Source organism: Lactuca sativa, chromosome 4, assembly GCF_002870075.4.
Source record: "Lactuca sativa cultivar Salinas chromosome 4, Lsat_Salinas_v11, whole genome shotgun sequence".
Classification (NCBI taxonomy): Eukaryota; Viridiplantae; Streptophyta; class Magnoliopsida; order Asterales; family Asteraceae; genus Lactuca; species Lactuca sativa.
The window spans coordinates 146,500,235-146,572,323 of NC_056626.2; the positions used below are offsets into that span (position 1 = coordinate 146,500,235).

Genomic DNA, 72,089 nt, shown 5'->3' on the forward strand with positions numbered 1-72,089 from the left:
AAAGGGGATACTCGACGTGTAGAAAGGGTGTCTTAAGGAATCGGTGAGTTAAGGGCGAGTGGACTCAGAGTCGTTGAACTCGGCGAGTCTTGGGGTGACTCGGCGAGTTAGGTCGCGGGTTAAGTGAAGTTCTGAGTATGGGGACTCGGCGAGTCATAGGGTTGACTCGGCGAGTAGGGTCAGTCAGGGGTTGACTTTGACCTTGTCTTTGACCATGGATTGACCAGTGGTTCCAAGGGTATTTTGGTAATTGTTGTTTATTGTTTGAGTTCAGTGCATTGGTGACTGTCCAGAGGTGGAGATCGTATCAGTGATCCGAGCAGCTTGAGCTATCTGTTCAGTCGGCAGTTTCGAGGTGAGTTATCCTCACTATATCGTTAGGGTTTATGGCACCAAGGCCGACCCTTTTACCGGATGGAAATCCGGGTAGTTGTCATTATATGTTACAGGCCGGAAGGCATTGCTATGTGGACCGGAAGGTCATGGCCTGGAAAGGCGTATGTATGCATTTAGTATGTTGACTGATTCATAGGGTAATGTTATGCTAGTGACCGGCTAGACCGGTATCTTGTTTAGAGTAATGCTATGATATGTGATCTGTTGATCGATTGTTGTCTATGAACTGCTATATGATTATTTGTTATGTTATATATGCATTTTATGCTTACGGGCCAGAAGGTAATATGTTATGGGCCAAAAGGCGATATGTTATGGACCGGAAGGCAATATGTTGTGTGATGGACCGGAAGGTTGGCGTGGGTAGGACCGGAAGGTCTACCCAGCAGGGACGGAAGTCCCCTGAGACACATGGACCGGAAGGTCAGGGCCTGGAAAGGCGTATATGTGGTTGGTATTCTGGGGGTATCTCACTAAGCTTTCGGGCTTACAGTTGTGATTTTATGTTTCAGGTTCTCAAGAGTTTGTGGCAAGGCAAAGGCGTGATCGTACTGTTCCTCGCGTTGGTGTTTTATGATATGAACCTGGGAAATTACTCTGTTTAATAATGTATTGAAAACCTCTTTGTAACAATGTTAATAAAATGGGTGATTTTGAAAAGTTTTAATTGTTTCGAAATTTTGGACGTTACAGAACTTATGCTTTTGTTCAATTCTCATTAGAGGCAACCATATTCATTATGTATACAACTAGTTGGCAAATGACATGACATTATATTTAATAACACGAAATAAATAGATTAGAATTACGCTTTATATATCGATTTAGGGTTTCGAGAAGAGAAAAACAAATGGTGTCTGTGTTCGAACTCTTGTAATAGCTACTTCTTATTCTTCCTCTCAATCATTGATGTCCAACTCAATATATACAAAGAAGATATTTGATGATGAAAACCATTGTGGATGTGGACGCTCTTCTTGGATTTGGACATCTAGAACGGAGGATCATCCAGAAAAAAAAAGTTTAGGGCTAAATCGATATATAAAGGGCAATTCTAATCTCTTTATTCCATTTCATTAAATATAATGTCATGTCATTTGCCAACTAGTTGTATACCAAATGAATCTGGTTGCCTCTAATGAGAATTGAACAAAAACATAAGTTCGTTGGGTTTTTTTCAACCAACAAAACATGATTGGGGTTTTGTGAACAGTTTTGAAACTTCGTTGGTCTTACAAGTCATTTTCTGATATTTAATTACACGTCATAAGTCATGTCATTAGTTGACTTTCATTAGCCAGTTGACCATAAATGAGAAGTGTAAGTTAGTTGGGCTTTTTAGACAAAATTTTAAGTTCGTTGGGTTTTCTTGAACAGACAAAACAAAATTGGGGTTTTTTGAACGGTTTGGAAATTTCGCTGGGCTTATAATTCATTTTCCCGTTGGACTTTAAGAATCTCTATGTAGATTAGAAAGTTTTATGCAACAAAGATGTTCAAAGGAATGTACTTTGAATGTGAGACTTCATGTCTATGGAATTGTCTTGCAACAATCTCCAATAGATGACTTTGTAATTTCATTGGAAAAGTCTTTGTGACTTTGGCGCTATGATATTACGAAAGAATCGTTGCATAAAATGTTAAAATCTAACATATTCTATAAGTGGCAAGAATTTGGTATTCCCACACTTGTGGTAAGGATTGGTAATTGTGAAATGAGCGTGATTGAAAATGTTATTCAATTATACTATTTCACAAAGTAAGGACCATAGGTAAACATAGTGTGCATGCTAAGAGCATGGGAGAATTGTTGTTATAATTCAAGTACTAAGTTGATTATCCGAAACATTATACAATGAATAATGTGTAATCAATATGGTGATTAAATAAAAGGAGTTTTATTTATACTCAAAAGTTTGGGGCCATATTGGGTTCGATTATTCTTATATTTCACTTTGCATGTTTTGACTTCCTGAATAATATAATTATTCGAACGTTCCACAGTCGCTCATACTTTGGGAGTAGGTATGAAAGAAGATTGTCATGAATTGGTTTGTAGATTGACTAAAGTGTATTAGACATAGCAAATGTTTGCTGCAACGTTCATGAGTGCTTATGAATATGATTTGAGCATTAGATTAAACCCATTCTCACTTGGATCCCTTCATGGATTTTATCACGAGTGATTGGTGAGACGATAATATCTTATATTTTTGAAACCGAGATGTTTGAGTTGTATCTTGCGAGTCGATTACACATTGATAATATGTAAACGCACCAGTAACTTGGTGTTATAAAACGTATTGTTGTGTGTGACTCGGTAAGTGAGTACAAGCAAGCATTGAGTCGAATTTATCCATTCCTTTTACCCAAAATGGGATAAAAGCAATATCTGTGGGCCCCTAGATGATTTAGTGATGACACCTAAGCGCTTGGCCAAGCCGGAACTAAGTTGATGTGTTCAATTGTAGTCTGTTATTAGTCGTCATAAATCTGAAATCGGGAAACAACACATGAACAGAGAGTATGATTTAAATCCATGTCTCAGTTCATATGATATTTAGAATGGAGGAATATATGATCCCTTATCTAAAGGACATGTTTCTGATAAGATCAGAGTTGACAGCGGCTTTTGAAAGCTACGATTGCTGATCAGGTTCCGAAGTCATACGAAATATAGTTATTAGACTTATCCAAGTGGGAGACGTGGCTGAGCATTCTTTGGAGTTTATTGGATGTTTATGGTGCCTCCTTGTGCTCTCCTAAGTCATCCTCTTGCTCTTGGTGTTTGTGAGCCATTAGAGGTGTGACACTTGTGACATTAAGCTTCCAGAAGCCAATTTACAAAAAGGAATAGATTGTTATTGCTACATAACAATCAAAGGTAAGATCTAAACGCTATATTATGATAATATTGATTGTTGTATGCTAGATCTAGGGTTTATGGATTTGGATGGTTATTGCATGTTCATTATACAAACTAGATCCAAAGCTTTAGGGTTTGCATATACACCATAGGAATGATGTAGTGCTTAAAACCCATCATGTATGGCATGGAAACTCGATGGTTAAAGGGAGGTAAAGAGAACATGCCAACTTGCATAGGAGTATGGAGTATAAAGGCATGCATAGTCTAGATGTTTGGAGGGTAAAAGGTAGTAAAGCTTTGAGGTGGCACCACTAAGTCAACTTTGGGTCTTGTGTTCTATACCAAAGGGGTTTTCAGTTTTAAGGGAAACCGAAAACAACCTTCACTACAAAGTAAATTACATTTAGTGGCACAATTTTTTAGTGGCACAACCCTTTTTATGCCACTATATTATCTTTTTAGTAACACTTATATTTTTGTGCCACTATATCTAAGTCAAATTGGCTCTTCTATGTCCCCAAATTTCATTCCCGCTACATGCTCCCTTAAAATTTCATTCCTACTCTCGAAATTTTAATTTCCGCAATACCTAATTTACAATTTCACATTCCACCTCATATACCTCACAAACCTTTTCATCTCCTAATTCCTAAACCTAAAAATGCGATCTGTCGATTGGAAAACATAACTTGTTTCTCATATGTTCCCCTTTCCTCGATTTTATTTTTTATTTGGTAATTCGATCCTATGAAACTAATTCCACCTCCATGTGACGCCGCCTCCATGCGATGACTCACCTCCGACGCTCCCCACATCTTGTGTGTGAACTTCTAATCTTGATGTATTGCATTTTGGTATTGTACTTCTTTTTTGAAATTTGAAGTATATATTGATTTTATTGTTGTATTGTATATCGATTTTATCGAGTTTTGTGTTTCTTAGCCCTTGACCAAAGATATATTGATTTTATTGTACTATTAGTTTGAATTTTGTTGTATTTTTTGTTTGATTTTATTGTTTCTTTTTAATAGCTTGATATTATTGTTTTCCCTTGGATGTGATTTGGAAGCAACTGCAACTCTTTATCTCGTTCTTCATTTTGGAGATGAAAATTGAAACGAAGATGGCACCAGAATCAAAATGGAAATTGCAACATATATTTTCAATAGGATTTGGGAAATGGAATTGGTCTGTTAGTAGGAAAGGGAATAAGGTGTGGTATATCACTAGAAAATCAAATAGAAATTGGAGATAACAGAAGAGCAGGTGAGAGTTTATGTGGAATTAAGAAAATAAAAAATATGGAATGGAAAATTGGAGAAAAACCTTTTGAGGAGTTGGTAGAAAGATAAAAGTTGGAGATCTTGTGGTTTCAAGAAAATAAAACATGTTAGCCGAGTGAAAACTGAGAGAAGAAAATGCAAAAAGGAATCAAATCACTTTTTATTGTCATTGATCTGGTAAATTCCATAAATGTTATTGCTAATTACCAAATTATGCCTTTAATATCTAGACAGTTAGCTACTATCTTACTTTTCAATTGTAGGAAAATCCAGATTTATGGAAATGGCTAATTTGACAGGAGCAACCTCCTGAAGCTCATATAACACTTGGAAATTACAGGTTTAGTTTCATCACATACGAAGATTTCACATGCTTTTTCATGGTCTTTAACATTTCTATTTTGCAATTATAGGTGTGTTGTATGGAGCTCATATACCATCTGGGAAAAATAAACATTTAAAAGACATGCTTTTTGTTAGTAGTAAGGTATCAACTATCTGTGATCCTATTTACACTATATAATTGGATGAAATCACTTGTAATCTAAACTTGGTTGTTTTTGTCATTTCCAGTTTTGGCACTTATTCAATGGTTTTGTAATTTTTTTTTTGCATAAATATGCATTTAAGCCTAACTTTATCTTCAAAAAATAAACCTTAATGTTCTTTTTTCCTTTTTCCATATGCATAAAGTGATCTCTAAATAGAAACACACTTTCATTTATGTGTTCTTATAGCATCTTACTTTCAATTTTCTATTACAACCTCGTAATTTGAAGCAACTGTTTTATCTGTTTAAACTTGATGTTCTGAAAATATGCAATTTTTTACAGATTGATGGACTTTGAGAAGCATTGAATGATGTTCTTGATGACTATTATTGTAAGTAGATTTTTTTAATTTTGTTTGCTAGTATTTTTATAATTTGATAAATAATTAGATGAATTCTTATTTGAATGAAACTTTGACTTGTTTCGTATCAAGATAAATACAAAGTTGTTGAGTTCTAGTATGCTACTTTATACATATTCTTTTTTTTGGCACTTAGTATTAACACCACTTTGAAGCAACATCCACTCAAATGGTGAGCAACCAGTATAATGTTACTTTTTATAAAGACTAAAGACTCTAACACAACATGTTGATTGTTGGACAATTGCTAGTAAGAGGCTATGTTCTTCATTTCAAGAATGTTGCATTTCAAATTTAGGACTCAAATAGATTAATGTTTGTGTAATTACAGTCTACAATGCATAGACTTATTAAGCCTTTTGAAAGATATTTTTGTTTTAAATATTGAGAATATTGTTGTAAAGAAAGTTTAGTTTTAATTTAAGTAATGCTTTGTGTTTTGCATTTATTATCTTAATTGTTTTTTATAAGTTTTTTATTTCATTTAAATTATAAAAAATTCGTACTAATTTATAAATATAAATTCTTTGTGTAAAAAAATGTCGCTAAAAACATAAAAATTGTTTTTATTTTATAATATAGTGAAAGACCCTAACTTTCGTATTTATGAAAGTCCCAAACTTTCATACTCGACAATATAGTTACTCCAAAACATGCTACTTGCATATTCATAAAAACAATATTTTACATTGATAAAGAGATTACAAACTACTGAATACAAACCGACTATTTTAAAGTGTTATATATTACATAACTTCCCAGGATTCTATAGTTTTATACATATGGGAGTGCAAAATACAATAGTTTCAAACTATTCATAAGCTTCTATCGATACAATAGTTTCAAACTATTCAAAAATCTTCTACCAGTATATAACTATACTGGTTGTTTATCTCCTGCAATTCGTTAAACATCGAGAGGGTAAGCGGTGACGTTTAGTGAGTTCAATAATAGATACAATATAACGTTATGCCATATATATACTTTAATAGGGCAGAAGCAAAGAGGAACAAGGAACAACAAGGGCATATGTGAATCATGTGACAAACATTCCATATCTATCATTGATTTGATTTAAAGATATACAATCAATGAGAGATAACAATTTCCATGCTTGATATACATCAATAAAGCTTTGGCCCAAACGGCACAGAAGATATACAACTTCGGATTAACATTTCGGTAGATTTCAGGCTTATAGCCCTGTCTAACCTTCTGCCACTACCATATAATAGAATTCATTCTCTTACGGAGACATGTTCCACATGGCCAGAGGCTACATACCAGTACCAACGTGAATCTAAGTCCTTTCACTGATCACATGGTCAAAGGTATTTCTTTGCTATTAAAAATAGCAAATAAAAATAACCCGGAATAATAACACTGAAAAGCACGTAGCACATATAACACATAACATACAATTATTTATATATATTAAACTCACCATGAAATAACCGGAGGCTAAAATATTAATTTGGGCAGTACTTCGGCTCTAAATATGACTTTCGTCGTTGAAAACCGGGCTCTGCGAAGGTAGAGCTTCGAAACCGAAAAGATAAATTTTTTGGGCTTCTCGGGAGTCTCGGGCCGTGTTTCGGGCTTTGGAATCAGTATCGGGGCTTCAGGGGGAAGTCGAAATAGTAAAAATATAAAAAGGGGGGGGGTGAAAGTGGCAATTTTCTAAAATTACCCGAGAGGTCTCGCAGCCCCTTGTATTTATAGGGAGGTCCGAAGTCGGCTAAGGAAGGGGAGTCAGCAGTGAGGACACGCGGCATCAGCAGGGTGAGGGTGCGCAGGTGGCTCGCACGTGGGTTGCGCATGCGAGGGGCTTGGTGTCGGCTTCTGATTGGACCAAGGCGAGGCTTCGGACGTGGCACCCCTGCGAGGCTCGCACACGTGATAAAGGGCACGCGTCGGATTCTTAGCGGACCGGACTTCGGATGCGAGGGCAGGCGACACGTCTCGCCAGCTGGCTTCGGTGACTCACCAATTTCGGATACGTGGCATGTTTTAAGCGAGGGTGACGTGGCCGAAGTCCACGTATGCGAGATTTCTCGGTTTTTGTGCAAAAATTTCTAAAATCCATAACTTTCACATACGAGCTCCGTTTTTGACGTTCTTTATATGCACGCGTAGCTAAAATTATGCTCTACAACTTTCGTTTAGACTTCGTCGGCTAATTTTGACTTTAGTTTTAATATTATAATTTTTAACAGACCGGGACAGGAAAATCCGTTAAAAATTCATAACTTCTTCATCTGACGTCCGTTTTTGTCAGACTTTTCACCGTTGCACTACTAATGACGAGACCTTCAATTCTCGTTTAGGTTGTGTTGGCTAAAAATCACTCGATCTAAAATTCAAGTTTTTAGTTGTTTACTGCTAAGCTGAAACTTCGAAAAATCATAACTTTCTCATACGAAGTCAGATTCAAACGGTCTTTATATGAAAGTTGATTATTTTCATGAGTTCTACAACTTTCATTTACATCACTAAGGCTAAAAATTAGTTTATCGAAAACTAAATTTTTACGCGACAAAGTATTTTCCGAATTTATCACGGATCTTCGTTTGGTCATAACTTCTTCGTTATAACTCGGATTTCGATGAGGTTTTCGCCCAAATGTTTCTAATGAGATTATCTACAACTTTCAAATTTTACTTATTCCAAATTTTATATTTATGCTATATTTCACTATTTGGCTTTTAATTGGAATCTCATAAGACTTTCAATACTTTCTGAATGATTCTAAGCATAGTTTTACTTCAATTCTAGTAAAAACTATCTGTTAGAACTCAACATTCAAATTCACATAATTTTTCATAATATTATTTACTTAAAACACGATTTCAAAATGTGTATGTTACATATAGTGGCATAAAAATTGTGCTACAAAAACCCAAAGTGTTATAGTGACATAAAAAAAAGTGTCACTGAAACCCAAAAGGGTTGTAGCGACTCAACCAAAAAGTGTCACTAAAGGCCTTTAATGGTACTTTATTTTTGTGCCGCTGATTCCAATGAGACTTTTAGTGGCACTTTTTTGGTTTTTAGTGGTACTTTTTTTGTGCCATTAAATGTTATTTTTTTGTAGTGCTTCATCCTTAAGGGTTTTCGGTTTTTGAGTGGATTTGAGTTTTCATGTTTGACATGGCCCAATAAGAGGGTTTCGATTTCAATATGGCCTAAAGAAAAAGGGTTTTCGGTCATGGGTTAATTGGGCTGAGACTTTTAAGCGAAGGCCCAAAAATTGGTTCTTGTTTAGCTATTCGATCAAACTTCGGCTTATAAGAGGAAATTACGACTCAATTCTTAGTGTAAGCATATATGTACTCATATAACATTGTCATTTATGAATTTCGATAATCTAATGCAACAAGGTTACATAGAGAAATTGTTTGTACATGAATACAATTTCGACTATAAATTTGCTAGTTGTGACATATTTGTCATTGTATAGTTGTTTTTAAAATTTATGTTTTAGGGAAGCAACTTGATTTCCTTTGACATGCTGATGCTAATAAACAAAGTAAGATAAATGACACTTTTTCCATTAAGTTTCATCTTTTTACAAATTGAGATAAACATCCTGTATGTGTATAAAAAAACATGGACTAAATATGTTTATCAAAATTTGTGGTCCTATTTTTCAATTTCTCCAAATGTATGGTTACTATCTAAATTACAACTTTAGATGCAATACTCACATTTGGTTATTCTTAGTGATGAAAGTAATACACCTCATAATCAAAACCCTATCGCACCTTAGCTAATGTCAAAGTTTTTTACGATTAAAACATTCATTAACTGTTTTTTTATTAATTGGTTTTTAGTTTTGATAGTTGATATTTGACTAATAAATTGAATATTATAGAAAATGATGTTTAATAAATTTAGTTAAACTATATAAATAATCATTGATTGGTCTGATTATACAATATTTCTATTTCATTTTTTTTATACTTTGTTATATTCTTATGAAAATTATATGATTTAGACCCATGGAAGAATGTTCATGTATATTTCTTATACGATCTTACTATTAATTTTAAATAAAAAATGTTATATTCATCAAAGATTGTCTATGTTACTTTTTTTTTCGTTTTTTAAATGTTATATTTCATCGTACAACTTGATAATTCAATCATTAATCAAAATATAAAGAAAATTGCTCATATCTTCAATCCATTTTACAAAATTATTCAATTACAGACAAAACATATAACTATCTTTTAAAATACTTGTTTTCAAATATATGATAAATATTAAGTTTTTTTAAATTTCAATATTGTTTTATTTTGTCAACCATGTATTACACGGGTTATAACATACTATATATATATATATATATATATATATATATATATATATATATATATATATATATATATAGACACACACACACACTACTCTAATAAAAGAGTACCCATTGTCTACGTGTCATTAGCTTGGCCTCATACAATGCTTATTTTCCCGCCTACAATATATAAGTGATTTATCGAATGTACCATTCTATCCTTATAAACTCGCATGACATTACACGACTTATTTTCCGAAAGTTTCCAATTTACAAGCCACTAATTACCTCTCCTAGAATTCTTCAATTGATGTGTCTAGCCTTAAATCTCTGCAAATCACCCCAATCGTTTCTTTCATGTGTATAACTGAACCTTAGACAACCCATTCCCATATGTAGTGGCCACTTTCTTCTTCAAACACAACCTTACCTTTCTCTCTTTTCATAGAAACACATTAATCATCAACGAATGTTCTTGCCAAATGGATTCCCTTCACCGTTGTCTTCCTAGCCCTCTGCTACCGGGTTCCTTTTGTGTAAAGATATAGAAACTTTATTTGTAAATACGAAATAATGAAATCATGCAGTTTTCAACAACAATGGTAACTAATAAGTGCATCTTCTCTCCATTAGCTATTTTTCTGCTGCAAATCGATGCCTATTGTTTGCTATTTCTTTGTATTTTGTTTCAACCAAAAGAGGAAAATGGTAAATATTATATTTTTTATGTATTCTAACGTCATGTATCATTTTCAACGTAGATTCAGTGTTTACTCTATATTTTGATTGCATTTGCAATATTATTGCTATTATTTGACAAGTTCATGGCCAATCCTCAAAATATGGAGCATGTATGTTATAAATGCCACACTGTGTTTGGGGTATTGAAAATTTTTATAATTTTTTTAATGGTATTGATGATATGAATTTGTATCTTGATCTTCTTCAATTTGATTACACAAAAGGGTTAGGAATTCTCGATGCCTATTTTTCTTTTCACTTAATGTTTGATCTCAAGAATATTGTGATGACTTGCTGATTGCTTTTATAAACATGTTAGTAAAGTATTCAATTTTTTTAAGAAAAAAAGAAACATGGTGTTAATGTTGGATAAGGTGTCTAAGTCCATAACTATATTTAGTATGTACTTGACTCGATTTGGCATGGTCCATTTGGGTTGCATGGCATCATAACAATTGGATAGACAAAATGAGAAAAAAGGACACTTATGGTTTGTTAATATATTATAAGTTTTATTATATTAATATGAAATCATATTATTTAATTAGTATCGATCAAGAATTAATTTGGAATTAATTTTGTGATCAAAAGGAGACTAATTAAGTATATGGGGATTGATTTGTAAATCATTCATTCTTATATGGTGGGCTTATGGTCCACGATTCACTAGATTAGGCTAGGACCCATTGGGTACTCCATAGAGGTTAAAACCATGGATCATGGGGAAATGAAAAGCCATGCACATTAGGGTTTACATGGTGTAACCTTACATGTGACACACTATATAAGCAACCTCATATGGAGCAAAATTGGCACTAAGACAAGAACAAGGGGGGCTGGCCGATTTTGAGTGAAAGTGTTATTCTCTTAAGTTATTACAAGAGTTATGGTATTGTATGAAATATTTGAGGCATCACATTTGGGGTGCTACGCTCACAAGGTCTTAAGGAATCCAAGAGACAAGAAAGGTATGTCATTCTACTAGTTTTTATATTACAAGTACCCCATGTCATGCTAGTTAGGATGAGAACATTGGAAAAATCAAATTTGCATGAATATTAGAGAAAACATAGATCCAAGGTTTCTAGGGTTGTATGTACACCATAAGAGTGTTACAATGCTCAAAACCCATCAATGGTGTCAGAGCCTAGGCTTGTTTTCTTGATATTTGATGCAAATTGCTTGAAAAAGGTCGAAATTTTTGTTCACTGTCCAGTGGACTCGCCGAGTCCATGGGGGGACTCGACGAGTCCAAGTGAAAATTCGTCCTGCTCGTCGAGTAGGTTCTTTCACTCAGCGAGTAAGAGGCCTTGTGTTCATATTTTTTGAGTTTTGCTGCTAGAAATGGACTAGAATCATTACCCTAAACTGTTTTGGACTTATAAAACATGTTTTTGATGTGGTAATGATTATGCTAATCCATTTACAATGGTTATTATCAAAATTTCAAGTTTTATATATGTTTATATGATTCTTGAAATTGTTTATTTGAATGTTCATGCTTATGAGTTTTAGTAGATCATAGGAATTATTTGCAAATTGTTTGTTAGTGTAATTCTTGATCTTAATGCTAATTAATGGACTCCATAACTTGTCCTCGAGTTATGGAATTCCAAAAGTCTTTTCTTTAAAGTTATTAAAACTCATAAGTTATTGAATACGAAAGGTTTTGAATAGTTTCAAAACTTGCCCCCAGGTTTTGGAATTTGTAGAGTCACTTTAGAAAACTTTAATTCCAATCCCTAGAGTTTTAAAAAGTTAAAATTCAACCCTTATACTTTATAGTATTATAAGTATATATATATATATATATATATATATATATATATATATATATATATATATATATGTATGTATAAGAGCAAGTCAGTTTTACTGTTAGTATGCCTCGTTCACGAAGCCAGTCTATAAGGGGGTATAAAGTTGTTGCCTATAAAATGGCAGCTTAATGTGTGTCCACTCTCGCCCACCGCTTCTTTGACTGGTGGAGGGTCGTTAGCCAAACGGGTAGGACAAGGACTATAATTCTCATTAAAAGTATAATGATAAATATAAAGTAACTAAACCTTTTATAAATTCCCAATCTTAGTTACTTTAGGAAAATATGAAATTGGTGCTAACCCATGAAATTACACTTTGTACCTTACCAAGTCATTGGTGGAGGGTGTGTGGGTAACCGGCACACTAACATGGACTAATAAGTGTGGCAAAGGATGACTTAATGTTTATCATAAATCGGTGGAGCGCATGTGGGTAACCGACACATCGATTAGGTGATAAAGAGTAAGGGTACCAAGTTAATTTGCATAGTTATTCACACCTTGTTTGTGATCCTCGGCATCCCAGTCACAAACTTGAGAGGGCACAATCAAGATTTAAACATGCTATTGAAAAGTTCAATGAATGTCAAAATATATAGGAGTTTCAATCCAATTAAAACCTAATATTTTATTTCATTTTTCATGGTGGAAATTGGTGAATCGTCATTCGCCTACCTTCAAATATTTTATAGTTTGGATTACGACATCCCTCTTCCAAGTTATAAAATATTGTGTTGGGTCCTAGCCTTAATATTACATTTGGGTTTCTTACTAAGGATCCTATATCTAATCTAAACTTGTCTTTCTTCTTTTCATATGTCTTCCAACAATGTTGCTTCTGGCTCAAACCCTACCAACTCCTTCTTTCTCATGAACCTTTGTGGGAGAGTCATATTTGATGGTTCAAACTTTAATGATTGGATCATGAACATCAGGATGGTCACGCATTATGAGGACAAGGAATATATCCTCGAAAAGGAGCTGAAAGAAATTGATGAGTCTACTGCTACTTCAGAGGAGATCGCTGACTTTAGGGCACATGAGAGAGATGCTACTAAAGTGGCATGTATCATGTTGGCCACAATGACAGTTGAGCTCCAGAAGTCCTATGAAGACTTTTACCCTTTTGAGATGCACATGGACTTGATGGATTGTTACCATCAGAGCGCTCGTCAAGAGAGGTATGAAACCATCTCTTCCATGATAACAAACTGAATAAAGGATGGTGAATCCATCACGGGCCACATGCAGAAAATGCAAAGGTTTGTGGACAATTTTCTAAAATTGAATGTGAACTTCCCGGAGGAGTTGGCTATTGATATCATACTGAACTCCTTACCTACTTGTTATGATCAGTTCTGAATGACCTATCATATGAACAAGGAGGAGATCACACTCAGTAAGCTTCAAGGACTTTTGAAGACCGCCGAAACCAGTTTCAAAGGTAAATTGGTTGTTACTGCTCCTACTCCTAACACTTCCCCTGTTCTGGCAATCGGGCAAAGTATAGGGAAGAAGAGGAAGACCCCTTCGAAGGGTACCAATGTAAAGTCTCTTGATGGATTCTCTTCAAGTGGAACCAAAGGTGGTTCTGTCACTCCTTCTTCCAACCCAAAGGAAGCTCAATGCTTATATTGTCAGGAAAAGGGGCACTGGAAACGAAACTGCCCCAAGTACCTGCAAGATGTTAAGGATGGGAAGGTCAAACCTACACATGCAGGTATTTATACTATATTGTCTAATAACTCACCGCATACTAATTCTTGGGTCCTTGATACAGGTTGTGGTATTCATATATGTTCTGATTTGCAGAGCCTAAGAAGAAGTGAGGATGTGGAGCAGGAAAAGATAAACTTGATCATGGGGAATAAGAAAGCTTCACCTGTCACCATGATTAGAGTTTATTCTTTGTTGATAAGTAGTGGGTTAGTGTTAGATTTGAATAAGTGTTGTTACTCGTCAGAAATGGCGAGAAATGTTATTTATTTTCACGGTTTGTACAGACAAGGGTTTAATTTTTCATTTGATAATAAATGTGGTACTATTAATGCTTTTTATAATAATGTTCTTTATTTGAAAGCATTACCTTGTGATGGTGTATGTGAAACTGTGTCGGTTGTAGATAACTTAGGAAATAATGTATTGCATATCAATTCTTCCACTAGTTTGGATAAAGCATCCTTGTGGCATTGTCGTCTTGGACATGTTAACAAGAAGTCCATAGGCCAACTCCAGAAGGATGGAGTCTTGGAGTCATTTGACTTAAGGCCGGGTGATAGTTGCGAGACTTGTTTGCTTGGAAAAATGACAAAGTCACCCTTCACTGGTACCTGTGCTAGGGGTGAATGTTTGTTGGACCTCATTCACACAGATGTGTGTCGACTTTTACTAATGATTATAGTAGATATGGTTATGTATACTTAATCAAGCATAAGTCAGAAACATTTGAAAAGTCAAAGAGTTTAAACAGGAAGTGGAGAATTAGCTGGGCAGGAACATTAAGATGCTTCGATCCGATCGAGGAGGAGAGTATCTTAATATAGAGTTCCTTAACTATCTTAAGGAATGTGGAATTGTTTCACAATTGACACCTCCCATAGCACCACAACTTAATGGTGTGGCCGATAGGCGCAATCGAACCATGTTAGACATGGTTCGTTCCATGATGAGTCGAGCTTCGTCACCGATCTCATTATGGGGGTATGCCTTAGAGACTACCGCCCATATCCTAAATCTAGTCCCTACTAAGAAGGTTTCCAAAACACCTCATGAGATGTGGACTGTGAAAGTTCCCAATTTAGACCACATCAAGATTTGGGGTTACGAGGCTTTCGTGAGACGTGAGACTCAAGACAAGCTCAAACCTTGTAGTGAGCAGTGTATTTTCATTGGCTACCCACATAATTCTTTTGGTTACCTCTTCTACAGACCCAATGAGAATGTGGTCTTTGTGGAAAGGAGAGGGTCCTTATAGAGAGAGATTTTATAAGCCAAGGAAACAGTGGGAGGCACATTGACCTTGAAGAACTTCAAGAGTCAAGCAGTGAAGGAACCTCAAACCCTAGCAATCAACCTGAGGAGGAAACTCTTGTTGATGAGTCCGTACCCCTGAGGCGTTCCATAAGAGTTAGGAATCCACATGAGCATTACTCTGGTTTTCATATTACTACAGAAGGTGATGCATTTATCAGTGATTATACATTGGTAAATTTGGATGAGCCTAACAACTTTAAGGAAGCCATGGCAGGCCATGAGTCTGCCAAATGGAAAGAGGCTATGGACAACGAGATTTAGTCCATGTATGACAATCAAGTTTGGAACTTGGTTGACAATGTATTGGGTCTTAAGATGGTCGAGTGCAATTGGATCTTCAAGAAGAAGACCAACATGGATGGGAATGTATACACTTATAAAGCGCGACTAGTTGCAAAGGGTTTTACTCAAAATTCGGGAGTTGACTATGATGAGACCTTCTCACCAGTAACGAAGATTAAGTCTATTGGGGTTTTGCTAGCCATAGTTGCATTTCATGATTATGAAATATGGAAAATGGATGTCAAAACCGCTTTTCTTAATGGGAAGTTGGTTGAGGATGTTTACATGAGTCAGCCAGAGGGTTTTGTCGATGCAAACCCTAATAGAATGTGTAAGCTTGAGAAATACATTTATGGATTGAAACAAGCATCTCGCAGATGGAATCTTTGTTTTGATGAGAAAGTCAAAGAGTTTCGTTTTTCGAGGAGCGGAGATGAGTCCTGTGTATATGTTAAGGCTAGTGGGAGTATAGTTAGCTTTGTGGTATTGTATGTGGATGACATACTACTCATAGGAAATGACATCCCAACCTTGCAGGAGGTTAAATCCTGGCTTGGGAAGTGTTTCGCTATAAAGGACCTTGGAGAAGCTGCCTATATCCTAGGGATAAGGATATTGAGAGACAGGAGTAAGAGACTAATTGGAATTAGTCAAATTACCTCCTTGGATAAGGTGCTGAAAAGGTTTAGCATGCAGGATTCCAAGAAAGGTGACTTACCAATCCAGAGTAATGCCAAACTGAGAAAGACTCAGAGCCCGAGTATAGAGGCTGAGATAGTTGAGATGAGTCGAGTACCGTATGCTTCCGTTGTAGGCTCGATCATGTATGTTATGACTTGTACTCACCCTGATGTGGCTTTTGCTTTGAGCATGGTCAGCAGATATCAAGGGAATCTAGGCAAGGCTCACTGGACTGCGATGAAGAATGTTCTCAAGTACCTGTGGAGGTCTAGGGATTGGGTCCTTACCCTTGGTGGGAGTGATGACTTGAGAGTAGTAGGGAATAGTGATGCTAGCTTTCAGACTGATAGGGATAATTTCCATTCTCAGTCGGGATGGGTCTTTACCGTAAATGGAGGAGCTATTACTTGGAAAATTTCCAAGCAGGAAACAGTGGTTGATTCAACTTGCGAACCATAGTACATAGCAGCAAGCGAGGCGGCAAAGGAGGCTATATGGCTAAAGAGCTTCATTGGAGACATTGGAGTTGTACCAACTATTAAGGAGCATATGGAGATTTTTTGTGATAATGAGGGTGCAGTTGCCTTAGCTAAGGAGCCAAGGGATCACGCCAGATCCAGACACATCGACAAAAAATACCACTTCATTAGACATCGGATAAAAGAAGGTCTCTTCGTGGTAAAGAGGGTATCATCAGATGAGAACCCAACAGATCCCCTCACGAAGGGACTGTGTAGGATTAAGCATTTGCAGCATGCGAGGCGCATCGGGTTGAAGGATGATATTAGTTTTATAGATTAGATAACTATTTCTGAAACTTGTAAAATGTAATTGACATTTGATGATTAAATAAAAGTTGTTGTTTATTTATTAGTAAAGTGTTGCTATCTTGTGTCAATTGTTTACTATTGTTTCAATTTTGCATGTTTTGACGTCAAGAATAATTAATTTATTCAAACTCTCCACAGTCAGTCATATGTTGGAAGTAGGTATGAATGAAAATTGTTATTAATTGGGCTTGTAGATGTCTAAGATGTTAGACATAGCAAAAGTTGCTACACATTCATGAGAGCTCATAAGTTCTGAGTATTGGATTCAACCACGCTCACTTGTATCACTTCATGAAATTTATCTAGAGTGATCGTGAGACGGTAATATCATATAGGTCTTCAAACCTAGAGATATGAGTTGGTTGTGCATTGATTGTACGAAAACGCATCGGTAACTCGATGTTATAAAACGTGCTTTTGTGTATGATTCAACAAGTAGTTAGTACAAGCATATTAGTCGAAGTTTATATGTTCCTTTTAATCCTTGGATGATTAAAAGCGATATCTGGGCCCCTCGATGATTTTGTTTTGACCTATGTACCGGGCCTGGTCAGAAGCAAATTGATGTGTTCAGTTTAATTCTATGTCAAACAAATCGGGAATCAGGAAACAAACTACTGGACAATAAGTACGACATTGTTCCATGTATTTGTCCAGCTGATATCTAGAACAAAGGATTATATGATCACTTATCTTAAATGACGTGTCATCTTAGTTCCGCGAGACTTTGAAAGAGCTACGATTGTTGGCCGGTTCTTGAAGTCATACCTGTAACTATAGTTATTAGACTTATCCAAGTGGGAGACTGTTGGATAAGGTGTCTAAGTACATAACTATATTTAGTATGTACTTGACCTGCTTTGGCATGGTTCATTTGGGTTGCATGGCATCATAACAATTGGATAGAAAAAATGAGAAAAAAAAAGGACACTTATGGTTTGTTAATATATTATAAGTTCTAATATATTAATATAAAATCATATTATTTAATTAGTATTGATCAAGAATTAATTTTGTGATCAAAAGTAGACTTATTAAATATATGGGGATTTTTGTAAATCATTCATTCTTATATGGTGGGCTTATGGTCCATGATTCACTAGATTGGGCTAGGACCCATTGGGTGCGCCATGGAGGTTAAAACCCATGGATCATGGGGGAATTGAAAAGCCATGCACATTAGGGTTTACATGGTGTAACCCTACATGTGACACACTATATAAGCAACCTCATATGGAGCAAAATTGGCACTAAGACAAGAACAAGGAGACCTAGCCGATTTTGAGTGAAAGTGTTCTTCTCTCAAGTTATTCCAAGAGTTGTGGTGTTGTGTGAAACATTTGAGGCATCACATTTGGGGTGCTAGGATCACAAGGTCTTAAGGAATCCAAGCTACAAGAAAGGTATTTCATTATACTAGTTTTTATATTACAAGTATCCTATGTTATGCTAGTTAGGATGAGAACCTTGGAAAAATTAAATTTGCATGAATATTAGAGAAAACATAGATCCAAGGTTTCTAGGGTTGCATGTACACCATAGGAGTGTTAGAATGCTCAAAACCCATCCGTTTACAGCATCTTAAAAACTTTCAACAATACAAAGTGGGGAAAAAGCCACTTTGTGTTTTGATTTGGGGATAAAAAGCTATAATCTCTTAATTACTCTCCAAGTGATGCATAAAATGGTGTTAAATCCTTTTCACCACGTTCTTATTTTCCTTTGGTATACATTGGTTGTGTTTACAAGAACTTTGATTCATTCACAATTTATGGTCTTTTTTGTTGACTCATGCAGATATGCTCTTGATGCTTTGGGACTTATCCGTTATTGTTGCAGAAGAATGTTGATCTCATGGAGAAGCTTCTGAATTACAACAATTACAACAATAACTTCACTCCTTATTTGTACATTAAAAATTCTTTTCAACATTACAAATGAAGTGATTATTATTATATTCAAAGCTATAATCCACTAAATTTAGGAACAACCATTGTTTCTTTTTTGCTCTTACACTAACAAAGGTGGCCTTCTGTTGCAGCATTGGAGAAATCTGATACTAGCCGAGGCATTATGAAGTTCGTGAAGAATGTTTTAGATAATCCTAAATAGCTTCCCAAGTATATGCTAAATTGTATTGATTAAACAAAATGGATTGATATTTGGGTTGTTATCTACTGTGGGAATATTATTTTGGTTTAAAGGATTTGTAAACATGTTGTATATCGATTTAGAGAACATCGTGTTCTGGTTTATAGCTGCATTTGTTTTGATATGTGCCTTTGATAAATTTTAAATGGCTGACAAAGTGATACATTAGGGGCTATTGGTTCCTAAGGATTATTGGGAAGTAGGAATCAGTCAAATGAATTGGAATTTGTAGGATTTGGTATCTGAATGAATGCATGAATTGAATTTTGTTGTGTTTTGTTGACAATAAATGGAATAAATTTTTGACACATTCCAACACTTTATTATAGACTTTACTTCAAACATATGGAATTTTAGTATTATTTCAAGTTTATAATATGCAGGATCACAAAATAATATAGGATTAGAATGTTGATGAGTATGTTTGGTGGACTTGGAGACGGTGGCATGAGAGTCCCAAATATTAAATTTTTTTTCTCGAGGTCTAGAGATTTGATATGATCATCATATGTCTTTCACTTACAAACGAATTTGGTATTTTTTGCACATCTGCATCTTTATATAAGTTTACTTATTTACCCTTTTTGTCACCACATTTGAGTAATCAGGAAAAAAAGATAATTCATGAAATTAGATGACTTTGTAAACAAATTCATAAAAAATATTTACTATAGTTGAAAGAAAATTAATAGTCATTATAACATTTTACTATTTTAACTTTACATAAGGATGTCGTTTTTGGTAATCTAATTATTAGCTTCTTAAATAATCAAAATTTGTCCTTCAAATATTAACAAACAAGTTAAATACATGAAATAACACTCATTGTTTCTTCTTATTATGACATTCTATTTTTATAAAATATACCCAATTATAGCAATTTTGTTTAAATACAAAGCAAATTTTCCTTGCAGGTTGTCATATTTTCAATATTTTATTAGTTATTACGATTTCAAATTATGAATATTGTTTTTCTTACTCATTTGTGGTTTCCAAGAGTTTAAATCTAGTGTGTGTGTGTATATATATATATATATATATATATATATATATATATATATATATATATATATATATATATATATATATATATATATATATATATATATATATAGGGGACAGCTCACTTGAGATTAAAAAAAAATAGAGATCTTGATATTCAACCTCAACCACATATTTCTCATTTGCTGCTCTAACGCTCCAGCGTATCGGCAACAACAATGTATGCCTAATCATAAATGATTATATGGCAGAAGGGTATAATCATATATGATTATACATGTTTATATGTATATGCCTAATCATAAATGATTGTACATATATGTATGTTCACTGATTGAGTAATCATATATGATTATGATGATAGTTGGTGGTAGAAGAGGTGATGGTAACAGAAGTGACAGTGGTATAATTGACAGATGTGAAAGTGGTGGGGTCGGCCGGTGTCAGAGGTGGTACAATTTCATAGTTTTTTCTTATTTTCGCGTTTTCGCAATATTTGCATTTTCGCATGAACCATTCCCTATATATATATATATATATATATATATATATATATATATATATATATATATATATATATATATATATATATATATATATATATATATATATATATATATATATATATATATATATATATATATATATATCACTCATGAATTAGCGTTGTCCTAGTGATTTCAACTTGATAGAAAATTTAAATGTTTAACCTAATGTGACTGGTACTAGTAATTGAAAAGAGAAAACCTCCTTCAATATTAAAAAATAGATTAAACACTTATTTGTAGAATTACACGTAGATTCCTCTGCCATATGTTTTTCGTATAATCATTTCATCATCTAACAACTTGCCTATTTTATAATACTACTAAAAAATATTATTTTGCACATACATTTTTGCTATAACTTTGAGTTTCATGTTATGAAAGACGGATTAATAATTAATACCCATCAAATTCCATTTCCTGCCAGGCCCAGCCCATAACAATATTTTCAGCAGGCGGGAAATTACGCTTGATTGGCGGGAGCATGACGCCCGCAGTTACAACTTACGTCGATGACTCGTCGATTTGAAACGAAATCTTCTACCTCCATTAATTCTCAAACCACAAGTTTCTGCATCTTTTCTACAAGGTATTCCTCTCAAATATGGTTAATTTCAGATTTATTATTTGAATTTGATTTATCTGATCATCTTAGGGCTTATAACTTCATTTTTATTATTCCATTTTTCGTCTGCTTGATTAATGATTTCTTCGGTTTATATGTTTCTGGTTATGATTTGTTTGAACCTTTTTTTTTTTATCGTCCGAGCAATTTATTTCTGTTAGTGTTGAAGTGTTTAAAGATCGTAAGGTTAGAGCTTCTCATGACAGTCATAATGAAGCTTAGTTTATGTAACAGATTGATGAAGAAATCGAAGCGAACACACGCACCAAAACGTGAAGATGGGGCTGATATAATCAGTAAATTACCTGATCATATTCTCCTCTTGATTCTTTCACTTCTTCCAACCACCGAAGAAGTAATTCGAACCCGCATTTTATCTAAACGATGGAGGCATTTGTGGACTTCAATTCCCTCTCTAGACATAGATTACTCCCGACGACATAAATCCCCAAAAACATTCAAAAAGAACAAATTCAAAAAGTTTGTGTTTTGGGTTTTGGCAAACAGATCCTTCGATTTAGACAGCTTTCGTTTATGCTGTTCAAATTACTACAGTATGTCAACAATAGCGCAATGGATTAACATCGCCATTACCAGAAACGTGAAACAACTTGAGTTGAGGTTTTGCCCTAGAAAGGAGTCTGAGGATATCGAGTTGCCTCATTCTCTGATGACTTGTGGTTCATTGGAGATACTAAGGTTGTTTTTGTCCACACATCGTCTAAGTATGCCTGGTTTTATAGGGTTTCCAGCACTTAGGGTTCTTGAGTTGAACAATGTTGAGTTATTCCACAATGATTTCCTTCAAGATTTTCTCGTAAACTGCCCATTGCTTGAGGATTTGAGTTTGATAAACTGCTTGTTAGACAAACTTATCTTTCTTGTTATAAACTGTCCAAAGCTCAAGAGTTTGAGAGTTGATAATAGGAATAAGGGTGAGTATTTAAACAGGTTTGAATATGTGGGGTTGTGTGGTTTGGTTATGCTTTTCTGCCCAAAACTGGTGTTTTTGGAGTTTGGAGGTCATATAGCTGATAAATTTTTCTTTCAAAGTCTTGATTCCTTGAAGAAAGCTGTAATTCACTCTGAAGATACACTGCTGGATGAGTTTACTTTTGACCCAATAGGTGACACCATTCGTGAGCTGTATGCTGGAATTTCTCATGTGGAATCTTTATCGATTAGCCATCATTTTGTTCAGGTAGATGCCTATTCCTTTTTTGAATGAGAGGGTAAAATGGTCATTTTGTCTCATTAAATCACTTTACCTATAAAGAACTTAATGAGAGAAAGAAACCCGAAAAAGCCCTAATTGTCCTTGAATTATGATATAGGCGTTACATCTCCCTGTATCTCTACCTAATTTGAAGACTTTGGAGATAACAATTGATGCCCTCATCATGGATTCAATCATTGAATTTCTCAAATGTCTTCCAGATTTGGAATCTCTCCATTTAATCGTTGAACAGGTATTCTCATATCATTTCTTTAAATACATTTTTCAAGAATTCAAAACTTATGCTTTTGTTTGATGATGTTAGCGATTTTTTACATCAAGATTCGGGGACTTAGATCAAGAAGACAGAAGAAGAATCTTGACTTGTCATCTGAAAAAAATTGAGTTTCTTGAATTTGATGGAGAAAATACAAAACTAGAAGTAGCAGCTTTTTTATTGGCTCATGGAGATGCAATGGAGGAAATGGTGTTCAGTTGCAGTAATGAAGCTAAGTATCATGCTTTGTCTATGGAAACTTTGAAAAAAGTGTCAAATTTTCACAAGGCTTCTTCAAATGTCAAAGTGATTACTCTTTTAAGGACTGATGCTGCAAGATTTTCTGATAATATGTAATGTAAGTAAGTAGCTAACTAGATTTCTAGGTTTCATGTGGAGTTGGATTTTGATTTTTGCTTCATTTTCACTTATTATTAGAAAAATATTTGTTTTTTTTTTTTGTCCTTTTTAGAATGATGTCTGTGATGATTCTGACTTTCTGACTAGGGAATTTTGTTGGGAGATGTATTAAGATTTGGGTTAAATGCATATCATTATTTAGGTCGAATTTATAATATTCAATGTATCTTTGTCATGTAAAATTGAAACCTATATATATATATATATATATATATATATATATATATATATATATATATATATATATATATATATATATATATATATATATATATATATATATATATATATATATATATATATATATATATATATATATATATATATATATATATATATATGGAAAACAAAAAAACCCTAAAAATCATAAAAATGCATAAAAAAAATACTTAGAGATCACAATTTTTTTTTACATATAGTCCATATTGCTTGGTTCGACTAGCGACGATTAGATTTAGAAGCAATGAGACTCCACAAGTCAATAGGAAATAAGTTACCTACTTAATCATTGACACCCGATATATTTCCACCCATTGATTGACTTTATAAGCAAATATTTCCGGCTTTGACAAGGTCATCGACACCAAACAAGCATGGGAGCGGAGGCATGAGTGGGTAATTCAGTCCTGGCACCAAACAAGACTACATGGGATTAGAGTTGCTTTGTGACTAAGCAGTTGTAGCCTATATATAAGGTGCAAGGGATCACATCTTAATTGCTCAATTCCTCATAGAAAATTTGTTCTCCCTTCTTCCCCAAGGAGGATTGAAATTCTCAACCCTTCTAGGGTTTGTAGAATTTTCAATCTTGCTCGTTTCTCCTAGTTTTTTATTTATTTATTTATTATTATTATTTTAATTAGTTCTTTTGGTGATCTTGGGCGTGATACCATTGGAAGGATTCTGGTTTGGGTCTTTTCATCCCGACAATGTACATTCTTACATTCTTGTAGTAGTAATTGCAGTAATAGTATAAAACTTAGATTCTTTAGGTTGTATGAACACATAAGAATTTTATTATACTTCCGCTATTAGATTCATGTGTTTAAATTGCTTGAAAACATATCACTTTGGCTAAAGGAAAAGATTTTAGATTCCATGTTTTTATGTTTTATTCTAAAGAAAAAATGTCCTCCCTCATCATCATTATTTCGTTTAGGATTCATCAAATTAAAACATATTATCATCATCTCTATCAGACCCTATCCATCCATCCACCCACCCACCCAACCTACATATCCTACACCTACAAACCCATGCCCACCCCACCCTAACAAATTGGTATCGGTATATACCAAACACACAAATAATATGTAGTTGTAACTAATGGTGTGGGAGATTGTATACCACTCGAACTACATGTCTACCTTCTCGATATTGTAACATCCCAAAAATAAGACCTGAAAGTTTCATTTTTAAATTAATAAAATCAGTATTTCAGAAACATCATCATAAAAATCCAGGTAAAATAAATGTATTAATCATCACATCAGGGTAATTCAAGAAAATGCGGAACGAGGTGGTGTGTAACATCCCAAAAATCGAGGGTAAAAATTTCATTTTTAATATATATAGATTCAACATCCATTTACATTTATCCAGCATTAAGGTATTCCAAATTAAAACAATTACCAGAGTAATTCCCAAAATCTTAAGTTGCGGAAAAACATAGGTGTGTGCGCTGCGATCAAGCCAGACCCTTCCCTTTCGAACCGGAAGTACCTGAAACCATAAACCACAAACTGTAAGCACAAAGTTTAGTGAGCTCCCCAAAATACCACATACCATACATAACCATGAGCCAAACATTCCGAGATATCCAATCAATAAAAGTGCTATGTGCCAACCATAGTCTTGCCATTATGCCACGAGCCGCCTCGTGGTCTTCCTTGCCAGGCCGGGGGCCACAACCCTGGGTCTTACATACAAGTGCAAGGAGCCACCTCCGGGTCTTCCATGTAAACATCACAAAGACAACTAGCATACAATCTACACTACTTAACTAATTAACTGCCAGAGTTCAGACTCTGGTTTTGCATACAGTTTGTCGGGAACCGCCTCCTAGTCTTTCATACAAACTGCCAATTACCCCCGGGTTGTCCTATAATACATAAACCAAATGGCCCGGCATTGGTGCCTTCGACCCATAGAACAGTGAGGAGACTCACCTCAAATGCAGAAGGTCACTGAAAGAAATCTCTAGCTGCTGCCCTGACGATTCCTCTGGGCTATCAATACCAAGATAACACCCAATTAGCAATTGGGTTCCAAACTATGATCCATAAACCATACTTGGGGTAAAATGACCATTTTACCCTTAACCCAACTTGAACCAAAACTGAGGCCCCGGTGCAAAAACCATAAAGGCCCAAAACCAAAAGTTCCACAAATGCCCACTAATGGCCTAATTTTCCAAATTGGACCCAACCCATATGTGCCTTATCCTAAAGCCCAAAAATCCCCTTAGTCCAACAGTTGATCTCAAATGGCCCAAAAGGCCCAAAGCAACAAAGCCCAAATAGGTAGCCCAAAACCGAAATGACACAAGGCCCAAATTAGCAAGACCCACATCCAAAGTTAAGTCCAAGCCCAACAACGAAAAACCACACTCATCAGATGAACGCATGACGTTCGTGACCGGACAAATTGACGGGGACTCAAGACGGAACGCACTGCGTTCCCAGGGGCTACGCACGACGTTCAAGGCTAAGTTCCAAATTCTCATTCTAAGGACTTAATCCATTAAGTCCAACATCTAGAACCCCATAATAGTCCTATAATAGTGACTTAACCCATAAAGTCGAAGGCTTTAAGTCTTTGCATGGCTTAAACAAGCCCAACACCAAAGATGAATCCCAAAGGTCAAAATCACCCCAAAATGTCTTAAAAACTTCTTAATACCTTAAGACCTCAATCCAAACTTCTAGATCTGATTTCAAGGGACTTCTTAAGTCATAAAGTTTCCAAATTTATGACTTAACATAACTCAATGGGACCCAAACCAAAACCCTAAGTCCCAAACTTCATCAAATGACTACCAAATCATGCATGGAAGGTTTATACCCATCAAGATCCAAACTTTATGACTCCATAACCTCAACAAGTACCAAATATGAAGCTTAAAGGTTTTGGAGTAACTTATACTCATAAGAACCACCTCAAAGGGACCAAAACCATAACAAAATACCACTTAGATAGATCTCCATGAAAGAGTTGTCAAGGTTGAGACTTTATACCTCCAGAAGATAGATCTAGGTGCACAAAGCCTGGATCCAAAAGCTCAAAGTCAAGCAATGAATGTTCAAGAAGTTCATTCTTCTTCCTCAAGCACCAAAAACATACATAAATCACTTTGAAGCTCAAGAATCACTCAAATGGAGGCTAGGGTTTCGTTCTTAGGGTTAGGGAGGATGGAGGCTGAAGGAAATGAGGGTTGGAGGTGAGTTAAGGTCTTTAAATAGGGTCCAAGACCCTAATTTAGGGTTTTAATCTGGCCTGACGAACGCAACGCGTTCCTTTGGGGAACGCAGGGCGTTCCCAAATGCACTCGCGTCCAAATTCCTGTGTACGCCATGCGTATCCATTTTGGCCCAACACCCCTCTAACTTCAAATCATCATAACTTTTGCATCCCTTATCTATTTTCGACGTTCTTTATATCCACGAAAAGGTAACGAGAAGCCCTACACTTCTATAAACTTAATTTAGTCTAAAAACCAACCGAAATTAAATCCAAAGTTCATAAAATACCGAATTATCAAATTACGATTATACCCTATTACTAGAAAAACAGCCTTTTACGACGCTCATTGCGCGTCGTAAAAGGCTCAGACGACGTGCAAATGCGCGTCAAGGAAGGCCCTGTCATAAAGAGAGACGACGCGCATTTACGACGCTCATTTACGACGCGCAATTACGACGCACATTTATGACACGCAATGCGTATCAAGGAAGGCCCTGTCATAAAGGAAAACGACACGCATTCATGTGTCGTAACCTTACGACGCGCGTGTTAATGACACACAATGCGTATCAAGAAAGCCACTATCAAGAAAGGCCATGTCATAAATGTAGACGACACACATTTTTGCGTATCATAATTTTAAATGTTTAAAAAAAATATTATTTATAGATTTACTTATTTTCAAATTAAATTTGTATTTAATGTTTCATAATAGAAAATAAAATATCATATACAAAAAATAGAATCCATTGCATAAATTTAATGTCATACAAATAATCGTTCCATGGAAAGATAAAACAAATCAATAGAAGTTGTAACAAAAATTTACAAACGAATTAGATACAAAAAATACAATCCATTGTCCCTTTGCTTATTTAAGATCAACCTGCAAGTAGCTAACTAATATGTACAAATTCACCTTTGTTTCTAATCATTTTCTTAAATACTTTACAAACATAATTCATCCATAGTACGTGAACTATAGTTGCAGCCTTGTTTCTTCTTCTTCTGAACTCATCTCTTGGAACCATTGCTCTAAGCCTAATCTAAATAGATACAACAGCTACCTGTTTCTAGATGAAATCAGATATAAAATATGGAGCCAAACAAACCATACCGTTGGTGACACTATAAACAGACCCAACAGAAACGTGAACAAGACCTGCAACAGATGAAATCAAAACAATGTTTCCAGCTCCAGAAGCTTTTAAAAGAGGATGTGTAAGTTGACACATATGGTAACAAGACTCCAAATTGGTAGCCATGATCATGGAGTACTTGGTAGCCATGATCATGGAGTACGTAAACATTAAAATTCTCTTGCAACAGGGATCAGTATATGGTCCCATGCTGCAATATAATCTGCATCATCACATTTGATCTTGGAGGAAGGCCCTGAAAAAAAAATATTATTAAAGAAGAATGAGTTTGAGATTGACAACCATAACAATGGTCTGAATTTTTATGAAAAAAACATCAGTGAATATACCTCAAACATTTCTATTGCAGACACCCTAAGGTTACAAATGCAATAAATGCCCAACCTTCGATCCAAGATAGCTTCAAAGTTTGAAGAGGCGACTCAGTTGCGGTTAACCATATGTGGTTTATTCTTTTCTGACTGATGATGCTTTAAGATTGCCTAATCAAATACGTAATCAAAATCAAATCCTGAAATAAGTAGAACATCATATTAATCAAAAAATAATATCAAGAGTTAAACATCAGATACAATGTTATACAAATTTTACAGCATAAATGTGGTTAAATTTCTATAATATTGTATTATATGAATAAATGATATACCTTCTCGCGTAAGTAAGTCACGAAAAAGGCGCTTCAAGAATCCATAATTAGGTTTTTGATCAAATGTTAAAGATCTGCAATATTTGAAGTAAGTGGCAAACTCCACATGATGATTCTTGCATAAAACATGTTAAACAAATTGAAAATGATTTTCATACTCCACTAAAACGATTTAAATATGACTGTTATTTTAGCAGTAGCCAACTATCCCTATAAAAAAAGTTATATTTTGTATATTGTTTCACAAATACCTCAATAGGAGTCGATACTTTCTTTTCACATATTTTGTCATATTTTTGCTTCTTTGTTGCACCTTTTAGACCCTGCCATGGGAGACTGCAAAAAAAAAAAAAAAAAAAACAAGAAGCTCATTTTTTTAGATTTCACAACATACTCAATTAAAATATTTAAGCACATACCTTTCAAAAAGTACAAGAAAACATAGCCCAGAGACTCCAAGTTATCACGCCGACTTTGTTCTGAATTTATATATATATAAAAAAATTGTATAAGAGAAAATGCAAATAAAAATATCAAATTGTAAAAAGAATTATGCAGAAACAATTGCATACTAATTCCCAAATGGGTATTACAGCTAGCATAACGTGCAGTCCCTGTCAAGTTTTTGTTTGCTCTGTATACATATATATATGGTAAGAAAATAGATATAAGAACCAATAAAATATAAGAAAAAACACAACAATATACAAACAGAAGGATATGAACACAATAATAAAAGACAATTATACTTGTAAGGAATATGGCAACTTGTGGTGGGATCACAGTATCTTTTAGCAAGTCCAAAATCAATAACATAGATAGTCCAAAATTAAAATTCCCTTACATGACTATAAGGGCTTAAGAGTTAAGACTCTTGTTTTCCAGAGACAGCTACGACTAATAATAATGAAGAAATTGTACCTTAAAAAAATACACTTACAGTGTGAAATGAAACATTATCCTTTCTCATAAACTGATTTAGCTCTACATTTTCAGGATTTTTCCACCACTTCTCCCATTCAGGTGTGTATCTTTTAGTTATTGACACGTATCCAATAGGTGCATCAAACTATACATTGAAAACCTGAAAACATGTGCTGTGAGAAGCAAGAACCAAAACAAAACAAAAAAAACTCATGAAAGATTGGTTGGATATTGCCATTTAAAACTGCTACAAATGAACTCATTAACCAGATATATGAAATGAGTACAATACACAAATAGATCCTCAAGACTAGGCCTAAGAAGGTCAAGAACAAGCACATTGTCCTGAACATCAACCCCAGACCAATGGATGCCATCAATTCCAACTGCAGGACATGAAAGTAAGAATTAGAATTAGTGAACATATTGTATATAAGTATTTGTGCTTAAGCAAAGCAAATGTTACATTAACTAACCTATTCCCTGGAGATAATTGTATAGTTTGGCTTCATAAAGCAATTGTAAAAAAATGGAATCTTTTTATTATAAAAAAGGCTGAATTATAATTTATACCCTAACACACAAGTCTCTGTCCTGCAGCAACCTGATGAGAGCACAATAGACTGGTCGTTTGGTGTCATCTTTAATCTGCAAAAACAAATTACAAAAAAGAAAATAATAAAACAAATAATGTGACAAAGAATTACCAAACAAAACTGAACTTTGTATTTATTGTGGACACTAAAACGAGTTTGTACTTAGTTATGTATATATAAACATAGTCATTTGCATGAAAAAAGTATGTAAGCTTTCGTTAGTTTTAAGCTTTGTGTAAGGAATAATTTAAATCAACAAAATAGGAAATGTATTATTTAAAAAAAAAAAAATTCAAGAACGCAATAAGATCATCTCAGAAACCCATTGACCAAGAATAAGTGGAACTTTCCTATGTATAATCCGCATGTTGGGATGATCATTTGTGAGTCCCAATGATAAAGTATTGTCAACCCTGAAGAAATTTCACACAAACAAAAGTATAACTCATCTTTAAAAAAAAATCTAGATAAAAAAATCAAAACACTTAATGGGAAAAAAAAGAAACAAGGTCTTAGTATCATATAGATAACAAATATATCAAGTCTAGAAGGGTAAAAAAGTCACACCAATCCTTAAAGCTGCACCATAAGCAACATCTTTTAAAAAAGTCTGGAAGGGTAAAAAAGTCATATCAGTTACTGAAGGAAGACAACCACTCATTGCCTCTTGACGAATTGAAACAGCAACAGGTCCTAACAGCTGGAAGCACAAAAAGAAATAAAAAAACTAAATGTTAATTAAATTTAAACCTACTTGGCTATGATTGTGAAATAAAACAAAGAACTGCTTGTTGCTCATGGTGGAAAGACTCAGGGTTTTGATGTCACTCGTCCAAATCATTTGATAAAGGCTTACAACTTTTGTAAAAGGGTCAGATTAGAAAATGAAGGTGGTATCGAACCTTCAAAAGAATTCCCCTCAAACCTCCTATAGGAACATCAAACATAAATTATATTTAAAAAGTTCATAGTGAAAAGCATGTAAATAATCTAAATGCTTGCTTACAAGGGTACAAATGACCTAATTTTTTTATAAGAACTCTAGAACTGATACGTACAGTATAATAAACAAAGCACCGTTGAAGGCCCTTCATCATCTTCCATTGCCCTTACTTCCTCCAGTGACAATTTCAAACATAGCCCAAAGATTCTTGAAAAAAACAGAAGAATTAAAACCCTAAATCATACAATCGAAGTTTAGGGTTTACAAAGTTCATCGGCTGTAAATCACCCAAAAAAACTATAAAATAACATGCAATTTAAGAAGCAATTAGCGTCAATTTTGAGTTGGGGAAACAAACCTTAGTTCTTTTTTCTTTGCCATGGAAAAGCACACGAACGGGAGGATTTGTATGATGTTTTCCTTCGAGATTTTTGCCTTCATGGATTATAACAAGTAAGCCGGCACCCTCCGGAGTACCCACCGGAGCTTTCTGCATCGCACTAACTTCTTTAACGTCAGTCACCATCTGGTCTTCTCCGAAGGGTTTGTACATGACTTCAACCACGATTTGACCTCGTGATTTATCGTGTGCGAATCATTGGGATCCGTATTCTTGAGTAGATTGAGAGTCAGGGTTTTTGGTTCTTCGAGAGTTAGATCTTTCAAAGGTACACGATTCATCCGCATTTTATCATGCTTCCCTACCGATTCCTAATCGAAAACCATGATTGTGCTTTACAGTCGTCTTCTTCGATGGAAACTTATCCTCTGCGAGTTTGGAACGGCAGAACTCTGTGGCAAAACCGATAGTATCGTAATTAGGGCAAGAGGAAATAAAACTGGAGGATAAAAATGAAGGCGGGTCTTCAAAATTTTGGGGATTTCATTTTCCCCCTGTATCTACTAAATGCGCCTTTCATTAAAATTATAAAGCAACACTTATAGAGGACGCGCAGTTAAGATATAGTGCCCTCCGTGTTTTTTATTTTTTTTTCTTCGGACACTAATTTAAGGGCACCCAATAATGCGTGACCTAAATCCTTAAATTTTTTGAAGAGATGACACTTTTTTAATGTCACTCTCTTTTGCGTAACAAAAATAAATGAGTGTCATGGTTTGCGCGTCGTAAAAGGGTCTTTTTCTTGTAGTGAGCCCTTGACCTCCGAAGACACAATCGAACACTTGGGTCACTTAAACCATAACACCCACACCCGAGAAGGGCCAAATTCTTCCTTCCGCAAGGCCCTAAGCCTCATGACCACTGAAGATTGGGACGCAACCCCGAATAAAGAAGCAAATCCGAAACCGAGTGTTACAACTCTCCCCCACTTAAATTAGATTTCGTCCTCGAAATCGCTCCTTACCAACACTCGTATCAAAACGAACAACTTGAGGAATGCAACCGAAAATTATGCGCATAAAACGACTTTCCTAAGACAACCGAACCCAAACCGAAACTTCCATGCCGAAGGAAAACAAACCCTGAGACTCTAAAGGAAACCACTTCTACCATTTTCGAAACCTGGAATCTACATTGGTTTGACTCCCTGATAGACCACCCATGCTTAAACAACTCCATGCCAAACTCTCAACGAATAAAAAACCAAACAAAACATTTCCAACCCTGATCATCTCGATGCTACCAACATAATAAATTCACTGACTATAACCAGATGCGGAACGCCCGTACTTAACAGATGGCTCAGATAATCCTTCGAGTAGAAGATCCATCCCTATCACGGTTAGACTCAAATGAGAGTTGTGCAACATGGTCAAATCAATTACTTGAGATTATTTAATCCTATGGCAAGAGGCTTAGCATCTCCCGATCAACAAGCTACCCCACACACAAGGATCCCAAATCATGACTACTACTCGAAACATCACACCGCCTTCTAGCTGCTTTCCATAGCAGCCAAGATCTCCCTGGTTCCAACTTGTCTGCTAACTATCCGGAATACTGGACTCCCGCCTGGTTGCTGAGCCAAAAGACACTCACACAGTTGCCCCACGCGACTTCTGAAAGAAAACCTTGACTGATAATAATTACCCAAACCATCACGACAGTAACCCGATGCTAAACTAAATGCTACAGGACCAACTATAGCCTTATCTCATACCCAGTCTCCTGCGAACTACCAATTCCTGATTCCACACATGTTGTGGCCCTCCCACAGCCTTGCGAACAGACCCACCTTGGCCTAAACCATCTGAAGAAATCCGTGAGCAAATCATAGATTTGCCACAATCTTACCGATGCATAGGGATCGGTGAATGCTACGGGTCCCCCCGCAGTCTTACAACACTTCCCACACTAACTAACCGCTGGTGAATGCTACGGGTCACTCCACAGTCTTACAACACTTCTATTCTAACTGCTAGCTAGTGAATGCTACGGGCCACCCCGCAATCTTACATCACTTCCACCTTGCCACAACTGTCGCCCAAAGCCTTACCTATAATCTATCAATTCAAACACATCCAAAGTCGAGCACGCACTCGACCCAACAGTCGAGCTAAACTCGAGTCATGACTAGAACCCCAACCTGGGTCCCCCAAAGCCTGCCATCAAACACCAAGAAGACGCGAACGTAATGTTGGGACGTTTCCCGAACTCCCAACTCACACAATCCTCAATCCAGATAGCCACTTGGGCCGACTTCCCCCGATGGGGATGCGAAAATCATCCTAGTTTCACACCTGCTTCTATCCTGAACACCTGAACGGTTCCCCCCACTTTGATTCGACTAAGTCCTCACAAAACACGAGAATTAAAGGATTCCTAATCCTTCTTACCCTCCAATGATCGATCTGCCGACAACCGGTTCTTACCAATGCTAGTATTCCATCACTATCCATCTGAAAGACCACACAACCCCTGAAGACCAGCTGAACACTTCCTGAATCCCAACAACACTGATAACCCCAGATGCTTAAAATGATATCACACTCAAATCTTGAAGTCCTAAGGAAAAATGCTCCAACCTAAATCTCAACAACAGAACTCTTCCTTCGGCACCCTAAAGATCCAATCCTTGCACCGATGCTAAAACCACTAAATCCTGGCGATACTGGATAACTAACCCGATGAATCCTGACCATAAACCTTCCACACAATGCCCCGAACCAATCTCAACTACAAACCAAGATAACACGGAACACTCCAAACCCGCTATAAGAGAAAAAAACCCTTCGCTAAACCACTAATGATTCATGGCATGCAAATTACATATAACATTTCTTGAAGATATAACCCGAACATAAGTAGAGAAATAAACCAAAGATACACTTACCCAAAACCGACGCAAGATTCCAAACAACAACATTTAGATAAAACCGAAAAGAAAGCAAAAGATACATACCCACAACATCACCTGCTGGAGTCCTGACCTCCCCTGTCTGACACTGCAAAGCCCGACTCCTCTCCATTGGGGCTCCTTCCCTACCTTCTTGTCCATCGGTAATCCTCAAAGTAGTCGGAGCAGGCACACCCACTGCTCCTCCCCTCAACATCAAACAGCCAGCCTTCTTGTGGCCCACCTGATCATAGTGAAAACATAACAGACTTGCCCCCCGAGGACGATCCCTGTTGACATGACCAATCCTGCCACACTTGTAGCAGCCTAAACCCATGGAACGACAAACTTCATCGTGCAGTTTCCCGCACGTGATGCACTGACCTCGGCCCTGCTGGCCTCTGAAACGTTGATCATAAGTCTTGGTTCTCTTCCCGAGACCCTCCACTACATGCACCTGATCTGATCCCCTCTTCCCGAGGTGCTCCAAATCGATCTCCCGCTCTCGGGCTCTAGAAACCATATCATTCAGGGTCTCGCACCTTGAAATACTCACAAACTCCCTGATGTCATCCCGCAGCATATCATGATACCTCACTTTCTTCATGTCCTCATTTGTTGCATATTACGGCACCAATAAAGCCCTCTCCCGGACCTTGGCAATGATCTCTGCCACAACCTTAGTAGTTTGGCGGAGATCCAAAAACTCTCGCGCCAACTGCTGCACCTCAATTGACGGTCAGCTCGGAACCTGGTCGAGAAGTCATCCCATAACATAGCATCGACAGTATCATCACCCAACTCACTACTAACCTCTTCCCACCAATCTCGTGTCCTGTCCTTCAATAAGCAGGAAGCATATCTGACCTTCGCCTCCTCGGGGCAGAAACTCGTCCGGAACGCGTTAGCCATATCCGCTAACCACCTCCTACTGAAAATAAGGTCTCTCTTCCCATTGAACGCAGGAGCTCCACAAGCACGAAACTCTCGAAAAGAAAGAGTGCGAGCTCCAACAATAGCCATAATCTCAGGACGAAATGTGCCCAAGTGCTCATCCAAGATCTCCGAAATATTACGAGAAATCTACGATGAGATGAACTCCCGAAACTGCTCGTTAATCGGCTCAGTACCTGCACCTGAGCCGGAACCCGAACCAGAACTTGAACCACCTCCCCGAGTGCTCATCTCCAAACTGAAATACAACATGCCAACGATCAAAACATGCCAAAGAATCCTCCTCCCATAAGCTTCTTAGATTCTCCAAGACTCTCACCGATTCGAGTCTTCGAGAATCTAATAAAGTTTATAGAAGTTTAGGGCTTCTCGTTACCTTTTCGTGGATATAAAGAACGTCAAAAACGGAGTTATAACGAAGAAGTTATGACCATTTGAAGTTAGGAGGGTTTTGGGTCGAACCGGGTAAGCGGGGCGTACTAGATGGGAATGCATGACGTTCAAGGGAAAAGTGACACGGGCCAAGATGGGAACACAGAGCGTTCCCCAAGGGAACGCAGGGCGTTCGCTGAGCTGTATCATAGACTCGTTTTTAGGGTTTGGTCCCTTTATAAGCATCTTTATGGACCCAAACCTCTTCCATTCTTCAGCCTCCATCCCATCTAACCCTACGAACAAAACCTAATCCTCCATTTGAGTGATTCTTGAGCTTTTTGGTGATTTAGAAGGTTTTTAGTGCTTATTATGGAAGAAGGAGTTTCTTGAGGAAGCATTGCTTGGCTTGGAGCTTGTGGATCCAAGCCCTAATCATATTGATCTAGCTCCAGAAAGTATAAAGTTTGAATCTTGGTGGCTTTCTCATGTAGATCTAGTTGGGTTATGGCTTGTTATTTTTGGCCCTTGAAGAAGAATGAACTTGGTGATCAAGCTATTGTGGGAGTAAAGCTTCTAGATCCAGAACCTCCATCAACTTTGCAAGCTACTAGAGGTATAAAGTTTCTATCTTGATGAATCATGTGTTTGATCTAGCTGATTTTGAGTTTATGTGCTTTTTGTCCCAAAGTTGTGGTCTTTATGAGTATGGGCTACTCTAGATCATATGAGTTGTCCTTTCTGAGGTTTTTGATTATTCTAAGTCATAAAAGTGTGATCTTGGTCCATTCCTCCCAACCATGCAAAGGATTGTGAAGTTTGGGTTTTTGTGTTAAAAGTTAGGGTTTGAGTTTGAGCATATTTAGCCATGTCAAGGCATAAAGTTGGGAACTTTAGGGTGTAAAATGTCTTCTTGGACCAGATCTGAGTGTTGGGTGAAAAGACTTAAGGAGTTGAGAACTAAATGTGAGTTATTGGCCTCTTTATGGAGTTAGAGTGATTGAAATTGTGTGTGGGCCCCTTTGAGCCATGCTAAGCCTTAAAGCCTTCAACTTTATGGATTAATTCATTATTATGGGATTATTCTGAGGTGTTGGACGCTGGACTTAATGGAATAACTCATTAGACCAAGAATTGGAATTTCGCCGGGAACATCGTGTGAAATCCCTGGGAACGCAACGCGTTCCGGCCTGTGACATCCCCATTTTCATGGATAGAAAAGACCGATTTTGTTTATGCTTTATAAAAATCAGAGTACCTCTTTTAATAAAAATGTTGCGGAACTTGTTCCCAGTAAAACATGATAAATACGTTATCAAAGCACCTCCGAAGAAAAGTATTTTTATTCATTTCAAAACATTTGGGATGTCATCGTCAATACAAAAACATAAGCATAAACAGAACTTACATTCATTATCACTAGTGATTTATATCTCCTTAATCTCTCAGTGTAATATGACTTCATATCAACACCTGTGATATAAATAAACTGAGTGGGTCAGGTTGGGAAACCTGGTGAGTACATAGGGATTTCAATCCCACAATGTTATACCATATATATATATATATATATATATATATATATATATATAGTTTAAAACTCACAAAGTATACAATTTCACCAAATATATAAACAACTCTTATTCCACCCCGTCGATCCTCACAACGAGACTATCCATACTCTTGGACCTAAGATTAACCGTTTTACCTAATCCATACTCCCAGATCAGAAATGAACAACTTTACCTATTCCATACTCTCGGACTAGGGACGAATGACTAATCCATACTCTCGGATTAATGATCAATGATTATTCCTAATCCATACTCTCGGACTAGGGACAATGACTATTTCTAATCCATGCTCCCGGATCAATGACATATACTAAGGTTTTATTCTCTAAGTATAATTCACTCGTACTCGTAAGAAAACACTACCTAATATTCCTCATAATTAATTTAGGTTTACTCTTTATCCTAAATCAGCATATATAATCAGGTACGTTCTTTAACAAGTATCCCAGGCAACATCAAATAATGCGCACATAAACATATATTTAATACTTCAATCGATACTTGTATTAAAATCATGTTCATGAAAGGGACTATGCACTCACTTGAAAAGGTGGTGATTCCGAACTCAGACAGCGCTTCGCTTCTTAAAAATAATTTCCTTCGACGAAACCTAGTATTATTACCACTAGAGTTTAGTCCATTATTTGTCAAGACTAATTAATAGTCTAGCTATTATTACTATTATATAAGTATTAAACAATACTTATATAACCCATAATAATATCCCAAGTACTTATTATAAGTTCCTAATAACATTATTATAATTAAATAAACGATATTTTAAAAATAGCGTAGACGTAGCTCACTTACAACGGGTTTTATAGAAAACCGGGCTTTGCTTGGATCAGCGTTCCTGAGCCAAAAAGCTCTTCCTCTCGGAGCTGTCAAGCACTCCGGGGCTTCCGCCTCGTGCTAGGGAGGTTCCCTAGGCTTTCCGGGGGGTTTCGGGGCTAGAGAGAGGTTCTAGAGAGAGAGAGAAAAAAAAGAAGAAAGAATGGGAAAGGTGTAAAGAAAATGAGGGTGAGAGAGGTTCTATTTATAGGGTGAAAATGGCTGAACTTGGTGCCACATGTCACCATTTAGTGGCAAGACTTAGGGAGAAAGCAATGGCCAAGATTGTGCCACATCACCCATTTTCGCACAACACACTTCCAGCTTCTAAAATCCGTAACTTTCACATACGACCTCCGTTTTTGATGTTATTTATATCCACGCGTAGGTAAAAATAAGATCTACAACTTTCATTTTGACTCCATCGACTAATTCTCGACCGATCTTAAATTTAATAGTACGAGGAGATTATACTGTTAAATGTCCGCGTAAAATTCATAACTTCTACATACGGACTCTGTTTTTGTCTATCTTTTTACCGTTGAGTTCCTATTAATGAGATCTTCAATTCTCATTTAGGTTGTGTAGGCCAAAAACCGCTCGGACTAAAATTCGAGTTTTCTGGTCGTGCACTGCTATGCCAAATCTTAGAAAATTCATAACTTCCTCATACGAAGTTAGATTTGGGCGTTATTTTTTTTGTATGTTCTCGGTTTAACATATATTACAGATTTTATTTGGATCGATAAGGCTAAAAAGTCCTTTATCAAAAATTCACTATTTACGTCTCCCGGTGTCGTGCCGGTTTTGCTGTAAAACTTTGACGGGTGATAACTTCTTCATTATAACTCGGATTTCGGCATTCTTTATATGTACGAAACCCTTGGGACATATTATAAAACTTGGTTAATATTATTTATTCTAAATAATCTTTTGTCGAAAAATCGTTTTCGACCCCTATTATCTCTAAATTGACTAACCCGGATCTACAGGCGTTACACGGCCTCAGTCCCCGTCAAGCGATCCAGCGACGAATGGCATGCATTCGTCTGGTCTGTGGAGTGGTGGGCTTTGGACTTGGACTTGTTCTTGAGGATGGACCTGCCTTGTTGGGTTTCCATGTTGGGCTTAAGGAGTTATTGAGTTGGGCCTTAGTAGGCCTATTTTGTGTTTGGGCCTTAGAGGGCCTGTTTAGATTGGGCCTTGAGCTTTGGGTATAACCGTGAATGTTATCTGATAATGATCTTGTTTGACCCAATGTGAGGAGCTAATGTACAGCGGACACAAGTGTAGGATTTGCTACCCATCGACTAAGATGAGTCTTCTCACTATACTTACTTGAGTGGTAATGCATGAGTGACCGGAGGGTCTTATTTGTGTTATTAACCGGAGGGTCTTATTTATGTTGTTGACCGAAGGGTCTTATCTGCTTTATGTGTTATTATACATTCTGTCTTTGTGACTTATGTTGTTATATTATTCTGTATGTATGTATGTATATATATATATATATATATATATATATATATATATATATATATATATATATATATATATGTTGAGCTATGACCGGAGGGTCCATACCGAGTCGTGAGACCGGAAGGGTCTTCACTGAGACACATGACCGGAGGGTCCATGCCGAGATATAGTCATGAGAGGCTTATTAGTTGTGTATGTGGTATCTTGGAGAACTCACTAAGCTTCGTGCTTACCGTGTTGAGTTAAATGTGTTTCAGGTACTTTTGTAGATTTCGAGAAGGCAGAGGCATGATTGTACACACACCAACTTGACGGTTGAGTTTATGTGGATTCTAGGATATTTTGATAACAAATTATTATGTTTTGTGTTTGGGGAAAAATTTCAAATTAGCATGAGAATTGTTAAACTATGTTTTATGAAACCTTAAAAATGAAAAAAATTGTCTAGGCGTTACTTGTTAATATTCAAATTTATAAATATCTATTATAAACAATATTAAATATTTAAATTTACTATTTAAATAATACATAAATATTCAAATTCAAATAATCATATTTATTAATTTCTAGATTTGAAACATTTTAAATTTGATATTTATCCATATTTAACAACCTTCAAATTTGAAAAACAAAAATATTGGGGAAACCCTAATCTGGCAAATCACATCGTGAGCTGCGGTTAAACGTTTTTTCAGTTATGAATTTTTCAATCATTCTTCTTTCATTTAATTTCAAACAAGCATTTACAAAAAATATGGATCTAGAGTGAATATAATCATGAACTAATAGCTCTGATACCATTGTTGAGTTTTCTACGCATCAAATGCACTATATACTAGGTAGCAGAAAAAATCAAAACTACGACATACCTAAGTGTACATGAAACTTGTGGATCTACGGTTTCATGCTAATTACATCTACGATGGAAAAGGAAAATACAAAGAAGAAAAACATACCTATTATGTAGCCCTTGTTGATCTCCATGCTTGAGATCTCGTCCTCCCCGAAGTTGCTTGGATGAGAGGACCCAAAACATAATCCCTTTAATGGCATCACAACCAATGACACCAAAGAGTGGAATAAAGAAAACTAGAATGCGGCTCAATTTCACAAACTCTAAGAGGGTTAAAAATCGTCCCTAAGAGGGAGAGGAAAAAGAGTTGGTGAAATTTCAAGCCAAGGTGCAAGGAAAAATGTAATCCCTAAGGCCCTATTTATAACTTTGGATGTCTTCCTAGGTTTTGTACTCCTTTGTGGTACAAGGAGCCAACCACGAAATTCACTCCCTTCCTCATGTGCGATTGGATGATTTTCGTCCAACCCTAATTCCATAAGGGTTCCGGAACATTCCTAATTAACCAACTATCGATTAATGAATAATCAACCCTTTAATTAATTAAACTGTTAATTAATTCCCAAAATGTTTTTCCAAGTAGTTCTAAATTAATTATTAACCATAATAATTAATAAACCAATTTCTCCTTTATATATTCTACTCAATTTGGGTCTTGAGGGAAACCCAAAAGGACCCTGTTATTATTAGAAATATTACCAGTAGTTAATAACCTTGGACACTCTTTCCAACATACCCCACCTCCACCATCCTTCAACTGTGCTTTTTTCCTTTCCCAACAACGCCTCTAGACTAACAGATTTGGAACTCCGATAAACAGAAACCCTTGATCTGGAACCCCAATGAACATAACAGATCTGTTGAAATCCTTGTCGCCGGAGTTGTAGGTTTCGAAGGGGAGAAGAAAATGGTTGGAATTGTAGGTTTCAACATCTAGGAGTCCTTTTATGCTGATATGCGATGGTAGCTTTTCTGGTGGTGAACGGAAAATAGAGAAGACAGGTAGAGATGGAGCGGTGGTGGTCGGAGTTGAATAGATCGTAAGTGGCTCGATGACCTGGTTTCTAGGGAGGCAGACGGAAAAGGGGAAAGGGAAAGGGAATGAGTGTGGGTTATGGACTTAGGGAGTAGACCGTGGACGTGTGATTGGGGGTTATTTATTTTTTTATTCAAAAAAAGAATGATAAACAAATAATAAAAATATAAAAAGAAATTATTAAGGGCAAAATAGTTATTTTATGTTTTTAGGAACAATCTGAGTGGAAAAAAACATAATACAACCAATCAGAGACAATCCAAGTTAATTTTTAAAAATAAATACGAAACGTATAATTTAGCACTTGGGCTATGGAGGAATCTTGTAAATTACTGAAAACATTAATTTAATCATATATATATATATATATATATATATATATATATATATATATATATATATATATATATATATATAGAGAGAGAGAGAGAAAGTTAGGTTCAAATGTTTTTACTATCTATTGTGTGCATGTATGATTGATTATGGACCAATCATTTTAGTTATTTTAAGAAAGTAACTAATGCATATTAAATGCTGGAGATTTAATTAATATTCATTATATCTTCAACATGTAATATGCATTAATTACTTTCTAAAAATAACTAAAATGATTGGTCCAGAATCAATCCTATATGCATACAATAGATAGTTAGAACACAATAACCTAACCCTATATATATATATATATATATATATATATATATATATATATATATATATATATATATATATATATATATATCATTCTCCTATTGTAAACTAGGTCTGACAATCATGTCGTGTTTGGGTTGACGTGTCGTGGGTTGGCGGGTCAAAATATGTCAACCCAAACACGACCCATTTAAATATACAGGTCACGGGTTAGCGGGTCACGTGTTGGCAGGTTTGGAACATAAACTCATATATGACTCGCTAACCCATTTATTTATACGGGTTCACAGGTTGGCGGGTTCGTCGGCTTCACCGCTTCAACCTTCAGGCGTCAACGCCGTTTGTGATTTTGATACACGATTTGATTTTGATAACTGATTTCGATCACAGTGTAACAGAGGGGAGAGTGAGACTGTGGGGAGACTGGGAGTCTGGAAGTATGGAAGAGGGAGTTATGCTCAAACATGATTTGATTTTGGGATTATTATTTAGGGCAAATGGACAAAATGGTTACAGACTTAGCCTTACAGGTTACGACTTACGATGTTAGGTCATCCACCACGAGTCAAAATGTTAAAACAGATAAATGGTGTATGAATCAATTGTATATATTATATAATATTTATTAAATATTATTACTTGATACATAAATACATTTAGAATAAAATAAAAATTTTAATTAAAAATATAAACGGGTTGGCGGGTCAACTCGTTTATTTTTTGAGAAACTCATATATGACCCGTTTAATAAACGGGTTGACGGGTTAGCGGGTTGGCGGGTTGAAAAACTCAACCCAAACCTATTTATTTCGTATCGCGTCGTAGGTCATGTCGCGTGTCGTGTCGAAAATTGTCAGCCATATTGTAAACAAAATTTCATGATATATGTCAATGAAATAGAATGGTGGGAAAAAGTGCTCAACATGTAAATGATTAGTGGTTTAATATATTAGTCATGGTTTTTGATTTAATACATTTAGTTATTTTATACAAATTATATTAACTAAAAAATAGAAAACAAAACACAAATATATACAACTTTCCAGATTATATGTATCTATACATAATTAATATATTTTTGGTTAATTTAAACTCTTGAACTCAATAGAACATTATTTATTTATAATTTATAATTTATAAAAATATCCGACTATTTAATATAAAGTCTAATTACGGATAACTAATTCTTATTTGATAACAATAGTTTAATATAATAATAAACATTTTCCACGAATTTGTAAAATTATTTTTATAATATGTATTTTAGAATTTAATATTTGTATGTGTAATTTATTTATGGACTAGGAGTTGGACCCTCACATGTTGCAGCGAGACCCTAGATTAACGATGAACCATGTTATTTAAGTATTTTATATTTGCATCTGATGTTATTTTAAATTTAATATGTACTATATTTCTTTCACACAACAAAAGGTTAAATTGTTTATTGAATATGACAATACATTATATCCACACATACATTAGGGGTGAATTGGTTTTTCTATCGTGCTAAGTTAGAGGCAATTCAATATTTTCATATATATATATATATATATATATATATATATATATATATATATATATATATATATATATATATATATATATATATATATATATATATATATATATATATATATATATATATATATATATATATATATATATATATATATGGTTAGGTTCATTTGAGACCACCTATATTTATATTTTGTGAGACATATTTTTTTTTTTATTTTTTTTAGTTAATTCAAGTTCTGAAAATAATATTTAAAAAAAGAATTTTTTGATTTTTCCATTTATTTTGCATTTTAAAATTATTTTTAGAATATGTACAGTGTAATATTCTATTTAGAATATTTCACGTATTTTTCAAAAAAATGAAATTTTTTTTAGTTAATTCAAGTTCCGAAAATAATATTTAAAAAAAAGAATTTTTAGATTTTTCCATTTATTCTGCATTTTAAAATTATTTTTTAGAATATGTCAGTGTAATATTCTATTTAGAATATTACACTTATTTTTCAAAAAAAAAACGGAATTTTTTTTATTTTTTTTAGTTAATTCAAGTTCCGAAAATAATATTTAAAAAAAGAATTTTTGGATTTTTCCGTTTATTTTGCATTTTAAAATTATTTTTAGATTTGGTCTCACGGTCTTATAAAATTAGAATGGTCTCAAATGAACCTGAACCTATATATATATATATATATATATATATATATATATATATATATATATATATATATATATATATACACTAATTTTATAAAAACATTTCGTATAAAATAACGTTGTAAAAAATTATGTTTTACACAAATCATATTTTAAAGAATATTTAACACGACAGTTATAAATAGATCAAGGAAATTTTTTAAAAGAAATTTGACTTAAAATCCTAATAAAAACTGAATTTGGGCTAAGATGTTAAAAAAAAATGGGACCAAATCCTTAATAGATATTAAAAATCCATGCCAAAAAAAAAAAAAAAAAAAAAAAATCCACGCCAAAAATGTATTAGAAGAAGTGAGGGACCATAAAGAAAAAATGAGTGATCAAACTCCTAACATAAAATAAAATAAAAAAATCGTTGTAAAGTAACCAAAATCATAACAAAAAAAGGGTTAAAACTGAAAAAATGAAAAGTAGGTGACCAAAGTAGTAAATGATATTATAAATGTCGACGGCCAAAAGTGTAAAATGAAAAAGTAAGGGACCATAAAATAAAAATAAAGGATCAAATATGTTATAAAAGTTTAAAAATAAGCTGAAAATGTAGAAAACGAAAATAGGATGTTAGTATTTGGCAGAATATAGACACTGTTCATCAAGTTGTCAGAATACATCAAAGGAGGGTATTCTCAATCAACGGGCTTGTTCCTGTTTGCGTCTTTGCTACCGTTCATCCGAATCCTTTCACATTCTCTCTCCATCTCTATCAAACCTCGCAAGAAAAGAATTCTTTATTCTTTAGGTAATTAATCAACAATTTCCCCTATTTTGTATACTGCATTCAATGCTTAATATTTTTAACTCGTAGTTAATTGAATTCGGCGTTTGATTTCCCATCCATTGGTGTTGATTAATTCCCGAAAATCTCATTGATAGGGGTTTCGTTCGTGCATTGTAGAATAAACACAATTTGACGTTATATTTTTGTTTTAGAGTTGGAGTTCGTGTAGAAATCGATGGATTCTCATCTTTATGTTGACTATAAGTTTTGTAGGGGGGCAATCGATCAGTCGTATATCTCTCTTTAATTTTAATGGACGATCAGCGCAATGCACACCATATGTTCGACTATATGTCTGAGTCAAATTGATCACGTTCTTATAACTGCTGTTCTGATTGATCTTAGGAAAGCACATGAAATAGGCGAAACTTTTACATGCAATAAACCAAGAGATGTAAAGAACATGAATTACATGTTTTGAAATACGACTGTAAACCTAAGGTTGAATTCAGAATTTCAGATCTGATGTATGTCGACTGGATAAACAGTTGGCCACCTAAAAAGTTTTATGAAGCATATGTTCTCATTCTCTTTGTGTAGTGGACCTTCCAAACGCTATTACAACTTGCAATTTGTTTCAATACTAGAATCTGCAATTCAACATTCAACATTCAACTTTTTTTTTTCAATATCTCAAAACATAATCTTAATTTTCTCTCCAGTTCTTCAACATGTTCAAGATCCCAGATCACCAAGTTGCAGGACACGTGGCAGGAGCTGGTAAACTCGGTCCTCTTGTAGATGATTCAGGTCGTTTCTACAAGCCACTCCAAGATGGAAAACGTGGAACAGAAGAAGTATCCTTCTATGAATCCTTCTCTTCCAACACTCAAATCCCAGAAAAAATCCGTAAGTTCTTCCCTATCTTTTATGGCACCAAAATCATGAAAGCATCAACTGGAATCGAACACCCTCACATAATCTTACAAGATCTTGTTTCATCTCGCTTGTCACCCTCATTAATGGACATCAAAATCGGGGCCAGAACGTGGGCCCCAGAAGCTTCTGAAGAATACATTACAAAATGCTTGAAAAAAGACAGACAAAGCACAAGTGTTTCACTTGGATACAGACTTTCAGGGCTTCGAGTCTTTATAGGTGATGAATTAGGGTTTTATAAACCTGAGAGAGATGTGATGCGTAAAGCTGGACCAGATGATGTTAGACTGTTTCTTATGAAATTTGTTTCATCTAACCTGGAATCGGAATTGGAATCGGGATCGGAATCGGAATCAAAACCGGATTGTTCTTTGGCAGCTTCTGTTTATGGTGGAGATGATGGGATTTTGTCACAGTTGTTGGAATTGAAGGCATGGTTTGAGGATCAAACTATGTACCATTTCTACGCTTGTTCGTTACTTTTCATGTTTGAAAAGGGGTTGACTTCAAATCCAGAAGTCAAACTTATTGATTTTGCACATGTTGAAGAAGGAAAAGGGGTTATAGATCATAACTTCTTGGGTGGACTTTGTTCTTTGATAAAGTTCATATCTGAGATACTTTCAGACACAAATGATCTCAAGAATGGTCTGATTGAGCCTTAGCTGACAAGATTTGAACTTTTAATTCCCACTTTTTCATAATTGTCAAGACAATGTATTTCCATTTCATTTGAACCAAGATTTGCTTACTGTATCAACCTTTTTTTTGATATATCTGATTCTATTAAGTAGGTATATATTGTATGAAAAGCACAAACATATAAGAAAGAAACTAGGATCGATAAAAAAAACATTTTTTTTTATTATTTTGACATCGTTAGTTATAAAAAAAAAATATAGTGGATGGAGCCCATTTGTTGCATATAATTAAGATAACAACATGATATCTTTCTTGATAGCAATACAGACATTCTTGAAACTTAATCCAACATGAAGACTAGTAGTAAAGCTAACTCCAAACTCAAAGTGTTTCTTCCCTTAGATGCAACATAACATTTATAAGTACCCAAATTTCACATTCCAAAAAGAAGAAAGCCTAATAAACTCCAAAAAAAAATGTCAAACTTAAATCTTCTCTTCACCATTGCCATTCCCTTGTTATTCCACTTCTATATTTCACCCGCAAACAGCGATAACCTCCAAGACATGTGCCCAACCGACACCTCCTCTCATAGAACCATGTTCATCAATGGCTTCCCTTGCAAAAACCCATCAAACATTACAACATCCGATTTCAAAAATTTACAATTAAGCCACCAAGGTAGCACCGACACATTCCTACGCTCGTCTGTAACCCTAGTCACTGCTTCTGAGTTCCCGGGTCTCAACACTTTAGGGTTATCAACAGGTAGAACTGATTTAGAAGTTGATGGGTTAGTGATGCCTCACACGCACCCAAGATCGAGTGAAATGATGTTTGTGGTAAAAGGCGTTGTGATTGTTGGGTTTATTGATACGGATAGTAAACTTTTTCAAAGTGTTTTGAGGGAAGGTGATGTGTTTGTGTTCCCAAAAGGGTTGTTGCATTATTGTATGAATAGTGGGTTTGAAGATGCGATGTTTTACTCGGTGTTTAATGCACAAAATCCAGGAGTTGTTGATATATCGAATGCTATGTTTGGGGATAAAGCGTCTGAAATGATGAAAATGGCAATGGCGAAATTGGTTTCGCTTACTAAAGTTGAAGATGTTCGTGTGGATGATGGTTATAAGAATTTTTATGATGAACTTTAGAATTATAATGTTGGGTTTGGTTTTTTTGGTTTTTGGTGTTTATAATGTGTAATGTGTGTGTATATGAAAGGATTGATATATTGGCATATGTATATGCTTTTTAAAATGAAATACTTCAATTTATTGAATTTGTTTCGAGTTTATGTGGTTGTAGATTGTATCTAGTATCTGGTGAGCATCCAGACCGGTGGACCAGACCTGGCTACTGGTTTTACTGGTTTTATGTTGTGGGAGATAGTTATTGGTTATTGGTTTTACACTATATTGGTTCCAGTTTTTTACCGTTTCAGTTTGCCAGTTCTTGTTTTCGGACCTGTTGGATCGGAATTTTAAGAAGCATAATCTTTTTCAAATCGTTTATCCTAATCCATGTGATATTATTTCCATCGGTTCTCCCCTCCAATTTCATCCCTAAGTCTGGGCATCAAAACTGAAAGGCTTTCAACTTTTCTGCATATTGTGTAATATGTAAAAATCTTACCCTAACATGAGGTTTTGTGTTTGTCACATGTTCATCGAGTTATATAGTCTCACGAAGACGAAGACAAAGACGAAGACGATGTATCTCATCTAAACCACTGGATATGCTTCATCGACTTGTACCATAGGTTTCACATGTTGTACCGGTCCAAAAACCAGAAAACCAGAATCGGCACCCGGTATACACCTAATTGGCCTGGTCCAGGGTCCATTAACCCCTAGATGATTTTGTAAGTTAATAAAGAACATTAAATTTGGGGGAATTGGAATTGATGTTTATTTCATACATGAATATTGAATAAACACCTTTCCCAATAGAATGTGTGTATAAAGGTTTGACTGACTTATAACTTTTTTTTTTATTTATTTAAACTATTATAAAAGTCTGCTGAACTTAAAAGTCGGTAATGTTTAGATTTTCAAACAAATATATTATTGTTTTGGTATTTAAACGGAAAGACTCGTATTTGATTCAAACGAGCAAGACATGAGCCATTTCGTCATTAAAAAGGAATGATATTTGTCTGATTTATATGAACTGAGACATTTTATATAAATCACATGGCTTAATAAGACAGAATGTGAATATTAGTCACAAAAGAAGTTAAAAGAAAGTGATGGGTTTAATTCAAAATTTTAAGCTTCAACTCTGAACCTGTCTTTGTTAACCTTTTCTGTTTTGATTTTTCTTGCTCCCAACCCCATGGCTGCATTTTCTCTAATTTATCTTTTTGTATACTTTTCTAAAAAGCTTTACCTAATTATTAGAAAAAAAAAAAAAACAAATTAAACTATCGACAAAATTTACCCAAAAATAAGGAAATAACCCAAATAATTATCAATTTTGCAGGACCCAATGTGAAATGGGTGAAAAAAATGCCAAATCTTTTTAAAATGCCTAAAAAGATTTCGTTTTGAAAAAAAAAGGAATTAAAATTCCATACTGCGAAATATATTTCATTCTGTTACATTTTTCATGTAAACCAAAACAAATTCATTACTGTCAAATTTTCATTTTTTATGAAAAATCATGATTTTGTTAAAGAAAATATATTTTTGGAATTTTTATTTGTTTTGTTTGTAGAGATCTTTAAAATTTCACCAGTGTTGTAAGAATTGGCACCTGGATAATTTATATAATTTTTTTTTCTGATTTTGATAGAAGACTGTATCTATTCAATTAGCTGTAAATCATTATAATCAATGAACTTGGCTCCTAAAAGTATAATTATTGACACTTGGATAATCATAACTCGTAACACGTAAGTATCACACAAAGACCAACCAATACAACCGACTCCCCACTAGGCCACTAATTCTCTTCACAAACAATGAAACAATCCAAAGTCACCCATCATCATAGATGACGTTATTTTTCTTAGAAAGAAAGATATAATCATAACCCGTAAGTATCTAGAATTTTTTTTGTGTTGAGAATCTTGTGCTCGAAATATAATGAAACTAAGGAAATGAATAATCATTATCGACGTCAAGATGTCGACGAGGTGTTCCGGTAGACATAACTTTTATACCGTGATATTAGAATAATGTATATGTAAGTGAGAAATTAAATTGATTCCTATTTTTTATACCTACAAATGTCCTACTTAATAAGATTACGACAAGTGTCATCATTCCATATTTTTTTTAACTAACTCATTAAGACTATATTAAGAATATATTAAATTGAAGGGTCATTTGTCATAATTGTTATTGTAGAATAATTTTTCCCGATGAATAAATATTCCATTCATTAAAGCTATATTAAACACATAATTACACGTGCCTATGTTAGTTAGAGAGGGTAAATATAAATATTTGGCCAGACTAATTAATATCCTAAATACACTTAAACAACTACATGTAGTTTTTTTATTGGGATGTATACGGTGAACGTTCGAGTTGGATTGAAATTCTACTAATAACTACAACGTGAATTATTCGGTGAAAATATCAACCTTGAAAGAGCACCTAAACACGACCACGAATAAATGAAAATCCATCTATATCTAGTTATCTACTTAATACATTGGTGTTGCATTGGATTCATAGAAAGGTAAACCATATTAACATTGCCACAATACATAATGATTACTTTGTTTAGAGGATAGTGAAGTTTCGTGAAAAAGCTTTTGAATTCTCACAATGTTATTATGTGAGAATGATTAAGAGAATATGTTGTTTGGTAATGTGAATACATTCAATCTCACATAACTATTGTCATTATCACATATTCTCACCAGCGAAATCGTCTATAAAGGGTAGTATAGACTTTTATGATACTCATTTTTTTCAAAATGTTGTCATAATGGGTTCTTGATAGTCGTATTCTATAAGAATGAGAACGAATGAATAACGATGTGTGTGAACAATAATGAATGAGAACTAGTGAGATTGCATGATAATGACAATAGTTATGTGAGGTTGAACGTATTCACATTACCAACCAATATATTCTCTTAGTCATTCTTACATAATAGCACTATCCTTACACGCCCGCACAATAGATGTCATCCACATTTGAACCTAGTAAGAGAGATGATTTTAAGGAGTTAGTTGAAAGATTGGAAGTAAATTTGAAGGCAAGTGGTGATTCTAACACATAATCTTCAAGTGGAGTTGTAAGGTAGTTAGTACACCCAATTCCTTGTCATCTAAGTTTATGATACTTATGAAATCTTAATAAATTTGAATTTTCTTGACAAAATTTTGGAATTATTCGAGGTTAATATATAATCATATATTTATAATTTGGAGATGTAAGTTATTTTTCATTGTTTCAAATGAATTCATGAAGATTTAATGGTAGATTTGAAACCTAGTTTTCATGGAATCATCCCTAGATATAACATAATCCCATTTTAATCAATGAATTACCTCAATGTTATTATTTGGATATACGATTATTGATGCAAAGTCCAATTCATGGTGTTAAAACATCTAACTAGGTCAATAATGAATTTATGATGTTCTAATGATACTTTTTCTTGACGAACCTGCTTGTTGAGGTGGATGGTGTGGCTGCATTGGATGAAAACTCTAGGGTGGGAATGGTGGCCTCTGTTGATATGGAGGCGGTTGTCTCGATTGATAACCCATATTTTGATTATTAGTCCACCCTTGATTGCCTAGGCGTTGATCGAATTTTCTCTGATTTTACCCAGGATAGCCTCTCATTGCTTGCATTTCTTCCTTATCTTCTTATAGTTGTAAGCACATATCAGTTGGATGTCCCACTTGAGTGAAAATACCGCAAGGGTGGAGTGTGGGTTGCACACCTTTATCTTTGACTAACATCATTAACAACTTTGTAAGCTCGAATAGTTAAGCTTCAATTTAAGGAGTATGCCCCTCTTTTACACCTCGAGGTGCATCCATGTACCAATCTTCGTCTTGCGTTGAATGCTTGGAATCCTTCATCATTTTCTTGATAAGATCACGTATATTGGTTGGGGTCTTGTTAGATAAAGACCATCCACTTGAGGCATTTAGTAGCATCCTTTCCCATGGAGTCGTGCCTTCAATAAAGTATTGGAGGAGTTGATATTTGGTGATTTCATGCTTCGGGCAACGAGCACAAAGCTTTTTGAACCTCTCCCAATATGTGTGGAAGGATTCCCTATTGTGTTGCTCTATCGCAATGATATCTCTTCTTAAGGTTGAGGCTTTTATCTTTAGAAAATATTTATCTAAGAAGAGGTGTGCAAGGTATACCCATGTGGTGACCGTCCCTGGGGGGAGGTCATAGAGCCAATCTTTTGTTGCATCTTGCACTGCAAAGGGGAATGCCCTAAGCTTAATTTGGTATTCAGTGACATTTATGTGGTTCCATAACTCTTGCATGTATGAATACCAAGGATCAAGCTTGCATTTTTATGACACTATACACCCTAAAACGTCTGAAAGGACGGTTTAAAAGTTCTGGAGTATTCCATACTCACAAAGATAAAGATTTTGGGACAAAAGGAGTATAAATCTAAGCTTAAACAAGATCTAGCAAAGAAAGCTCCAAGTTATGAACTTTATACCTTCTGAAGATGCACAAGGATGAGAAAAATCTTGATCCAAAAGCTTGAGAGCAACACCACAAATCCAAAGGTATTCCTTCACCATCAACAACACCAAAATGTCCCTCTAAAGCTTCAAAGCTCACACACAAGGATTATGGTTTCAAGATGGAGGCTAAGAGATACGGAGGCTGAAGGTAAGAAAGGGTTTGAGGCCAATAAGTTCTTTAAATAGGGTCTAAACCCCAAAAATTAGGGTTTGTCCTCTGCTTGTGTACGCCTAACGTATACACATGTACGCCCAACGTACATGCGGGACTTTGCGATCATCTTTTAAGGTCCTACACCCGACGTACCTATATCATACACCTAATGTAGGGACCAATTTTGTCAACTTTTTAAGGAATCAACGCTAAAATGAAAATTACCTGGAACACTGGCGTTTCATGTTTGGTCCACTAATCCGAATGAAATTGAAGGAGCAAGTTTGGAAATTCTTTGCCTCAAAATTTGATGAAGATGTTCCTATTAGGCCCAAGCTAATCAACTCAAGAGTAGATGGTTCTTTCTCTCGTGATGAGATAAAGGAGGTGGTGTGGTGTTGCGTAAATGACAAACCTCCGGGTCTCGACGAATTTGCATTTAGGGTTATGAAGGAGTTTTGGGACATTATTAAAATTAAGATTTTTAATCATATAAAGAACTTTGAGTCAAGGGGAGAATTTAGTAGAGATTGTAATGCGTCCTTTATATCGCTTATTTCAAATATTAGAGATACTCTTTCATTAAAAGACTATATGATGGTGAACTTAATTGGTTGTATGTACAAGATTTTGTCTAAAATCCTTTCCTTACGGATTAAGAAGTTCTTGAAGATTGTTGGACCGGAGCAATCAGCTTACATAGAAGGTAGAAGCATTTTAGATGGGCCTTTGGTGTTAAATGAGTTATATACTTGGACTAAAAAGAAGAAAAAGAAAGCATTAGTCTTCAAAGTTGACTTTGACAAAGCATTTGACTTGCTTAATTGGCATTATTTGGATACGATTATGGAACAAATGGAGTTTAGCAAAAAATGGATAGTTTGGATAAAAGGTTGTCTTGTTTCCAAGAGAGCTTCCATCTTTTTTTTGATGGATCCACCACCACAGAGTGTGCTATTAGAAAAAGGGTGAGGCAAGGTAATCCACTTTCACCTTTTCTTTTTATAATCGCAATGGAAGGCTTAGGAGAATAGGAAAGAAAAAAAACTCGAAAGACTGAATGGATTGCACTGGAAAAAAATATTTTTTTTCTCTATATAGAGATAGCATGGTTGTCATAATTCGTGAACTAATGCAACGTCTAATTTGATTTCATAATTAAAAATGTTAGGTTGAAATATCTATGGATATTGATACAAGAAACATTTTATTCAAGGATTAAGTTATTACTCAACAAAGAAGAAATTAAATTATTAAAAGATAAGATGAATTCAAAAGCACTTTATTATAGATATAGCAGACATAATTTTAGTGTTATTATGCATGAAGCTTGTGATCAACATAAGTTTAATGGTATCGCTCTTCCAAAAGATGGTCCTATCTTGTCTCATATAATGTATGCAGATGATGTTACCTTTGTTGGTGAATGATCCGATGTGAATTTTGTTAATCTTAATAGGCTCTTGAAATGTTTCTTCATTGCTTCCGAACTGAAGGTGAATCTTCATAAAAGCAAAGTGTTCGGGATCGGTGTGGATGATTTCGAGATTAACAGTTTAGCAAGTTTTCATTATTGTGAATCAGGGAAGTTCCCATTTTTTTTTATCTTGGGCTTCTGATCGGGGCCAACATGAAGTTTTCCAAGAACTAGGTACCAATTGTTGATAAGTTCAAAGCAAATATTTCAAAGTGTAAAACGACTAATCTTTTGGGGGTCGGCTCGCCCTTGTGAAGTCTGTTTTGGGCAGCCTCCTATTGTATTAGTTCTCTCTTTTTAAAAGCTCCTATAAAGGTTATTGATACTTTAGAAGGCATAAGGAGACGATTTTTATGGGGAGAAATAGATTACAAGAGGAAGATAAATTGGGTGGCATGGAGCACTTTGGTAAAACCAAAAACTAAAGGCGGTCTTGACATTAGGTGTCTTCGTTCTTTAAATATGGATTTTTTAGTCAAACAGTTGTGGAAATTAAGTTAGAGAGTAACGCCCTTTGGTCTAAAAGTATTAAGTCTTGGCATAATATATTGGGCGTGGATGGTAAGCCCTTGGCCAAAGCTGGTCTTTCAGTTGTCTTGTAACGCCCGCATATTCGGGCTAATCAATTTAGAGATAATAAACCTAAAAAATGACTTTTTGATAAAAAATTATTTAGGATAAATAATATTACCCAAAGTTGTAGTATATGTCACAAGGATTTCGTACATATAAAGAACGTTAAAATATGACTTATAACGAAGAAGTAATGACCCATTGAAGTTTCGCGATTAAACCGGCACGGCTCCGCGTATCGTAAAAAGTAAATTTTTGATAAAATACTTTTTAGCCTTAGTAATCTAAAATAAATTCATAGTATTCGTTAAACCAAAACCGTGCATATAGAGAACGTCCAAATCTGACTTCATAAGAAGAAGCTATGATTTTTCGAAGTTTCAGCATAGCAGTATACAACTCAAAAATCAAATTTTAAATCGGTCATCTTTTAGCCAAAACAATCTAAATTTGAATTTAATATCTCATTAATAGGAGTTCAATGATAAAAAGACAGTCGAAAACGGAGTCCGTATGTAGAAGTTATGAATTTTACATGGTTGTTAACAATTTAATCTTCTTAGATGGTTAAATTTAAAATAGGTCGAGAATTAGCCAATGGGGTAAAAGGAAAGTTGTAGTACTTGGAAATATCTAAGTGTGAATATAAAGAACGTAAAAAACGAAACTCGTATGCGAAAGTTATGAATTTTTTAAGATTTGTTGTTTTATCTGCGTCTTGCGCCACGTGTCAGCACCAGGCGAAGCCTTGGTGCCTACGCATGCTCACGACGTGAGAGACATGTCTCACAACGTGAGGAGCCCCTGGACAGCCTATAAATAGAGTCGGGTTTCACTCATTTCTTCACACCTTTCAGCTCCATTCTCTCCCAAACCCCCAAGGTCCCTAAACTTTTTTCTCTAGCACTTCCTAGGCGTTAGTAGCAAAGCTCCAGAGCGTCAGAAAGCCCCGAGAAGTAGAGATTTCGGCTTGGAAGTTCTTCCCGCACAGAGTCCGGTTTCTCGCTAAACCACCTATAAGTTAAGTTATGCTTACCATACTTTAAGTATAACTTATGTTTAAGTTCATTATCATTATTATGAACCTATAAACAAGATTTACCAGTGATTCCAAGTTGTTATACTGATTGATCTACTTACGGGGATGATGTCTAGGCTGGATTTAGTTATGTGTTTAAAGTGGGATTCCTAAACAGTATACTTTGTATACCAAATGGACCCTACCTCCGATATGATCCTATCTGGTGTTTCCTTACTTGATAGATCTTGAAGTAGACTTTGAATTAATGATAAATCTAGACTAATAATTAGTCGCAATAAATATTAGACTAAAACTTAGTGATAATGATTCTAGGTTTTGTCAAAGGAAAAGACAGCTGCTAGAAGCGAAGTGTTGTCCGAATTGCGAATCGTTACTTTAACAAGTGAGTGCATAGTTACTTTCATCTTACACATATATATGAAATATTTAATATTAATACATGCTATATGTGTTTATTATCTGCATTCCTGATACTTATGCTAGATTAACAATTTATACATCTTTTACTTGATTGAATTGTATATGTATTTTTATACCTATAAGTATATTGGGTAAAGATGGGTAGATGAAAGATGATATAGATGATAAGAGATGTGTCACAACCCAAAATTTTATTCTTATAAAGTCAACGTTGGTCAAACTTATTCCTTCCATGATCTTAAATTAAATGGATTATTGGTTTATAAGTTTTGAAGCCTCGTAACTAAGTGCGTTATAGGTTGGAAAGAAAAAGCCTTAGGAATCCAAAACCCTTGCAACCATAAGCCTCCAAAGACGTGAACACCGAGCCGTGAACCTTTGGTCTGTGAACCCTTGGACCGTGAACTAGACCCTATATATAAGTTTACTTCATTTTTAATTCATTATTCTACTTCTGGTCGTGATTCATCCCATTCTCTCTCAAGTATCATATTCGAGAACATCCTTTTCATCCCTTAAACACTCCTTTCCTTTTACATCACTTTGATATACCACAAAAGGCCTTCAAACACACACCAATCCACAAGATCTTCAAGTGTTCTTCGTGTTCTTGGGCCGTTAACCACTCATAGGGCCGTGAACCCTTCAACATGGGCCGTGAACACTCATGTGTTCTTGGACCGTGATCATTCCTTAGGGTCGTGAACACCATTTCAGCCTCCTAACTTGCTTTTAGCACTCTTTTGGTGAGTTATTTGTAACGCTCTAAAAATTTCAACCAATTTAAACTTTTCAAAAACAAACCAGTTTCATAAATTTATTACAAAAAGGTTTTCAATACAATTATTATCAGAGTCTTCCCAGAATCACATCATAAAACAAAATCATGAGGAGTGGTACGATCACGCCTTTGCCTTGCCACGGTCTCCTGAAGAACCTAAAAAAACATTAAACACTATAAGCCTGAAAGCTTAGTGAGATACCCCCAAAATACCAACCACATATACAATATACGCACAACATGCCATATCATAACAGAACACAGAACAACCATGCACTTCGGGTCTACTGTGTGATTGGTCTGCCGCACCGGCCTTCAGTCCACCTGGTCCCCCCTCCGAGTCTAGCCATACATATCGAGTCTACAGTGTGATTGGTCCGCCCACACCGGGCCTTCAATCCACCTGGTCCACTCTCTGAGTCTATAGTATGACTGGTCCGCCCGCACTGGGCATTCAGTCGGCCTGGTCCACTCTCCGAGCCTCGGCACGTCTTGTCCGCTCTCTTGGGGCCTACAGCCTATCTGGACCGCTCGCTGGGCCTTCGGGACAACTGGTCCGCCCTGGGTATGTTGGCCTACAACACAAATGTAACGCCCGCAGAACAGGGCTAGTCAATTTTGAGGCAATAAGTGTCGAAAATGACTTTTAGGCAAAACATTATTTATAATAAATATTCTTAACCAAGTTGTAGAATATGTCTCAAGGTTTCCATACATATAAAGAACGCCGAAATCCGAGTTATAACGAAGAAGTTATGACCCGTCGAATTTTTCGGCAAAACCGGCACGGCACCGGGAAGCGTAAAAAGTGAATTTATGATAGAAGAATTTTTAGCCTTAGTAGTCTAAAACAAAGTCATAGAGTATGTTAAAACGAGAAAATCCATAAAAAGAACGCCCAAATCTGACTTCATATGAGGAAGTTATGATTTTTCAAAGTTTCGGCTTAGCAGTGTACAGCTCGAAACTCGAATTTTAGTTCAAGTGGTTTTTGGCTTACGCGACCTAAATGAGAGTTGAAGATCTCATTAATAGGAACTCAACGGTAAAAATACATTCGAAAACGGAGTCCGTATGAAGGAGTTACGCATTCTTCGCGGTCATTTAACATTCTAAACGCCTCCTACTGTTAAATTTAAGATCGGTCGAGAATTAGCCGACGGAGTCTAAATCAAAGTTGTAGATCTTGATTTTACCTACACGTGGAAAAAAATAACATCAAAAACGGAGCTCGTATGTGAGAGTTATGATTTTTCTAAGTTTGAAGGCTGATACGCGATATTGGGTGATGTGGCGCGATCACAGCCATTGCTTTCTCTCCAAGGAAAGCCATCAGATGATGACACATGGCACCAAATCGGCGAGTAGGTCCTCCTACTCGGCGAGTCCATCAGAAATTCACACTATAAATAGAGGTGCCGGGTTCCATTCATTCTCACAACTTCAAACCCTTCTTTCTCTCTCTAGAACTTCTCTCTAAGCTTCCCTAACCCCCCTAAAAGCCTAGGGAACCTCCCTAGCACCCGAAGGAAGCCCCGAGGCTCCCGGAATCCCAATAAAAGAGCCTTTCGGCTCGGGAACACTGCTCCAGCGAAGCCCGGTTTTCGAGAAAACCCGTTGTAAGTGAGTTATGCCTACCCTATCTTTAGTATAGCTTATGTTTTAATATAGTAACATTATTAGAAACTTATAATGAGTATTTGGGCTATTATTATGAGCTATATTGAGTGTTATTTAACGCTTATATAATAATAATAATAATAGCTAGACTATTAATTTGTCGCGGTTAACGTCAGACTAAACCCTAGTCATATTGATACTAGGTTTTGTCGAGGAAATCGTTTTAAGAGTAACGAAGTGTTGTCCGAGTGATGACTCACCACCTTCCCAGGTGAGTGCATAGCTACTTTCAGCTTACACATAGATATGAAGTATTTTATATAAATTATGTGCTATCTATGCTGGATGAATGATTTTATACATGTTTTTAATGATTTAAAATGTATATGTATTTTCTATCTACAAAATGTGTTGGGTAAAACATGGGTAGATGTAATAGTTGTTGTGTGATCAAAATAAAATAATGAGAGGCCTCGTTATAGATGTTATTGACGATCCAGTCATCTAGCAGAGTATAGATGACGACCACGGACTATTCTAAACAGTCCAGTGGAACACTAGCAGGCTCGCAACATGTAGGTGTTTATTCGAACTGTGTGTTTATTTGAATTGTGTGCTCACCAGGTGTACTCCATCCCCCACATGTTTGCCTTTAGGATATTTATTGCTGAGGAATCCCCCTAGCAGTAGTGTCCATCCCGATGATAGTCCTTAGACTAGGTCCCTTGTGTTAGATGTTTAGGGACGTAATGTGAGGATAACGGGAATGGGTAATTGGGTTGATTGTTTGATGTTTAAACATAATAGTTATATTATTGTGGGTTGAAAACCCTATGTGCTCACCAGGTTTCCCAACCTGACCCACTCGGTTTATTTATATCATAGGTGTTGATATGAAGTCACATTACACTGAGAGATTAAAGCGATGTAGATCACTAGTATAAATATATGTAAGTTATGTTTATGCTTATGTTTCTGTATTAACGATGACATCCCAAACGTTTTGAAATGAATAAAATACTTTCCTTCGAAAATGTTTTAATAACGTATTTATCATGTTTTTTCTGGGAACAAATTCCGCAACATTTTATGAAAACAAGTACTCTGATTTTTACAAAGCATAAACAAAATCGGTCTTTTTTGGCCGTGAAAATGCGGATGTCACAACAAAGCAGGACCCGCCTCAACCCAACCCCAGTCCAACAACCATGTGCACATAAACATTCAATCATATAACAATTCACATTCAATCAAGCCGATCTAGCAGATCACATAACATAACATCATCCTAACCAGGATACCGACCTAACCGGGTCTCTAACATAATACCATCCTAACTACCAGGATGCAAACATAGAAAAGCAATAACATAACAATGATACCCGGATCACAATCCGATAAAGGGCCGGCCTTGGTGCCTTAGACCCTGTTGATATAGTGAAGATAACTCACCTCACAACTGCCGAATGAAAGATAAGACCAAGATGCTCCGACCACTGATACGATCTCCACCACTAGCCAGCACCAACACTGAACTCAAAACAAATTCCAACAATTACCAAAATTCCCCTGGAAGTCAACTGGTCAACCCTTGGTCAAATTCAAAGTCAAAGTCAACCTCCTGACTGACTCTACTCGCCGAGTCAACCCGATGACTCGCCGAGTCCCCAACTCTGAGTCCCCTCGCACTCAACTCACCGAGTGCTCCCTTGACTCGTCGATTCATGGCTCAACCCGAACAAGGTTAGGACCTCACGACCAGACTCGGCGAGTCCAAGAACAGACTCGCCGAGTCCAAGGCTATCTTCAACCTACTTGCCGAGTTGTTCTTCCAACTCGCCGAGTTCCTGCCCATCTTCAAGCAACTCGCTGAGTACACCTTTGTGACTCACCGAGTGCCTCTAGATCTTAACCCATATAGAAGCCTTCCAGGCCATGCAGTTGATCCAAACCATAGATCTACCCTTCTACAACCCATCCATCACGTAAAGTGGCAAACTTTACGTGAATCTAAAGAGATCTAGGCATTTAACACTCTAGGGCTAGGGTTTGGGACAAGATGGCTTCACCAAACACTCAAGAACAGGGACTTTCATGCACTCTAGACCTTCTCCATTCTAGATCTGAGGTAGCAACCTGAGATCCAACCTTCAAACTCAAAATACCACAAGCTAATCTTTCCAAATACTCCAAAATGATGAATAATAGCCCAAGCAACGAATTAATACCTCAAAAGGAAGCTCCAACAGAAGAGAAATCCGAATCTTAGCAAAGCCCCTTGCTCCAAGCCTCTTAACTCTCCAAGATCTCCTCTAAAATCTCTTCTCCAAGGTTCAAATGCTCTCAAATCCCTCACAAGCGCGCCTTAGAGTTTTCTTGACTTCAAGAGAGGGTAAAGAGGCTGGGGAGAGGGTATAGTGTCCTTTATATAGGGCTCATCCTCCAAAATTAGGGTTTTCTCCACTCAGCACCTACTCGCCGAGTCTAGCCTCCGACTCGCCGAGTTGGCCACTAAACACGCGACCAGAATCGCGACCCTACTCGCCGAGTCCACCCATGGACTCGCCGAGTTTCCCTTACACATTTACACTTTGAACCCTGAACTTGCACTCCTGAACTCGGGATGTTACAATTCTCCCCCACTTAAATTAGGCTTCGTCCTCGAAGTTTGCGGCAACTCAACTCCAGAACTACTCCCGCAATGCATTACCTGGCATTAACCAGACCAGATTCCTCAAAACACAACCCCCGAAACCCAACTCTTCTCCTGCGGCATTCTGACCACCGCCTCAAGCCGGCCACCGGCCTCATTCTCAGATAACTCCACTTAACAACTAAGTACCATTCCATGATACTTCATTCGCTCCAAATCATGCCAATCACTTGACTCATTCGAGCTAGAAATAACCCTGAACCACCGGAATCCTGCTCGGAGTCCAACTCTATCCACTCTAGGTTGACAGAAGGACACATCCTTCAATCTCAGAGCAACTCCCATGAGTTCTCCTCTGCAATCTCATACCCATGCCGGACTGGTTCTAACATCCTCGGGATTCCTTCCATGACCTCGGCATACATCCAATCTGGATGTGATTCCATACCACTGCCGCAAACACGCTGCTCAATGACCATAATTGGAACACTCCAATCATAACTCCTCACTACTGCTTTCACTTCCGTGAACTTACACTCCCTCTCGGAGCTACATTCCTTTCCCTTTCCTTACCAAGGAAATCCACTTGGCAGCCTTGACACTATCACAAGTGCCACGGTGCTCACCCAATATTACCCCATTTCTTATAGCATAACCATTATCCCATGCACCACACGTACTCTGAATCTGATCGCAAGGACTCTCGAGTCCATGCACTACCTTCCACTAATCGATGATTAATACCCGGGGCCAGACCCACATATGCTATCACATCACGACATACTCATTCCATATCCTCATACAGATCTATCAACACATGCAGAGTCTTCAGCATGACTGGATCGCCTTACCAGGCCTTCAGCCCATCTTGACCACTCTCAGAACCTTCAACAGGTATGGACGCCCTCCATGGCCTTTAGCCTGTCTGGACCGTTCTCCGAGCCTTCGGCCTGACTGGTATGCCCACCGACCTTCAGTCTATCCGGACCGCTCAACTAGTATCCATCATCCCGCGTTATCCCTCCAGAAAACTCTCCCATGCATACCGTTCTAGCCCTCTAGGGGTTCCGAACTCTATCTCCACCCTACATACTCAAACCCGGCCTGATCCCATGCCTTCCATAATCAATCACCCTTGGTCTGCATCCCGCCCCGCCTGTCCGACACTTGCTCATACCAGCCTACGCTCGGCTGTCAGAACAGCTGCTGAATCTCAACAGCTAAACGACCTCTCATGCTTATCGATCTTCCAGAGAATTCTCCGATTCTCCACCACTTAGAGCATTGACTGTCAACCACCGGTTGCCATCACCAACCTCCCTCGACAACCCTACACAACACAAACCCTTACACGCGAACTGATTCCCACCAGAACGAGCAAACTTCACAAATTTACATAACAACACTGATCATCCCGAGCTCGAAAGAAACTCGATCTTTAGCTAACCACTCCTCATACTGCAGTTGCTACCCGACATTCCGACCAAAAGCCAGATTCCCACTAGTAATCCTCATGAATGACAACCAACGAAATTTCCAACACCAAACCCCTAACCAAACCACAACCCTCAAGAAACAACGAATACAATACCAAAAATCACACAGCGAGACTAGCAGATAAACAATACTACACAAAATCACCAAATAACAAGACATCAAGAAAGAAACATACCCGCAATTGCGTCCGGCAGTGCCCTGACCTCCTCCGCTGTAAGCTGAAAAGCACGACCCTGAGCCCTTGGGGGCTCAGCTCCACCCTGACCTCCACCCGTAATCCTCAAAGTGGCCGGTGCTGGAGCCTGCACTGGTCCTGCAGCAAGCTGTGGACAGTTGACCCTTAAGTGTCCAACCTGATGGCAATGATAACAAATCCTCAAATCCCGAACCGGCGCTGTCTGCCGACAATCCCTCGCATAGTGCCCCTCCTTTCCGCAATTGCGGCATGCACCACCAGACCTACAAACTCCGGTGTGACCCTTCCCACACTCCCCACAAGTGTGGCTGCTCTGATCTCCCAATCTAGAATCAACGGTCTTGGACCATTTCGGTGCCGGCTGCGACTGCACCAGAGCCTGCCTCATCTCTAGCAACTGCAACTTAATCTCCAACTCACACCGCCTGGCGGCCTCCTGCAACTCCAACTAGGTCTCGCACCTCTGCGTAGACACAAACTGCCTGATATCCCTCTTGAGAATACTCAGATATCGGGACATCTGAGCCTGCTCCGAAGCGAACTCAGGGGAAAACATCGCCCTCTCAGTGAACATCCTGGTGATCTCCGTCACCGACTCCGAATCCTGCTTCAGCTCAAGGAACTCCTGAGCCAGCCTCTCCCTCACAACCCGTGGGACATAACGAGTGCTGAACATCTCCCGAAACTGATCCCATGAAACCGCAGCTCTCTGCGCATCCGAAAATGACCCCGTGGTCAATCTCCATCAATCCTTCGCCCCGAGCCTCAACAGGTTCAGAGCACACCTCACCCACTGATCAGCAGGGCATGAACACGTGAAGAAACACCCCTCCACGTCCGACAACCATCTCATAGCAACAATCGGATCCTGAACCCCATCGAAGGTAGGAGGCTTCGTATTATCGAAGTCCCGTTACTGAAAACCTCGACCGGCTCCTCCCCGTGCTGCTGCTACAGCCGCTGTAGCTGCTGCGGCAGCCGTCTCTGTGAGAGCCGCATAGCGCTCATCAAAATAATCAATCATGGTGGTCTTGATTGACCCGAACAGTTCCGACAACTCGCCCCGGAACAACGCAGCAACCTCATCCTGCAGGATCTCACGAATCCTAGCGTCCAACTTGATGGGTTTTATACAAACAATCTTAAGTGTGCATGCAACCCTAGTTTGGATCTATGTTTTCACTATTAGATACACAACATTATGAACACAAGAATAAAACCCTAATGTGCATTGCTATTTTCGAAATCAACATACAAGATTGGATTACATACCTCTTGTTGTTATATTGCAATAACAACTTAAATCTTCAAATCCCAAGTCTTGAAAGCAAGCACCACAAGTGTAGTGCCTCTAATGGCTCACAAACACCACAAGCAATTGGAGAGGCTTAAGATAGAGGAGGGAGGAGATGGAATTCGTCCTTGGGACCTCTTAGGAGCATGTATACGAATTCTAAAGGCCTAAGGGTCTTTATATAGGGTTTAGATTAGGGTTTCAATCCTTATCCTTATCCAGTTGCTTGCCCACCAAGCAACCACAAGATAAGCCTTAAAAAACCCTTATCCTCTTATCCTTGGAAAATTTTAAGGATATCCTTATCCTTGAATTCGTCCATCCTTTAACAAGGATAAATATTGCCCTATCTTGCAACTATCTTATAATTACAATTCAGCCCCTCTAGTTTAATTAATTACACTTGATCATAAAATTAATTCCTAATTAGTTATTGACCAATATTAATTAAACAAATATGATTTTTCCTTTAATATATTATTCTTATAACATGTTAATAAATCACAATAACCTCTCTCTCTCTCTATTTAATTTCTCCAGTCAAGTTGCTTTGGTGAAGACAACCCAAAAGGACCATGCACAACCGGGTCAAGTACTTACCAAATATGGTTACGGGCTTAGACACTAATCCAACAGTCTCCCACTTGGATAAGTCTAGTAACCACAAATGTAACGTGCAACCCGATTAGCAATCGTAGCTCTCAAAGACGCTGTCAAACTCTGATCTTATCAGTAACCTGTCCTCTAGATAAGGGATCGTACAGTCCTCTGTTAGATATCATGCTGACAATTCTATGGAATGATTAGTCAAGCATTTAGGTTTCTCGATCTCCGATTTATTTGACATAGAACTTAATCGAACACATCAATTTAATTATGACCGGGCCCGACACATAAGTCAAATCAAATCATCGAGCGGCCGAGATATCTCTTCTACCCTCTTAGGATAAAATTTACAAATAAACTTCGACTTATATGCATTTACTTATTCAATAATCAACTATACACAACAATGCGTTTTATAACATTGAGTTACCAATGCGTTTTCGCATTATCAATGCACAATCAATTAGCAAATAATAAACCATATATCTAGGTTTTAAGACTATATGATATTATCGTCTTGCGATCACCTCTTATATATCATATTCCATATGGTGATTCTAGCAAGCGCGGGTTTATTTCAATGCTCAAAACCAGTTCATAAGCACTCATGAACGTCGCAGCAACCCTTTGCTACGTCTAATACCATTTAGACAATCTACACACCAATTCATGACAATCTTCATTCATATCTACTTCCAACACATGAACGATTGTGGAGAATTTGAATAATTCGATTATTCCTAATAAACTCAATTATTCTGGAAGTCAAAACATGCAAAAATTGAATCAATAGTTAAACAATTAACATATGACAGTAGCTTTACTTATAAATAAAACTCCTTTATTTAATCATCAAATGTCAATTAAATTTATCTATTACACGTTTCTAAAACTATCTAATCTATGCTAATACCATCCTTCAGCCCAATACTCCTAGCATGCTGCAAGTGCTTAACCCTACTCAGTCCCTTCGTAAGCGGATCTGCTGGGTTATCTTCTGATGATATCCTCTTCACTACAAGTTGTCCTTCTTCTACATGATGTCTGATGAAGTGATATTTTCTGTCGATATGTTGAGATCTACCATGATCCCTCGGTTCCTTGGTCAAGGCAACCGCTCCTTCATTATCACAGAAAATCTCCATGGGCTCCTTTATGACGGGTACAACTCCAAGGTCACCAATGAAGTTCTTCAGCCATATTGCCTCCTTCGACGCTTCGCTCGCTGCTATGTACTCTGATTCGCACGTTGAATCAGCTACTGTTTCCTGTTTGGAACTCTTCCAAGTCACTACTCCTCCATTTAGGGTAAAGACCCAGCCCGATTGCGAACGATAGTTGTCCCTATCGGTTTGGAAGCTGGCGTCACTGTACCCTCGCACCTTCAAGTCATCACTCCCTCCGAGGACTAAAAACCATTCCTTCGTCCTCCGAAGGTACTTAAGGATATTCTTCACAGCAATCCAATGTGCTCTTCTAGGGTTCCCTTGATATCTACTCACCATGCTCAAAGCAAAGGCTACATCAAGGCGAGTACAAGTCATAGCGTACATGATTGAGCCAACCGCGGAAGCGTATGGAACTCGGCTCATTTTAGCTATCTCAGCTTCGGTACTCGGACTTTGAGTCTTACTCAATTTGGCATTGCTTTGTATCGGTAATTCTCCCTTCTTCGAGTTTTCCATACTAAAACGTTTTAGTACTTTCTCTAAGTAAGTGTTCTGACTAAGTCCAATTAGTCTCTTACTGTAACAACCCGAAATTTCATATCACATCTTGTAACTCAATTGTAATCCAATTCGATCAACCAAACGTCGTTTCCAAATTCGTTTCCGATTTCGCCATTTTATTAAGTCATTATCTTGTATTGACCTAAAATGACTTAAGGGGTGTCTTAATGCCATTAGGAATCATTCTAACACCCCATTATAGTTATCGGAATAATTCTAGAATCGACCATATCGGGTCACGACAAATTGGTCGGGTATGACCAAAAGCTTCGTCTAACGTCGGTATTGAGTAAAATTCCACCGTGTCCAAAACTTAAACACTATATAAAGTGTTTTAAGACTCCCATTTGAAGCCTTTGGCCAATTTCTCATAAAACTCTCCCAACCCCTCTCCTCATCCATAATCAAAGGTCCAAAACAAAGATTTAGGGCTTCAAATCAAAGAGGTATCATCTCTAACATGTTATTCATCATCTTTAGCCTTCAATTTGATGATTTAATTAAGTTTTGGGACCAAGAACATGAGTTTACGGCCAAGGAGCAAGCTTGGGCCGTAAACTCCACAAAATGGGGTTTTTAAGCCAAATTTACCCTTCCAAATCATAGGTGGGACTTAGATATGACCTTGAGGCTTGCAAATCTAGACTTAAAACAATTAAAACATGAATTTTATGGGACAAAAGAGAGTTTACGGCCAAGGTTTGTTCTTGGGTCGTAAACTCCTCTAAAATGGGGATTTAGTGCCTTTAAACATGTCCAAATGCCTTGAAACTCAACCAATGGCCTTGTGGTAAATCCTAGATTCATCTAAAAATAGCTTTGGGGTTTGAAACACATCAAAAATGCCACATATAGGAGTTTACGGCCTAGGAACATACCCTTTGGCCGTAAACTCATATATCTATGCCAAATGATGCATTTAATTCATTCCAATGGTTTGCTTAAATTTCTAAAATCACATGTGATTGTTTTATGTAACAAAAGCTAATTTCTCATGAGTATGGGAGAGTTTACGGCCATTGAACATGCTTCTAGGCCGTAAACTCCTAAAAATGTGTTTAATGGTAACCTAAATTCATAACAAGGCTTGGAAAAATTCCTAGAAATGCATATGAGTGTTTTAAACATCAAAATCTAATTTTTCTTAGCCATATTAGAGTTTATGGACAGAGAGTATGTATCTGGGCCGTAAACTCATGTTGATGTGTTAAATGAAGCCTAAAATTGATACCAAGCCTTAGAAAATTAGCTAGAATCACATGTGATTACCCCTTGTGCCTCAAAACAATTTTCTATGACCTAGTAGAGTTTACGGCCATAAACTCCAAGTTTAAGGCCGTAAACTCCCTTTTAAATGGTGCTAATTCATTCAATGTGTTCCAAGGCATTTTAGTAAGTCATTCCATCAATCCCCAAGTCCATTCAAGCCATTAAACCCTCAAAATCACACCAACAAGAGTTTACGGCCGTAAACTCATGTGTGGGTGTGTTTTATGGTTGTAAACTCATTTAAATGTTTACTTTTGGAGAGTAAACTCAAGTCCCAAGTCCCTAGTGCCAATTCACGTCCGTAGATGTCACCCGGGTCACTCCAAACGCTCGTTTTGAGGTGTTTAACCTCGTTGGAGTGTAATGTCCCAATTAATTAGTGATTTTAAGTCTAATTAGTTATATATGGGCATTATTACATTTTACATAGGGACATCGCAAGTAAACAATCCCCGAACCAACGTCTAGTATCCAAAAACGACACATTTCCAAGTCCGGTGAGTTCATACCCCTACCCTTTTTCACTGATTTTCACTGTTTTCAGGGGGGAACACAAGCAAAGTACAAGGGTTCTTGTACTCAAAACTTATTTTCATGTGTGTGTGTTTCACAATTTATATGCTTTTAATACTGATATACGCAACTGTTAATTGGTAGAACATATAGATCACATAAACATTTATTTGTGAAATGAGTATTATAAACCGTCATGTTTTATATAGTTCACAAATGGTTTCCACATTTTATCAGTTAAAAGCATGACATTAGAACACATGAACAATATAATTTGTACACAGTTTTGTCCTCGGTAACATTCCACAGAGATACGCGAATGGAGGATTATCTTATTATTACTAGTAAATTTGTTATTCCTTTATGATTGGAGACACGTCCTCGGCGAACACTCCACAGAGATACGCGAGTGGAGGACTACACCCGTAACCAGAATCTCTGGGATTTAGAGAGCATGACTTGAGTGTATAGATCTATACGGGGCTGACTACCCCACACCTGGCTGCTAGCTACAACCGAACCGAAATGGTTCAAGGGTGACGAAAGTCATAAGGATTGTGGACTACTTATTGCCACAAGGTTGTGGACTACTTATTACCACAGGTTCAGTCTATAGCATGGTTATGGAACTCGCAACTAGGATAACAGAGATTTACTTATAGTAATAATAAACCATTTTACACACTTTACAAATAACCAGGTTTCGGTTTACATCTTTTACATAAGGTAACCAACATTCAGGAAAGTATGGGACTTTCCTGGGGAGAACATCAAACATAACACGTATACATCTTTTACAATGATAACCAACATTCAGGAAGGTATGGGACCTTCCTGGGAAACCTTGTACATAACCAGGTCTAACAGAATACATCTTTCACATCGAAAACCAATATACAGGAAAGCATGGGGCATTCCTGGGTAACATATACATAACCAGAAAAGTGTAACCAACTGAATAACATTACATCTTTTACGATAAATAACATTCAGGAAAGTATGGGACTTTCCTGGGAATATACCGGTACATAAATGGAATAGAACAACGAATTTGGATAATCAAACTATACTTTACTTTTGTGAAACAATAACCAACTTTTAAGAAAATGTGGGATTTTCTTGGCGTGTGTTACATTTTCAGAAAGAGAAAGAATACATAAACATTTTCACAAAACAAAACTACTTATGAACTCACCAGCGTTATGCTGATTTTCAAACCGCTTGTGTTCTCAGGTCAACGATAGTACAGGTACCCGAAGACTTACTTGATCCAAGATAGTGTGCGTAGAAGGCTCGTTCGTTTTGTTCATATCTATACTATGTATCACAATTGTATAAACAATGTCTTTTGAAGAAAATTGTAAAACTTTTAATATGTAATGTAATGTTTGTTTCACTTTAATTACTATGTACATTGGATTTGATACTCAACATGGAGTCAACCCCGGAAATGTTTCCGCCTTCGGTTTTCGGGGTGTGACAGATTGGTATCAGAGCCCTTGTTTATAGTGAATAAAGTATACCAAACCTTACATGGTATAAATCTATAAGCACTAAGGGCCTCAGTGCTCTGAATTAAAAGTATTTTCAAACTACAAGTATTTTCAAAAGTATATAAGTATACCGACTCGTCGAGATCCGTAACTACAAGTAGAACAGAACATAAGTAAATGGGTGTTGTACGTCGCGGTTAAACCTGAGCAGTTATGTAGTCGTGTCTAGGGTCAATATAGCATGGCCAACTATATTCATTCGAGACACGGCCAACATGTGCTTGGGAGTGACTGTAGTATACGGCATGCCTAAAAACTTACCCTAATACCACAACCAACGCGTCAGTATTGTAACAAATCATGAAATACTATGGGAGTATTTCTCGAATCAATTCTTTGTAGAAATCCTCGTACACGTATAGATCCTCGATCATTTCATTAGCGATAGTTTACTTGCTACGATAACTCTTTCCTGCTTTATCGCTTATTTGGAATAATATCTGTCATATCTCTCGATTCAATTCAGAGGACTTACCATCCTCTCTTCCATGATCTTATTAGATCAAGATGCCTCCCAGAAAGAGACCCAGCTCAAAGACCAACAACCCTCCGCCACCTCCTCCGGAAATCGATCCCGTGTTATTTCAAACAGCTGTTACCGCCGCGGTGACAGCTTCCATGTCCCAACTAAACAATAGTGGTTCAGGAGGCAGTAATCAGAATCAAGACAGTAACCAGGAACGCCGTAAGGAGGGTTCCTACAAGGAATTCATGAATGCGAAGCCTTCTTTCTTTAATGGCACTGGTGGTGTCATTTCCTTGACCCGATGGTTCGAGATAATCGAATCCATTTTCGAAATCTGTGCCTGCGCTGAGTCTGATAAGGTCAAGTTCGCAACTTGTACCTTCCTCGATAAAGCATTGACTTGGTGGAATGGCCGAGTCAAATCCTTGACCCTCCCCGTGGCAAATGCTATGAGCTGGGAAACTATGAAAGAACTCCTCCTTGCTGAATATTGTCCCCAAGGTGAAATGCAGAAGCTAGAGCACGAGCTCTGGAATTTGAAGATGAAAGGTTCCGATATTGCTGCATACACTTCCCGATTTGATGATCTTGCCCTCCTTTGCCCTAGCCTAGTCACTCCTGAAAGCAAGAAGATCGAGAGGTTTATTTGGGGGCTAACCAATCCGACGAAGGGCCATGTATTAGCTGCTCGCCCGGATACGTATGATACTGCTAAGACTTTAGCTCAAGCTATAATTCACTACAGTGATGATGTTGAAGAAATCACTACCACTCCTGAGCCGACCAAAAGGAGCGGTGAGAAACGAAAATTCTGGAAGAAGAAGAAGGGCCAACCTTCCCAAGGGTCCTCCAAAAGATAGCAAACAGTGGCAGTCCATGCTGCTACTACCCCCGTTGCTGCTGCCTCTGTTGTGGGATCCACAGCTCCAACTCCTACCAGTCGATATGTTGGTAATCTCCCTCTTTGTGATAAGTGCAAGTATCACCACAACCCTGACCCCTGTCGCGAACTTTCCTGTACCAATTGTGGTAAAAAGGGGCACACAGTCCGGTTCTGCAAAGCTCCAGCTCAATCAGCAAATCAATCTTCGGGAACAGGCGTCGGTCAAGCCTATTATAACTGTGGTGAAGCTGGGCACTTTAAAAGGAACTGTCCCAAGAAGACTACTGCTGATAACACTGGAAGGGTCCTCGCTATAGGACGGGAGGAAGCGGTTGCCGATCCCACTGTTGTCTCGGGTACGTTCCTTCTCGACAACTCATATGCTAGTATTCTTTTCGATTCGGGTGCTGAGAGGAGTTTTATTAGTCACGCATTCAAACATAACCTAAAACATAATTCCCAACCATAAACTGAAATATTTACCGTCGAGATGGCAAACAGAGAGAAAGAAAGTGCTAGTGAGGTGTTTGTAGGTTGTACCTTAACCCTGAACGACCATTCGTTTCCTATCGATCTCATGCCAGTATCCATAAAGAGCTTTGATGTCATCGTTGGCATGGATTGGCTGAGTCCCAATCATGCGGATATCCTTTGTTTCGAAAAAGCCATCCGTCTCAACCTTCCTTCGGGTCAAACTCTTGTAATCTATGGCGAAAAACTTAGTTCCAACCTTCGTATCATTTCCTGCATCAAATCTCAGAAACTCCTGCGAAAGGAGTGTATTGCATTCTTGGCCCATGTAATCAATGAGAAGCAGGAAGTTAAAGACCTCGCGAGCATCCCCGAAGTCTGTAACTTTCCTGATGTTTTTCCCGAAGAGCTTCCAGGAATCCCTCCCGAACGTCAGGTCGAGTTCCGTATTGACCTAATTCCTGGAGCTACTCCTGTAGCGAAGTCTCCGTATCGCTTAGCTCCAGCAGA

General features: G+C 36.7%; 3 protein-coding genes and 1 pseudogene across 3 annotated transcripts; 3 read left to right on the forward strand and 1 right to left on the reverse strand.

The window, feature by feature from the left end:
- The first annotated feature begins 21,279 nt into the window (after window positions 1-21,279).
- LOC111892328 (putative F-box/FBD/LRR-repeat protein At1g78760) lies at window positions 21,280-23,414 on the forward strand. The gene is made up of 4 exons (XM_023888404.3): window positions 21,280-21,431; window positions 21,702-22,668; window positions 22,802-22,936; window positions 23,009-23,414. Exons 1-4 carry the CDS (start codon window positions 21,355-21,357, stop codon window positions 23,315-23,317), a joined length of 1,488 nt encoding a protein of 495 aa, XP_023744172.1. The 5' UTR covers window positions 21,280-21,354; the 3' UTR covers window positions 23,318-23,414.
- A 4,760-nt stretch (window positions 23,415-28,174) lies between these two features.
- LOC111892252 (casein kinase 1-like protein 3) lies at window positions 28,175-31,637 on the reverse strand (annotated as a pseudogene).
- A 13,326-nt stretch (window positions 31,638-44,963) lies between these two features.
- On the forward strand, window positions 44,964-46,846 carry LOC111892213 (inositol polyphosphate multikinase beta). The gene is made up of 2 exons (XM_023888281.3): window positions 44,964-45,131; window positions 45,833-46,846. Exon 2 carries the CDS (start codon window positions 45,842-45,844, stop codon window positions 46,712-46,714), a length of 873 nt encoding a protein of 290 aa, XP_023744049.1. The 5' UTR covers window positions 44,964-45,131; window positions 45,833-45,841; the 3' UTR covers window positions 46,715-46,846.
- A 272-nt stretch (window positions 46,847-47,118) lies between these two features.
- On the forward strand, window positions 47,119-47,973 carry LOC111892214 (germin-like protein subfamily 3 member 4). Its single transcript, XM_023888282.3, has one exon. The coding sequence runs from the start codon at window positions 47,168-47,170 to the stop codon at window positions 47,843-47,845; it is 678 nt and encodes a 225-aa protein (XP_023744050.1). The 5' UTR covers window positions 47,119-47,167; the 3' UTR covers window positions 47,846-47,973.
- The last annotated feature ends 24,116 nt before the right edge of the window (window positions 47,974-72,089 follow it).

What these genes read in the sequence shown, in the direction of transcription:
- LOC111892213 (XM_023888281.3), top strand. Translation starts at nt 45,842, where the DNA reads ATGTTCAAGATCCCAGATCACCAAGTTGCAGGACACGTGGCAGGAGCT.
- LOC111892328 (XM_023888404.3), top strand. Translation starts at nt 21,355, where the DNA reads ATGACTCGTCGATTTGAAACGAAATCTTCTACCTCCATTAATTCTCAA. An exon ending in TTCTGCATCTTTTCTACAAG is followed by an intron (nt 21,432 to 21,701) that starts GTATTCCTCTCA and finishes TTTATGTAACAG; the next exon opens with ATTGATGAAGAAATCGAAGC. An exon ending in TCCATTTAATCGTTGAACAG is followed by an intron (nt 22,937 to 23,008) that starts GTATTCTCATAT and finishes TGATGATGTTAG; the next exon opens with CGATTTTTTACATCAAGATT.
- LOC111892214 (XM_023888282.3), top strand. Translation starts at nt 47,168, where the DNA reads ATGTCAAACTTAAATCTTCTCTTCACCATTGCCATTCCCTTGTTATTC.